The sequence below is a fragment of the Pseudonaja textilis genome, chromosome 3 (genome assembly GCF_049901715.1).
Source record: "Pseudonaja textilis isolate UNSWEBS1 chromosome 3, rPseTex1.2, whole genome shotgun sequence".
Lineage (NCBI taxonomy): Eukaryota > Metazoa > Chordata > Lepidosauria > Squamata > Elapidae > Pseudonaja > Pseudonaja textilis.
The window spans coordinates 2,910,039-2,980,585 of NC_141992.1; the positions used below are offsets into that span (position 1 = coordinate 2,910,039).

Below are 70,547 nucleotides of genomic sequence, written 5' to 3' on the forward strand. Positions count from 1 at the left end.
GGGAGTTGAAGTCTGCAAAGCTCACTGGGCAATTCTGGGAGTTGAAGTCCGCAAAGCTGACTGGGGAATTCTGGGAGGTGAAGTCCGCAAAGCTGACTGGGGAATTCTGGGAGTTGAAGTCCACAAAGCTGACTGGGGAATTCTGGGAGTTGAAGTCTGCAAAGCTCACTGGGCAATTCTGGGAGTTGAAGTCCGCAAAGCTGACTGGGGAATTCTGGAAGTTGAAGTCCACAAAGCTGACTGGGGAATTTTGGGAGTTGAAGTCTGCAAAGCTGACTGGGGAATTCTGGGAGTTGAAGTCTGCAAAGCTCACTGGGCAATTCTGGGAGTTGAAGTCCGCAAAGCTGACTGGGGAATTCTGGGAGGTGAAGTCCGCAAAGCTGACTGGGGAATTCTGGGAGTTGAAGTCCACAAAGCTCACTGGGCAATTCTGGGAGTTGAAGTCCGCAAAGCTGACTGGGGAATTCTGGGAATTGAAGTCCTCCAGGCTTAAAGTTGCCAAGGTTGGAGACTCCCGGGCTAGGAATTCTGGAAGTTGAAGTCCACAAAGCTGACTGAGGAATTTTGGGAGTTGAAGTCTGCAAAGCTGACTGGGGAATTCTGGGAGTTGAAGTCCGCAAAGCTGACTGGGCAATTCTGGGAGTTGAAGTCCGCAAGCTGACTGGGGAATTCTGGGAGGTGAAGTCCGCAAAGCTGACTGGGGAATTCTGGGAGTTGAAGTCCATAAATCTGACTGGGGAATTCTGGGAGTTGAAGTCCACAAAGCTGACTGGGGAATTCTGGGAGGTGAAGTCCCCAAAGCTGACTGGGGAATTCTGGGAGTTGAAGTCCATAAATCTGACTGGGGAATTCTGGGAGTTGAAGTCCTCCAGGATTTAAAGTTGCCAAGGTTGGAGATCTCTGCCCTAGCCGGCCATGGGGAATTCTGGGAACTGAAGTCCATAAAGCTGACTGGGAAATTCTGGGAGTTGAAGTCCTCCAGGCTTAAAGTTACCAAGGTTGGAGATCCCTGCCCTAGCCGGCCATGGGGAATTCTGGGAGTTGAAGTCTTTAAGCTGCCAAATTTGGAGACCCCCTAGTCTCCTCCTCTATTCAGACAATCTTTAGAATCAGGATTAGCCTTTCATCCAGTGGCTGCATTGGCACCAGGAGCAAAGGGTAGGTAGGTTTAGCATTGGGGGTGTTTTACAGCTTGTCCTGTGAGATTTGTGCCATTCAAATAATCGGGTTATTTCCAAAACCAAATTAAGGGGAAGGGGGGTGGATGGCCACAGCCTTTCGGCCTGCCAATTTTCCCCGGGCAAATTAAAAAGCTGTTTTATTAGTTCTCGAGTTCACAACATTGGTTTTGAACCCAGGAATAATTTTCGCTTTCTTGACTGCCAATCTCTGTCCTGCCACAGGAGTTACGCCAACAAAGCAGGGGGTGTTAAAGGCTAGGATGGGTGACTTGTTACTGGATGATAAGGATTCATCCGTCACTCTTGTTTAGAAAATTTAAATCATAAGAATGGACGGGGACCTCAGAGATCTTCTAGTCCAACCTCCTTGTCAAGGCAGGAGAGATTATACCATACCATCCTAGAAAAATGGTTGTCCAGTCTATTATTGAAAACCTTCAGTGTTGGAGCACCCAGAACTTCTGGTGGCAAGCAGTTCCACTGGTTAATTGTCCTTACTGTCAGGAAATTTCTCCTGAATTCCAGGTTGCTTCTCTCCTTGATTAGTTTCCATCTGTTGCTTCTTGTCCTGCCTTTAGATCAGGGGTCTTCAAACTTGACAGCTTTAAGACTTGAGGATTTCAACTCCCAGAATTCCTCTCCAGTCATGTTAGCCCAGGGATTCTGGGAGTTGAAGTCCACCAGTCTTAAACTTTCCAAGTTTGAAGACACTTTGATTAGGGATAGATAGATAGATAGATAGATAGATAGATAGATAGATAGATAGATAGATAGATAGATAGATAGATAGATAGGTAGATGTATATAGGTAGGTAAGTATGGGGAGAGGGAAAGAGAGAGATGATAGATAGGGAAAGAGAGAGATGATAGATAGGGAAAGAGAGAGATGATAGATAGGTGATACAGATCAAGGGTCTTCAAACTTGGCAGCTTTAAGACTTGCGGACTTCAACTCCCAGAGTTCCTCCTCCAGTTATGTTAGCTCAGGGATTCTGGGAGTTGAAGTCCACAAGTCTTAGACTTGCCAAGTTTGAAGACACTTTGATTAGATAGAGAGAGAGAGAGAAAGAGAGGGGGAGACAGACAGACAGACAGATAGATATGAAGATAGATACTGTAGATCAGGGGTCCCGAAACTTGGCAGCTTTAAGACTTGTGGACTTCAACTCCCAGAGTTCCTCCTCCAGCCACGTTAGCTCAGGGATTCTGGGAGTTGAAGTCCACAAGTCTTAAAGTGGCCAAGTTTGGAGACCACTGAGAGAGAGAACAACCAACCAACCAACCAGCCACTGGCCATGCTATCTGGGGATATTGATGCTGACTGACCCATCATATTGGTGGAGGTTGAATTTGAGAGCAGGTGTAGATGTGATCCTTTGAGCCAGGGCTCTTCAAACTTGAAATAGCTTTAAGACTTGTGGACTTCAACTCCCAGAGTTCCTCCTCCAGCCATGTTAGCTCAGGGATTCTGGGAGTTGAAATCCACAAGTCTTAAAGCTATTTCAAGTTTGAAGGCCCTTGTGATAGATGATTTGGCGAATAGGTTGACCCCCCCACCCCTTTTCTGTGGCAGCCCCTCAGATATTGGAAGACTGCCGTCAAGCATGCGTCTTCTGAATCAATCATCTAAGCAGAATAGAGCCGGTAGGGGCCTTGGAGGTCTTCTAGTCCAACCCCGTGCTTAAGCAGGAAATCCTATATCATTCCGGACAAATGGCTGTTCAATCTCTTCTTAAAAACACCCAGTGATGGAGCAGCCACAACTTCTGGTGGCAAGCAGTTCCACTAGTTAATTGTTCTCACCGTTAGGAAATTGTGAGCACAGCCTTACTTCTTGCATCCGGAATATTCAGGCAAGGTTGCACCAGATGAGGAATAAAATTAAACAATGGTCGTTCTCACATTGCATGGGGGTAAAGCTGTTAATTTTAATGATAACAGATAATCAGAGTTGGAAGGGACCTTGTAGGTCATCTAGTCCAACCCCCCCACCCAAGCAGGAGACCCTACGCCATTTCTGACAGATGGAAGTCCAGTCTCTTCTTGAAAGTCTCCAGGGATGAAGCTCCCACAACTTCCGAGGGCAACTTCTGTTCCATGGGTTGATGGTTCTCACTGTCAGAAAGTTTCTCCTTATTTCCAGGTTGAATCTCTTCTTGTTCAGTTTCCATCCATTATTCCTTGTCTGTCCTTCGGGGGCTTTAGAAAATAGCTCGACCCCCTTCCTCCTCCCTGGCAGCCCCTCAAATATTGGAAGATGCTCTCCTGTCTTCCCTGGTCCTTCTCTTCACCAGACTAGCCAGGCCCAGTTCCTGCAACCATTCATTGTATGTTTTAGCCTCCAGTCCCCTCATCATCCTGGTTGCTCTTCTCTGCACTTTTTCTAGAGTCTCAACAACATTTTTATAGTGTGGTGAACAAAACTGGAGGCAGGATTCTAGGTGTGGCCTTACACACTTCTATACTTATGCTTTTATCTCCTGGTAAGCTGCCTGGAGTCACTCAGGAGAGTGAAGCGGGCAGTGGATAAAAATAAATAAAATATTTATTCACTTATTCATACTTCTAATTGGAGCCCAGGTGTCCAGGAGGACAGTCTTGTCTCTGATTCCAGACCAGTGTCTAGAGTCCAGAAGGATCCATGACAAGGCAGGCTGACCGTTGTTGACACGATCGTGTTGTGCACCGATGATCTTGTGACAGTTTCATTGCACAATCCGGCTGAACTTTGGTTTGCAGGGGACCAGGAGAATTCATCCACCAATGGTTGGCTGTCCGTAAAGTGATAGACCGCAGCAGCTGCCTTCACACAACACCGTTAATCATGTCAGCTAAAGATCTGACAGTTGAGTTTGCAGGATACACTGTAAAAGTAAAAAGGAAACGGTTCCCCTTACACATCCGTGTTAGTCGTTTCCGGCTCTATGGGGCAGTGCCAGGGATGGGTGTTGTGGTTCACCGGCATCCTGACCCCTGAGAAAATATCTTCAGACAGAATTGATGGTGCCAGGGATTTATTTTACAGCACAGGTAGTCCTCGACTGAACGACTACAATTGACGTTGCTAAATGAGACCGTTAAGTGAAATTTTGTCCCATTTTATGACCATGCTTGCCACCGTTACTAAGGGAATCACTGCAGTGGTTAAGTTAGGAACATAGTTGCTAAGTGAATCTGGCTTGCCCGTAGACAGGTAACAGATAATCAGAGTTGGAAGGGACCTTGTAGGTCATCTAGTCCATCCCCCCCCGCCCAAGCAGGAGACCCTAGACCAGTGGCCCCAAACCTTTTTTTGAACCAGGGACCGGTTTCACGATTATTTATTCTTCCACGGACCGGTACCTGAGTAACACGTGACTCCACCGCCATCGGGACGGCTCTTCATTCGAAGCCGCCCCCCCGCCCTCTTCGACGAAACTAAGGCGCACGCACCCAAACGCCGCTTTCCAAGCAAAAACCCGGAATCGCTGTCAAAACAAGATGGCGGCGCCCAAGCTTTGCGGCCCGGTAAAAAATGATCCACGGACTGGTACCGGTCCGGGGACCGGTGGTTGGGGACCCCTGACCTAGACCATTTCTGACAGATGAGAGTCCAATCTCTTCTTAAAAGTCTTGAAATTTTGGTTGTCAGAAGGTCGCAATGGGAGGACCATGTGATTTCCCCCGCACGACCCCGTGACCGTCACAAATACGAGCCATGCTCCTGAATTTTGATCCAGGTGTCCATGGAGACCTGTTAACAGTCATTAAGTGTGAAAAAGATCGTTAAGTCACTTTTTCCAGCACTGTTGTACATTTGGTCACTGTTGCAAAATGAGGACTACTTATATTTGTACGCCATCATGGAGATCAGCGTGGCTCTGATAGTAGAAAGCATCCTCAAAGCTTTGAAGTCACAAAAGCATCTTAAAGGCAGAACATTGTGAAGCCACAACCCTCAACATCCTGGGCTGTTACACCCTCTCTATTCACCCACAACGGATGCTAAGAGAGTGGATTTTCTCTGACACACACGGTGCCTCACATTGTAACTAAAACGATTAAGAGGAGTAAATATATGCACATATTGTTATTCATTTATTTAATTTACACCTTGGTGATGCTGGGCTCCCGACTCCATCGGTTGCTCATAACAAGACAAACAGCAACATAAACACTCAACCAGCTGCCAAGATACAAGCTAAACAATGATTTAACTGATATTCTTTCCCACACTTACACACACAACCTTTGCAAAAGGCTGGGCAGGTTGAGGGGTGGACAGGTATCAAACTCTTGGGGGGGGGGCGGGTTGGAGAATGAAATTTTAAAGAACAGGCATCACAACAGAAGATAGGAAATTCCTGGTTCCAGCATGATTATTTCATTTTATTATTTCATTTTATAGTTTATATTTATTCTGTTTTGTATTGTATTTTTATTGTATTGTATTGTATTTTTTATTTTTTAAATTTATTGTATTGTATTGTATTTTTTGTTGTATTTTATATTTTATTTTATTATTTTTGGTATTGTATTTTTTATTGTTTTTTATTGTATTGGGTTTTATATTTATTTTATTTTAGTATTTTATTGGATCGGATTTTGTTATTTTATTGTATTTTTTAAATGTATTGTATTGTATTACATTGTATTTTTATTGTATTATATTTTGTTGTATTTTGTATTTTATTTTATTGTTGTACTGTATTTTATATTGCATTTTATTTATTGTTTCATTTGATTTTTCTTGTCTTTATTCCTCTATAAGTAACTCAAAGCACTGAATATACGAATACTCTTTCCTGCTCCTATTTCCCCCATCACAACAACCCTGTGAGGTGGGCTGGTCTGAGAGAGAAACGGGGGTGTGTGGAAACTGGCCCAAAGTCACCCAGCTGGTGTTTGACTAGAACTTGGGGTCTCCTGGTGATTGGGCCAAAGTCTCTCCCAACCAGCTTTCATACCTAAGGCGGGTCTTGAACGTCTCCTGTTTTCTGACTTTGTGCCTTTTCCACTGAACCAGGAAACAGGGGCCCCTATCCAGAGTTCACTGGAGTTGGGTGAACAATACCGTTAAATAATACCATCAATCATCTTTTACATTGACCTTGGCTCCTGGTAAGCTCACAGATATTTTATCACTACAATATGGACATGATTTGTCACTAACGTGATCCAAGGTTTCTCCCTTCTCTGGAATCTCTTAGTGGTCTCCTATCCAAGCATTAATTCAGGCTTAGCCTTTCTCAGTATCAGATAAGGAAACCTAATGCAGTACAGCAGGTGCAGAAGGTAGCAGAGAACTAATTTCCTGCCTTCCTCCCTTCTTCCCTTTTCTGCCCTCTGCTCTTCTCTCCTCCTCCTTTCCTCCCTTCCTCTTTCTTTTTCTTTCTTTCTTTCTATTTTGCTTTTTCTTCCTTTCTTGTTTCCTTCCTCTACTCTCTTTCTCCCCTCCTTTTTCTTTCTTTTTCTTTTTTCCTTGTCATTCTCTTTCTTTCTCTTTGTTTCTTTGATTTTCTTCCTTTCTTGTTTCCTTCCTCTCTCCTCCCTTCCCTTTTTCTTTCTTTCTTTCTTTCTTTCTTTCTTTCTCTTTTCCTTCTCTTCCTTTCTTGTTTCCTCCTCCCTCCCCTTTTCTCTCTCCTTCCTTCCTTCCTTCCTTCTTTCTTTCTTTCTCCCTATTCCTTTCTTCGTTTTTTCTTCCTTCCTCTCCTCCCCTCCCTCTTTTTCTTTCTTTTTTCTTCTTTTCTTCCTTTCTTGTTTCTTCCTCTTCTCCCCTCTGCCTTTTCTTTCTTTCTTCTTTCTTTGATTTTCTTCCTTTTGTTTCCTTCCTCTCCTCTACTCTTTCCTCTCCTCCTCTTTTCTTTCTTTCTTCCTTCTTGTTTCCTTCCTTCCTCTCCTCCTCCTCTTTTTCTTCTTTGTTTCTTTTTTTCTTCCTTTCTTGTTTCTTCCCTCTTCTCCCCTCTGCCTTTTCTTTTCTTTCTTTTCTTTTCTTTCTTTATTTCTTTGATTTTCTTCCTTTCTTGTTTCCTTCTTCCTCTTTCCTTCCTCTCCTCCTTTTCTTTCTTTCTTTTATTTATTTTTTCTTTCTTGTTTCCTTCCTTCCTCTCCTCCCTCTTTTTCTTCTTTCTTTCTTTTCTTTTTCTTCCTTTCTTGTTTCTTCCCTCTTCTCCCCTCTGCCTTTTCTTTTCTTTCTTTTTCTTTTCTTTCTTTATTTCTTTGATTTTCTTCCTTTCTTGTTTCCTTCCTCTCCTCTCTCCTTTCCTCTCCTCCTCTTTCTTTCTTTCTTTTTATTTATTTATTTATTTCTCTTTCTTGTTTCCTTCCTGTCCTCTCTCTCTTCCTCTCCTCTCTTTTTCTTCTTTCTTTCTTTCTTTTTCTTTCTTTCTTTCTTTCTTTCTTTCTTTCTTTCTTTCTTTCTTTCTTTCTTTCTTTCTTTTTTTTCCTTTCTATCTTTCTTTCCACATTCAATCTCTTTGTTGCAGTAACTCTGGGCCAACTCACCGTTATTGAACAATACAGGATCAAAGATCCAAGGCTTAAGTTCAGAAAGATCTTTTTGGGCACAACATACCTAACCAGATTTTTTTCAGAGAACATGGCAGGCAGAGTTTTTTCAGGATTTTCCTGGTTATTATTATTTTGTTTGTTTGTTTGTTTTAACGAAGCAAATCCAACAACAGTGACCAAAAGCAGAAACAAGGAGCCAACCACCCGCAACTCTGGGCACCGAGCCGCATTTCAACTTAAGAAATTTACTAAATTATGATTCTGGTTATTAGGTGGCCGTTAAAACTGCGCCTCTCAAGAGTTGTTTGCTGAGTTGGGTAGCTACAGAAATCAAATCAATCAACCAAGAAACAAATAAATAAGGGATGACTTATGAAAAGATTTTTTTAAAAAAATATTTCAAAAAGCAAAACAAACCCAGAAAAGGTTTTTTGTTTAACCAGACAAAGCACTTTGCAAAAAGCCCACTTTCACTTTCTCTTTGCCTCTTTCTGCAAAACATGCTTAGCTACAGTAAACCTAGAGCTGCTCTTGTGTAGCTAAACGACTCCAACCCACTGGGATTAATTTCCAATTCGATGCAGGGTGCAAACGCACCAAAACCATGCAGCCCTGCGCAAATGCAGTCCGAGGTTGAGGAGGTTTCCTTGCTGGCTTTCCTCCAATGGAGTCGAAGAAAGCTGGAAGGGGGCTGCCCTCCACAATTCGTGGGTGGCCTTCAGGCAAGGGGGAAGGACCTGGCGGCACGGAAGACCCATCATCAGGGTGGCCTGATTCCATTCCACGCCTTAAATAAGCCCCAACAGCTTTGGCCAGAGGTGGCCGGCAAATGTAAGAGGCTGGTTCTATATATATATATATATATATTTTGGGAGGGATCACGCAGATGGGGTATCCCTCCAGCAGAAAAGTCAGGAATTTTTAAGAGAAAGAGACGATGGATGGATGGATGGATAGATACAGACAACAGAGATAGATGAAAGATAGAGATAGATAGATAGATAGATAGAGAGATAATTATCTATGTTATCTATCAAGATAGATGATATAGATGATAAATGACAGACAGATAAGAGATGGATGGATAGATGGTAGATAATAGAGTTGGGGATGGATGGATGGATGGATACAAGAGAGACAGAGAGAAAGAGAGAGAAATAGCTGGATGGATGATAGATAGATAGATAGATAGATAGACAGACAGACAGACAGACAGACAGACAGAAATAGCTGATAGATAGATGATAGATGATAGATAGATATAGATACAAGAGAGAGAGAAAGACGCCAATAGATGATAGAGCGATAGATCGATAGATAGATAGGAGAGAGAGAGAAATAGCTGGATGGATAGATAGATAGACAGACAGGCAGGCAGACAGACAGACAGATAGACAGATAGGAGAGAGAGAAATAGATAGATAGATAGATAGATAGACAGACAAACAGAAATAGCTGGATAGATAGATGATAGATGATAGATAGATATAGATACAAGAGAGAGAGAGAGACACCAATAGATGATAGATAGATCGATAGATCGATAGATAGATAGGAGAGAGAGAGAAATAGCTGGATGGATAGATAGACAGACAGGCAGGCAGGCAGGCAGACAGACAGATAGGAGAGAGAGAAATAGATAGACAGATAGATGATAGATAGATAGATAGATAGATAGATAGATAGACAGACAGACAGACAGACGGATAGATAGGTATAGATACAAGAGAGACTTTAGAAAGATAGATAGATGGATGGATGGATAGATAGATAGAGAGATAGAGAGATAGACAGACAGATAGTTATAGATACAAGAGAGACTTTAGAAAGATAGATAGATAGATAAATAGATAGATAGATAGATAGATAGAGAGATAGATAGATAGATGATAGATAGATAGATAGAGAAAGATATATATATATAGAGAGAGAGAGAAAGATAGATAGATAGATAGATAGATAGATAGATAGATAGATAGATAGATAGATAGATAGATAGATAGATAGATAGATAGATAGATAGATAGACAGATAGATAGATAGATAGATAGATAGATAGATAGATAGATAGATAGATAGATAGATAGATAGATAGATAGATAGATAGATAGATGAGACAGAGAAATAGCTGGATAGATAGATAGGTAGATAGAAAGATATATAGATACAAGAGAGAGAGAGCGTGCGATAGATGATAGACGGACTGATAGATGATAGATGGACGAATAGATGGATGGAGGATGGATATATTGATGGATGGATGGAGGACAAATGTAAAAAAGATAGATGGATGGATAGATAGATGAGAGAAAGAGAGAGAGAAAACAGAGAAAACGGTGGGAGGAGGGAGAGATCTAGTCTAGAATTCTTTATGGGCTAAGTGTGATTGGACACACAAGGAATTTGTCTTGGTGCAAATGCTCTCAGTGTGCATAAAAGATCTCGAAAGGTGTCAAAATGCCTTTCCCTGAGGATTCAGTTTTCCTGCTGGGAGAGCTCCGGCACAAGGATACGGACAACTGCTTGGAAGCTGGATCTTTTTATTTTTCAGGAAGGCGAGAGATAGCGAGAAGTCTGCGTTCCTGGGCTAGCTACCTTCGTATGGTAAGTCCCTGGTTTTTTATAACCTTTTCTCCTTTTGTGTGTGAGTGCTTGTTTTTGTTATTAATGTTTTAAATCCTGTCAGGGTTTGTCTTTATTCCCGCCAGAGGGTAATCTCCGCGGGGTGTGGAAGGCGAACTTTGCAGGGTAGTTTGATTGTATTATCGGCTTCTTCCTAATCTCTTTTAGCCTTACAATGGTTTTTTATATTTGTTTTGCGGTAATCTCCTGTCTGTCTCGTTTGTAATTTTTGTGTCTTTCATCTGTTTGTCTTGCTTATTTGGTCTTCTTTTCTTATTTGTCTAGTTTTTTTAATTACTTAGGCTTTTGTTTAAAGGGCTTCTTTAATATCTTTTATTTGATTCCTTTTCCTATGTAAGCTTGTTTTATGGCTGACCTGATGTTCCCTTTGGGCTTTTCCTGCTTGAGTGACACCACTGTCCTCATGAAGTTCCCTTTCCACAGATGGATAGGAGAGAGAGAAATAGCTGGATAGATAGATAAATAGATAGATATGTAGATAGATAGAAATATATAGATACAAGAGAGAGAGAGAGATCAATAGATAGATGATAGATATGAGAGAGAGAAAGAGAGAAAAATAGCTGGATAGATAGATAGATAGATAGATAGATAGATAGATAGATAGATAGATAGATATACAGAGAGAGATAGATAGATAGATAGATAGAAAGATAGATAGATAGATAGATAGATAGATAGATAGATAGATAGATAGAAGAGAGAGAGAGAGAAATAGCTGGATAGATAGATAGATAGGTAGAAAGATAGAAAGATATAGATACAAGAGAGAAATAGCTGGATAGATGATAGATATGAGAGAGAGAGAGAGAGAAATAGTTGGATGGATGGATGGATAGATAGATAGATAGGAGAGAGAAATAGCTGGATAGATAAATAGATAGGTAGATAGAAAGATATAGATACAAGAGAGAGAGAGAAATAGATAGATGATAGATAGATATGAGAGAGAGAGAGAGATAGATAGATAGATAGATAGATAGATAGATACATACATAGATAGATAGATAGATAGATATAGAAAGATATATAGATACAAGAGAGAGAGAGAGCATGATAGATGATAGACAGACAGACAGACTGATAGATGATAGATGAAGGAATAGATGGATGGAGGATGGATAGATTGATGGATGGATGGAGGACAAATGTAAAAAAGATAGATGGATGGATAGATAGAAGAAAGAAAGAGAGAAAACAGAGAAAACGGTGGGGGGAGGGAGAGATCTAGTCTAGAATTCTTTATTGGCCAAGTGTGATTGGACACACAAGGAATTTGTCTTGGTGCATATGCTCTCAGTGTGCATAGAAGAAAAGAGACATCCGTCAAGAATTATCAGGTCCGACACTTAATGATAGTCACAGGGTACAATAAGCCATCAAATCAAAGTAGGAACCAGCCCATAAAAATCGTCAGGATACGAGCGGCAAAGTTACAGTCCTACAGTCCCAAGTGGGAGGGGAAACGGATGATCAAAGATTCGTAGTAACCGCAGCGTAGAGAGAGAAGTAGGGGAGACGTGGTAGCAACGTCCCAATATTGGAGGGGCTTCCCACAAAGAAGAGGGGGTGGGGGGAGTCCACTTATTCTCCAGAAAGCACCTGCAAGTCAGAAACTTTCCTGACCGTCGGAAAAACTAACCCGCGCGTCCTATGCTCGCCTTCGGAGGTCGCCGGGGTTTCCATCCCGGGAGGCTTTGAAAGAACGTGGGAAAGATTCGCCGGTGTTCTCCTCCCCCCCCCTGGAGCAGGCGGGGTTGCGGGGTGGACTAGAAGACCTTCAGGATCTCTCTCTCTCTCTGTTTCTTTCTCTCTGTCTCCTTCAGGCCGCCCTTGCCGAAAAGGGAAGCCAGAGAGAAAGAGAAAGCGAAAGCGAAAGTTTAGCCGCTCGCCTTTCGCTTTCCGCGCGGCGGGTGGCCTTTTTACTCCTCGCTTTCCAACCGACCGAGGCTCACCGCTCCGGGGTCCCGTCCCGTCCCCGTCCCGTCCCGGGGAAGGGGAGGCAAGGGCGCCGCATGGCCGAGGAGGAGGCGCCGCAGCCCATGCGGCTGAAGGAGTGGCTGCTGACCCAGGTGGAGAGCGGCCGCTATCCGGGACTGCGCTGGGAAGACGGGCGCAAAACGCTCTTCCGCATCCCTTGGAAACACGCCGCTAAGCAGGACTACCGCGCGCGGGAGGACGCGGCGCTCTTCAAGGTGAGGCGGGGAAACACGACCCCCCCCCACTTTCCTGGCTCTCTCACACACACACACACCCGGGTATCCGATGGGGAGGGGCTGGCTGGGCAGGGAGAGAGAAGTGGCAGCGGGTGGAGGGGCTTTGCGCTTCCTGAAGGGCCCCCTCCCCGGATTAAACAACCCCCGGGTATCCAGGGGTGCCCTTCCTGGGTTGGCTGGGGAGGGAGGCAATTGCAAAGGGTCGGGGGTCTTGGCGGGGGTCTTTGGGCTTCCTGATGGCCCCTCCCCAGTTAAACACCCCCCAGGTATCCAGGGGGCGCCCTTCCCGGGCTGGCTGTGCACAGAGAAAAGTTGCAGCGGGTGGGGGTCTTGGCAGACGTCTTTGGGCTTCCTGATGGCCCCCTCCCCAGTTAAACACCCCCCAGGTAGCCAGGGGCGCCCTTCCGGGCTGGCAGGGCACAGAGAGAAATTGAAGCGGGTGGGGGGTCTTGGTGGGGTCTCAGGCTTCCTGATAGCCCCCTCCCCGCTTAAACCCCACCCCCTCGGTATCCAAGGGCGCCCTTCCCGGGCTGGCTGGGGATGGAGGCAGTTGCAAAGGTTCGGGGTCTTGGCAGGGTCTTTGGGCTTCCTGATGGCCCCTCCCCGCACAAACACCCCCGGGTATCCAGGGGGCGCCCTTCCCGGGCTGGCTGTGCACAGAGAGAAGTTGCAGCGGGTGGGGGGTCTTGGTGGGGGTTTTGGGCTTCCTGATGGCCCCCTCCCCAGTTAAACACCCCCCCATCCAAGGGGCGCCCTTCCCAGGCTGGCTGGGGATGGAGGCATTGCAAAGGGTCGAGGGTCTTGGCGGGGGTCTTTGGGCTTCCTGATAGCCCTTCCCCAGTTAAACACCCCCAGGTAGCCAGGGGCGCCCTTCCCGGGCTGGCAGGGCACAGAGAGAATTGAAGCGGGTGGGGGGGTCTTGGTGGGGGTCTCAGGCTTCCTGATGGCCCCCTCCCCGCTTAAACCCACCCCCTCGGGTATCCAGGGGGCGCCCTTCCCGGGCTGGCTGGGGAGGGAGGCAATTGCAAAGGGTCGGGGGTCTTGGCGGGGGTCTTTGGGCTTCCTGATGGCCCCCTCCCCAGCTTAAACACCCCCAGGTAGCCAGGGGGCGCCCTTCACGGGCTGGCTGTGCACAGAGAGAAGTTGCAGCGGGTGGGGGTCTTGGTGGGGGTCTTTGGGCTTCCTGATGGCCCCCTCCCCAGTTAAACACCCCCACCCCCTCGGGTATCCAGGGGCGCCCTTCCCAGGCTGGCTGGGGAGGGAGGCAATTGCAAAGGTCGGGGTCTTGGCGGGGTCTTTGGGCTTCCTGATGGCCCCCTCCCTGCTTAAACACACACACACACACACACACACACACACACACACGGTATCCAGGGGGCGCCCTTCCCGGGCTGGCTGAGCACAGAGAGAATTTGCAGCGGGTGGGGGGGGCTTTTGGTGGGGGTCTTTGGCCTTTCTGACGCCCCCCGCCCTCTTTCCTCCATTCCTCTCTTCCTCCCCCCACAGGCCTGGGCAGTCTACAAGGGCAAGTACCGGGAAGGGCTGGATCATGCTGACCCCACCGCCTGGAAGACGCGTCTCCGCTGCGCCCTCAACAAAAGCCCCGATTTCAAAGAAGTGCCCGAGAAAAGCCGCTTGGAGAGCTGGGAGCCCTACAAAGTCTACCAGGTGGTCTGTCCCGAGTCGGCCCAAGACACAGGTAGGACACAGGAAAAACGGGGGGAGGACGGGCGGGGGGAGGGGGGATTGGAAAGGGAGTCTGTCCCTCCCTCCCCAGCTGGGGCTCGGGACCTCTGGGGGGGGAGGGGGCTTCGATCCTCTCCCTCGCCGATTCTGAAATCTGCCGGGTCAATTCTGCATCCAGGCCACCTGCCAAGTCAGATAATCAGAGTTGGAAGGGACCTTGGAGGTCATCTAGTCCAACCCCCACCCACCCAAGTGGGAGACCCTGCGCCATTTCTGACAGAAGACAGTCCAGTCTCTTCTTGAAAGTCTCAAGGGATGATTGATATAGATTACAGGTATATCAGAGTTGGGAGGGACCTTGGAGGTCATCTAGTCCAACCCCCACCCACCCAAGGGGAGACCCGGCACCATTTCTGACAGAAGACAGTCCAGTCTCTTCTTGAAAGTCTCAAGTGATGATTGATATAGATTACAGATATATCAGAGTTGGAAGGGACCTTGGAGGTCATCTAGTCCAACCCCCACCCACCCAAGGGGGAGACCCTACGCCATTTCTGACAGAAGACAGTCCAGTCTCTTCTTGAAAGTCTCAAGGGATGATTGATATAGATTACAGATATATCAGAGTTGGAAGGGACCTTGGAGGTCATCTAGTCCAACCCCCCACCCACCCAGGCGGGAGACCCTGCACCATTTCTAACAAATGGCAGTCCAATCCTCAGCAAAGCTGGCTGAGGAATTCTGGGAGTTGAAGTCCACAAGTCTTAAAGTGGCCAAGGTTGGACACCCCTGGTCTAGACCCTGACTTGTTTCCCCGTTGAATTTCATGTTGTTGGACAGCGCCCGGGTTCAAGAATGGCTGGGTGGACGCAACCGCGGTGATGTTATCTTGTGGGCGACTCACCTGCTCACCCAGAATGCAACAGGCATGGCTGTTCCACTCCCCCAATCCTTCGATTCACAAAAGGTTAAAACCTAGTTCGGTCCAGGTTGTGGTGTTAGTGGGGTCTGGGGCCAGGACTGCAACCGGTTCAGACTGGTTCAAACGAACCGGTTGTTCAGTTTATGGCCAGTTCAGCAAACCGCCAAATCCCATCTCCCTGACTGACTCCTCCTCTCCTCAAGAGTCCCCATGTGGCCCGTTTTGGATGCAGGTAAGCGCGGGGCGTGGACGAGGCTGAAGGAGAGCGAAAAACGGGACTCCCGGAGGCTCCCGAAGGCTAGAAATGGTCCCATTTTGAGCCTCCGGAGCTCAGGGAGGGTGAAAATGTCCACACACACACACACATTGTGGTGCAAGAGTCTGACTAGGCCATGGCCACACCTACCCAGCAATCAGGCAGCGAACTGGTTGCTAAATTGTTTGGAAGCCCGCCCCTGTCTGAGGGGGGGGCGGGATTGTGTGAATCTACCACACAATCTTTTGTGAATCTTTGTGTGTCTTTGCTGTTGTCGTTTCCAGAGAAGGGAAGCGGAACAGATTCACCTCTGCAGCTGAAAAGTCCCTTGGAACCAGTATCGGAAATGGCTGCCCCCCATCGCTTCTCGGACAAGGTAAAGCACCTGGGTTGGGGGGGGGCTCTTCAGGTCCTGCAAACCTCACCTGAAGAGATCCGTACTCCAAAGAGATCTCTGCTCACCTGCATGGCAGGTTAAAAATAAATAAATAAATCAAACCCAAGCAGCCGGGGACTGTGGTACGGAGGGAGGAATATTTGCATTTTCTTGCATTAGAACTTTTGTTGGGCCAAGAAGCATTGAGGGGAGTTATGCCTTAAATGTGGAGTTTTTTCTCACTCAAACTTGGCGCCTTGAAGGTGTGTGGAGTTCAACTCCCAGAATTCCCCAGTCGGCAGGTAGGAAACGGTTATCACTTGGGTGACATTTTGACTCTGGAATTAATGAATAAACATGTAACCCCTTGTTTTAAATGTATCATTATATAGATTTCAAAGAATATTCTGCTTGGAAAACCCACCTATATATTTCCTTCCTTGCTTGCTTCCTTTCCTCCTTCCTTCCCTCCCTCCCTCTTTCCCTCCCTCTATCCCTTCACCCCTCCCTCCCTTCCTCCCTCCCCTCTGTCTTCCTCCCTTTCCCTCCCTCCCCCTTTCCTTCTTCCCTCCTCTCTCCTTCCCTTCTTCCTTTATTCCTTCCTTCCTCCCTCCCTGCCCTCCTCTTTCCCTCCCTTCCTTCCTTCCTCCTTTTTTTCTCCTTCCCTCCTTGCTTCTCTCTCTCTCTTCCTCCCTCCCTCCCCTCTGTCTTCCCCCTTTCCCTTCCTTCCTCTCTCCTTTCCTTCTTCCCTCCTCTCTTCCTCCCTTCTTCCTTTATTCCTTCCTCCCTCCCTCCCTGCCCTCCTCTTTCCCTCCCTCCCTTCCTTCCGCCTTTTTCTCTCCTTCCCTCCTTGTTTCTCTCTCTTTCTCTCTTCCTCCCTCCCTCCCCTGTCTTCCCCCTTTCCCTTCCTTCCTCCCTCCTTTCCTTTTTCCCTCCTGTCTCCCTCCCTTCTTCCTTTATTCCTTCCTTCCTCCCTCCCTCCCTCCCTGCCCTCCTCTTTCCCTCCCTTCCTTCCTTCCTCCTTTTTTCTCTCCTTCCCTCCTTGCTTCTCTCTCTCTCTTCCTCCCTCCCTCCCCTCTGTCTTCCCCCCTTTCCCTTCCTCCCTCCTTTCCTTCTTCTCTCCTGTCTCCCTCCCTTCTTCCTTTATTCCTTCCTTCCTCCCTCCCTCTCTCCCAGCCCTCCTCTTTCCCTCCCTTCCTTCCTTCCTCCTTTTTTCTCTCCTTCCCTCCTTGCTTCTCTCTCTCTCTTCCTCCCTCCCTCCCCTCTGTCTTCCCCACTTTCCCTTCCTCCCTCCCTCCTTTCCTTCTTCCCTCCTCTCTCCCTCTCTTCTTTTATTCCTTCCTTCCTTCCTTCCTCTCTCCCTGCCTTCCTCTTTCTCTCCCTCCCTCCCTTCTTCCTTCCTTTTTTCTCCTTCCCTCCTTGCTTCTCTCTCTCTCTTCCTCCCTCCCTCCCCCCTCTGTCTTCCCCCCTTTCCCTTCCTTCCTCCCTCCTTTCCTTCTTCCCTCCTCTCTCTCCCTCTCTTCTTCCTTTTATTCCTTCCTTCCTCCCTCCCCTCCCCTGCCCTCCTCTTTCCTCCCTCCCTCCCTTCCTCCTTTTTTTCTCCTCCCTCCTTGCTTCTCTCTCTCTCTCCTCCTCCCTCCCTCCCCTCTGTCTTTCCCCTTTCCCTCCCTCCCTCCCTCCTTTCCTCCTTCTCTCCTCTCTCCCTCCCTTCTTCCTTTATTCCTTCCTTCCTCCTTTTTTTTCTCCTTCCCTCGCTTCTCTCTCTCTCTCTCTCTCTTCCTCCCTCCCTCCCCCCTGTCTTTCCCCTTTCCCTCCCTCCCTCCCTCCTTTCCTTCTTCCCTCCTCTCTCCCTCCCTTCTTCCTTTATTCCTTCCTTCCTCCTTTTTTTTCTCCTTCCCTCGCTTCTCTCTCGTTCTCTCTCTCCCCCTCCCTCCTCCCTTCCCTCCTCCTCCCCCTCATTTGAATTGGTGTCCATCCCAACAATTGACTCTGGGTGGTGAATTTACCTTTATTTTCTTCAATTTAATTAATTATTATGTAAATCGAATCGCTCTTAAAATGAACACAATTTCCACCACGAGTACCACAGTTAAAATCTCACCAGTTTTCATTGCATGGCATTAAAACACAAATAGCAGCCGTTCTTTTAGAACCGGGGAGGGGAGGGGCAAGGGGGGGGTCACTTTTGTATCCTAACCACAGAGCCATCCTCTGTTTCGGCCTCCAACGGGAAGTTTCTGTTCTGGATTCTTTCTTTGGCAAGTCAGCTTCCCTAAAGACGAAAATAGCAGCTTCAAAAAAAACAAACAACCCCAGAACCGCTTCTTTATTGCTGCTTGCATATTTACAAGAATCTTCCCAGACTGTCTCTCTTTTCAAGGCAACAGGCAGAACAAAAGGCTTTGTCAGAAGATCTGGCACTTGGCTCCCGCTGCCGGCCTTGCTCCAGTGTCAGCCTGCCCTGGCCTTGCAGGTGGAGTGGGGAGGGGAGCTGTTTGGGAGGAAGTAAGGGAGGGTGGGGACTTCAAACTGCTTTGCGGCCGCTGGAGACAAGACCTCAAGGACAGCCGGCCAGAGAAATGAATGCAGTTGTATTCCAAGGACCGCAGGTTTGAATGAGGAGAGAAGAGAAGATAAATATCAGAATAGGAGATAACATAATAGGAATGGAAATAATAGAATGACATAGCAAAGCAAAGCACAGCACAACAGATAATAGATAACAGTTAACAGATAGTTGGAAGGGGCCTTGGAGGTCATCTAGTCCTGGGGTCGCCAACCTTTTGGACCTCAGGGACCTCCCTCTGTCTCTCTTTCTCTTTCTCTCTTTCTCCTTCTGTCTCTTTCTCTCTCTCTCACACCTTCTTCCTCTCTCTCTCTCTCTCTTTGCCTGCCGTGAGTCTGCACTGAATTTGCTTGCAGGCAAACCTTCAGTCCTAAGGGAGGTTCGGCTCTGCTTAAAAGCAGAGCCGAAGATCTAAAGACTAGCTAGAAAGCAAGAAATCCAACCATTTCCTGCTTCCTAGCTAATCTAAATCTCCCGGCACAGCAGAACAGATGATGGTCGGAAAAAAGGAAAAATAGCAATTTAGCTAGCAAGTTTACCCGGTAAGGAATGAGTGGGCGGGGAGGGTTCCCGGGGGCCATGTGGGCGGCGCAGCCTTGTGTTTCTGCACAGCCTGGATTGATTGCTTTGTGAGGTGCTCTGGGGGTGAGATTTCTCTGAAGCCCACCAAAATTTTCTCACGGCCCACCAGTGGGCTGCGGCCCACCGGTTGGCAGCTGTTGATCTAGTCCAACCCCTCCCCCACCAAAGCAGGAGACCCTACATCATTTCTGACTAATGGCAGTCCAATCTCTTCTTGAAAGTCTCAAGTGATGGTGCTCCCACAACTTCCGAGGGCAACTTCTGTTCCATAGGTTGATTGTTCTCACCGTCAGAAAGTTTCTCCTTATTTCCAGGTTGAATCTCTCCTTGTTCAGTTTCCATCCATTATTCCTTGTCTGGCCTTCAAGGGTGCCTTGGAGAATAGCTTGACCCCCTTCCTCCTCTCTGGGGCAGCCCCTCAAATATTGGAAGGCTGCTCTCCTGTCTCCCCTGGTCCTTCTCTTCACCAGACTAGCCAGGCCCAGTTCCTGCAACTGTTCTTCATATGTTTTAGCCTCCAGTCCCCTCATCATCCTGGTTGCTCTTCTCTGTACTTTTTCTAGAGTCTCAACAACTTTTTTTATAGCGTGGGGACCAAAACTGGATGCAGTACTCTAGGTGTAGCCTTACTAAGGCTTTATAGAGTGATAGTAGTACCTCACTTGATCTCAATTGTGTATCCCTCTGTTAATGCAATTTAAGATTGCATTAGCTTTTTTGGCTGCTGCTGCACACTGCTGGCTCCTATTTAGCTGGTTGTCCACTAAGACTCTGAGGTTCCTCTCCCAGTTCCTGCTACTGAGCCTGGTTTCACCCAGTCTATATGTATCCTTTGGGGTTTTCTTGCCTAAGTGTAGGACTTTACTTTTCTCTACATTGAATTTCATTTTGTTAGATATGGCCCAGTGTTCTAGTCTGTCAAGAGCCATATGGATCTTGAGCCAATATTCTTGGGTGTTAGCTATTCCTGCCAGCTTAGTGTCATCTGCAAATTTGGTCAGTTCCCCTCCTATTCCCTCATCTAAGTCGTGAATGAAGATATTGAAGAGTCCTGGGTCTAAGACGGAACCTTGTGGCACCCCACTGCTTCCTTCCCTCCATGGAGACTTAGACCCATTAAGGACTACTCCTTGAGTACGGTTTGTCAGTCAGTTGTGAGTCCATCTAGTGGTGGTGCTGTCTATCCCACTTTTTTCTAGCTTACCAAGAAGAAGGTTGTGGTCTACTTTGTCGAATGCCTTGCTGAAATCTAAGTATATTATGTCCACAGTATTTCGCTGGTCATAGCATAGTATAGAATAGAATTCGGAATAGAATTCAGAATAGAGTAGAGTAGAACAGAACAGAATAGAATATTAGAGGAAGAAAGATGATGAATGTATCTAAAATAGAGATGGTTTATAATTATAATCATTATAATTACTAAAAATGTAAATAAGCTAATATAAAAAGAAATGTACTTAAAAGTACTTGGTGATATTATTATTAGTATCGTGTTGTTATTATTATTATCATTTATAGTATTGCAACCCACTGCCCACTCAGGAGACCCCACACCATTCCTGACAGATGTTTATACAGGTTTTTGTTTTGAAAGTTTTAGCCTAGATTTAATAGATTAACAGAGTTGGGAGGGACCTTGTAGGTCATCTAGTCCAACCCCCTGCCCAAGCAGGAGACCCTACACCATTTCTGACAGATGGCAATCCAATCTCTTCTTGAAAGTCTCAAGGGATGAAGCTCCCACAACTTCTGAGGGCAACTTCTGTTCCATGGGTTGATGGTTCTCAATGTCAAGAAATTCCTCCTTATTTCCAGGTTGAATCTCTCCTTGCTCAGTTTCCATCCATTTTTCTTTGTCTGGCCTTCAGGTGCCTTGGAAAACAGCTGGACCCTCTCCATTACAAAATTCCAGAATGTGCATTGAGATGCCTTCTTCCCAATTTCAACCACTTTTATTCCCTTTCTTTCCAGGCCAAACCCTCTTCAGAGCCTGATGGAAAAAGGCAAGATGACGAACCAGGGGTTGGCCCACTTCCCCAGAAGGTTGGCAGCGCAGACCTACAAGGTGAGGTGGAAACGGAGGCCTCCTCTGCGCCCCCAATTGAAAAAGGTATGGAGAGACATTGTGAGGGCAGGATAACGATCTGTGCGCTGCCTGGAGTTACTTGCAAAAATAGCCATAGCGCTTAGACTTACATAACACTTCACAGTGCTTTTACAACCCTCTCTAAGCGGTTTACAGCAGTGGCTGCCAACCAGTGGGCCAGGGACCACTGGTGGTCCGTGAGAAAATTTCGGTGGTCCGCAGAGAAAGGTTGCCCCCAAAGCAATTAATCCAGGCTGCGCGGGAACGCAAGGCTGTGACGCCCACATGGTCCTGGGAACACAAGGCTTGCGTCGCTTGCATTGCGAACAGCACGAGGGAGTGAGGGGAAGGGGGAAAGGGCGGAGGGGGAATTTGATCCACTCGCCCCACGCGCCTGGCCTGGCCACCGGGTTGCTTCTTTCCGCTTCTTTCTTCTTCTCCTTTTGGCTGCACGCAAGGAAAGCAGCCAAAGTCTTTCTTTCTCTCCCCCCAAACTCCGCCAGAAATGAGTCTTGGGGACCCTGCAAGGCCTCCTGCTCCAAGAGGCTGCGCCGGCAAAGACTCATTTCTGGCAGAGTTTGGGGGAGAGAAAGAAAGACTTCTGCGGCTTCTGCTGCTTTCCTTGCATGAAGCCAACAGTCTCTCTTTCTCTCTCTCTCTCTCCCCCTGAGAACGGAGCTGGAGATGGTATCCCGCAATCCCAAATAAAGAACAATCGATCAGTAGGAAAACAGGGTGGGGAATTTTCCTGCCAACTTTTGGGGGGGTTTTCCCAGGGTCTCTGGTCCGCGGGACTTAAAACGATGAGTTTGGTGGTCCCTGGGGTCCAAAAGGTTGGCGACCCCTGGTTTACAGAGTCGACCTCTTACCCCCCAACAATCTGGGTCCTCGTTTTACTGATCACGGCAGGATGGAAGGCTGATCGACCTTGAGCCAGTCTGGATCGAACTGCTGGCAGTGGGCAGGGTTAACCTGCAATACAGCACTTTAGAGGGATGCAGCGGCTCAGTGGCTAAGAAGCTGAGCTTGTCGATCAGAAAGGTCGGCGGTTCGGCGGTTCGAATCCCTAGCGCCGCATCACGGAGGGAGCTCCCGTTACTTGTCCCAGCTTCTGCCAACCTAGCAGTTCAAAAGCATGTAAAAAAAAATGCAAGTAGAAAAATAGGGACCCCTTTATGGGAAGGTAACAGCATTCTGTGCACCTTTGGCATTTAGTCTTGCCGGCCACAGGACCACGGAGACGTCTTCAGACAGCACCAGCTCTTCAGCTTTGTAACGGAGATGAGCACTGCCCCGTAGAGCCAGAAACAATGAGCACATATGTGTTATGTCTCCCCTTTAATTAAAGGTGAGCAAAACGAAATACAGCAGTTCCAGAAATATCACAAACCAAAAAACAACCTCCCCACAAGAGAACTGCTGAGTTATTTTCAGTCCTCAGCAGTAAATCCGAACTCTGTCCGGCAATCCTAACGTGGCTATAAATTCTCAATACCTCAAGGAGTTCTCTTCGTATTTTCCCTCCCATTAATCACTTTGCTTCTGGTGAATTTCACCAGCGAAGCTGTTTCCTTTTATCCTCTATGGGGCGTGTTAATCTCCTTAATTAATCACTGGCTCGACGCCTCCTTCCCAATTGAGATTGACGTCTCAATCTCCATCTATTTCTCACATCAAGCCAGGATCTCTCAAAGTTCTCTTCTTCGCTGGAAAACTCTCGCCTGTTTTCCTGGTTAGCTCAGCCAGAGGGGAAGAATTGGAGGAGGTCGGAGGTCCTGACAACTCTACTAAATCAGGTTCGTCTCTCCTAGTTAAATCCATTTCCTCATCCTGGCTAACATCCAAGTCACTCAGCAATGCAGGTTCAAATTCCACTGCCAGGTCCTCTTCATTCGAACTCACATCTGCCAACGGAGCAGATTCCAATCCCGGAGTCACAACACATATGTGTGAGGGGAACCTTTACCTTTTACCTTTACAGCACTTTAACAACATGGCTGTTATGATAAAGGACGAATTCCAATACATAAAAAATAACAGCATTGTATGGTTAGTGAGGTCTGCTCTGGGGTGGATTTGTATGCTATAATGGAGTGGAACAACAAAAACAACAAGGCACCAATAAAGTAGGTATTCCAGGATCACAGTTGCTTTCTAGCAATTTACAATAGAGGTAATCCTTGACTTATTGGGAACTGAATTTCAGTTGTTAAGTGAAGTAGTTGTTAAATGAGATGCCCATGTGACTGCTAAACGACCAGTCATTGTTGTGGCTCCGGTCTTGGATTCAGCTCCTGTGACTGATATGAGTTCAAGTGAGGAGGACATGGCAGAAAAATATGAGCCGGCATGGCTCAGTGATTGGACTGGTAACCAGGATGAGGAGATGGACGTGACAAAGGACGACAGACCTGATGTATTAGAATTGTCAGGACCTTTGACCTCCTCTGGTTCCTTATCTGATCAACAGCCGGGAATGGCTGACAGGGAAGTTTTGAGAGAGTCTTCTAGTGGAGATGAGAACTTGGAAAATTTGTGGTTAAATGTAAGGAACAGAAGACGGTTGAGAAGGCAAACTCAGCTGGAGCGAAGGAGGAGAGCGAGTCAGTAAATGAGCACGTTGCCTCAATGAGTATAAAAGGACACAGCTGGGCTGGTACAATTTGCCAGGAACAAAGTGACTTATTTGAGTGAGGACATTACAGCAAGAAGCTCTGAGACTGGAGATTTATTGCCAGGATTGGTTTGCCAGACAGAGTAAAGATTTATGCTGTGGATTGAGGTTTCTGCCAGCCGTTATCTTGTAAGACTTCTTTCCGTTTGATTTAATTGTGAAACGGCTGCTTTCTGTTTTGTTCGTTGGAATTTTGAAGGGGAGTCATAACAAGTCATTATGCAACTGGGTGGTCATTAGGCAGATGGAGCCAAAAGAGTGACTTAGATAGGAGGAGGCAGAAGGAAATTCCTGTGTCGATCTGGTGAAACGAAGCTCGGATCCTAAAAATATCCTACTGGCTTCCCCAATGACTTGCTGGGGAAGCCGGCAGGAAAATCTGCTCCTGGAATTAGTTCGCCATTTTCTACAAATCCATCAGAATGGGATAAATGCAATAAGTACATCATTCACAAGCAACTCCTAACGTTTGTTGTCCTCTGCTCCACAGGGTGTCAGGCGAAAGGGTTTTTTCACACTTGGGCTCCCTCACAGCTCCGCCAGCATCCAAATCGGGCTTTTGTGAGTCCCAGTTCACAACCTGACCCCGGCAAAAGCATCAATTCAGGTACGAGAGGCACGGATTTTGAGCATTTCTTCGCCCCATCCCGTTCGGCCACCTCGCTGACCACGGCTGAAGCTTGCAAAAGCTAACGTCAGCGTTCCGACGATCGCCCTAATAAAGTCAATGAGCCTCGAGCCAAGCTTCAAAGGAATCCAAAAGATTTATTAGGAGCAACACGTTGACATTAACCAGGGGTGGGATTCAACCGGTGTTACTTCTGGTTCGATGACTACGTTTTACACGCCTGCACGCGCGTGTAAAAAAACCTTAAGCTGTGCCGCTGGGATAGCTGAAAAGCATTGCACACAGGTGCGCAGCATTTGAAAAGCCACTTTTTTTTCCTGCTTTTTCAACCTCAGCTGTGTCGCGCAAAGCAGCGGAGGTTGAAAAAGCAGGAAATAAAGGACAGGTAAGAGCCCAGGTGGGTGGGTGGGCCAAACAGCAGCAAACACAGAACCGGTTCGTTGTCTGCTGCTCTTCAGAGCTACCGGTTCTATAGATCTGGGCAGAACCGGTTAGCATCCCACTCCTGGCATTAACCCAGATGAAGCCCACTCCGCTACGTGTAATTTACACTCACCTTTGACCCTGTTTCCCCACCTCCCCCTTGGGTGTGTCATACATCAGGGTGCCTAGGCTACAATCTTTGTAAGATAAGCGTGGAATGTACTTTTGTTTTTAATTGCCCTATGCTCCTTCAGGTTTTCCACTACTCCTGCTTATGGCAGCTCGGGCACAGGCAAGGGAATGCTTTACAAGTTGACATTTGGCTCCCCTCACTTCTTGAAGGTGACCTCTACCAAGCAAAAGCAAATTGAGTGTAGTTATAGAGTTTAGGGTTGCGACCCTCCCCCCCGTAGGCTTGGTTGGGTCAGGGCTAGTTAGCTTTAGGACGGGAGGCACAAGGAGGTGTGATTGGCAAGGGTGGCACAGGCACAAAGTTGTTCCATATCCTTGACCAGGAAAAACAAGACAAAACACAGAAACACCCAAAAAAGTAGGAATTGCAATTGCTATGAAGAACTTATTTATTTTCTTCTTCATTCGGAGAAAGGAAGTGGCAAGTTGAAGAAGTTTCCAAATAATTAGCTAAAGGCAACAATAAAAACCCTGATTGACTGAGTGATTGATTAAATGGCTTGAGATCAGTGTCAACCATTCGTAGCTACAAAGACTGACCTTCTCCGGGATGAACTAGACCAGGGGTCGCCAACCTTTTGGGCCTCAGGGACCACCAAACTCATCATTTTAAATCCCTCGGACCAGAGACCCTGGGAAAATCCCCCCAAAAGTCTGCAGGAAAATTCCCCACCCCGTTTTCTGACTGATCGATCGTTCTTTATTTGGGATTGCAAGGTACCGTCTCCAGTTTCGTTCTCAGGGAGAGAGAGGGAGGGAGAGACTTTTGGCTTCATGCAAGGAAAGCAGCAGAAGCTGTGGAAGTCTTTCTTTCTCTCCCCCAAACTTCGCCAGAAATGAGTCTTTGTGAGGCTTGTTGCGCCGGCGCAGCCTCTTGGAGCAGGAGGCCTTGCAGGGTCCCAAAGACTCATTTCTGGCAGAGTTGGGGGGAGAGAAAGAAAGACTTTGGCTGCTTTCCTTGCGTGCAGCCAAAAGCAGAAGAAGAAAGAAGCAGAAAGAATCAGCCCAGTGGCCAGGCCAGGCGCGTGGGGCAAGTTCTCCCTCTCTGTCGTTTCCCCACTCCCCTCACTACCTCGTGTTCGCAATGCAAGCAACGCAAGCCTTGTGTTCCCGCGGGCCATGTGGGCAGCACAGTCTTGTGTTCCAGCACAGCCTGGATTAATTGCTTTTGGGGGGGGGGGACATTTCTCTGTGGACCACCAAAATTTTTCCAGTATTACAGGAAGTGATGAAACAGGCTTATTTTGGGGCCTGAAAAGCCTGCAGAAGCCGTCCTCAGGCCTCTGGGAGGCTGAAAATCAGCCGTGAGGTGCGCGCATGCACATCGAGGTAACTTTTGCCCACGGCTCGCCTGCCGATACAAGTGGGTTGCGTGCCACCTGTGGCGTGGGTGCCCCAGGTTTGCCATCACAGCCATAGAAATATTTTATGAGTTGACACTTGCTTTCAAGCCCCAAAAATTCATATGGCTTTGTAGACTCCACAACTACATCCTGACGTCAATTTCTGATTCTCGTTGGCCTTTCACCTCACCCCTCACCCCCCATTCCAGATTGCTGCCTTCACGTTCGCCTCTACTACTGCGATGTGCTCGTGAAAGAGATGACCGTAAGCACTGCAGAAGGCTGCCGGATCACCTACTCGACGGCGATGGAAGAGAACGAGGTCCTGTATGGCCCCAGCGGCATCGAAGAAATCCAGTTCCCTCCGCCGGAAGTCCTAGGCTACAGAAATTGGGGGCCCAAGGCCACCTGGGTCTTGAAGAGGTTGCTCCCCCATTTGAATCGTGGCGTGCTCCTTTGGGTAGCTCCCGAAGGAATCTTCCTGAAACGGCAGTGCCAAAGTCGGGTTTACTGGAAGGGGCCACTGGCACCCCACAAGGACCAGCCCAACAAACTGGAGAGGGAGAAAACCTATTGGCTGTTGGACACGCAACAATTCCTCCAGGGTGAGTCTAGATGTGCTCTCTTTGGGTTTGGCTTGGGGAGGTTGGAACAGAGTTGCCCAGGGGTGGATTTAAATCGACTTGATTTAAATCATGATTTACCATGTTTTCCCGAAAATAAGACCGGGTCTTATATTAATTTTTGATCCAAAACACGCATTAGGGCTTATATTCTAGTTAGGTCTTATTTCGGGGGGGAATACGGTACTAAATGCGTCCATCTGGCTTAAGATCTTAACCGGGGCTTATTTTGGGGGGTAGGCCTTATAATACGAGCAACCTGAAAAATCATGCTAGGGCTTATTTTCCAGCTGGGTCTTATTTTTAGGGAAAGACGATAGTAAAAAGGCTTGATTGAAATCTTGATTGAAATTATGATTTAAATCACTACCATGTTTCCTCCGAAAATAAGACCGGGTCTTATATTAATTTTTGATCCAAAACACACATTAGGTCTTATTTTCTGGTTAGATCTTATTTTGGGGGGAAATAAATGCATCCATCTGGCTGAAGATCTTAAGTAGGGCTTATTTGTGGGGTAGGCCTTATAATACGAGCATCCTGAAAAATCATGCTAGGGCTTATTTTCCAGTTGGGTCTTATATTTAGGGAAACACGGTAGTAAAAAGGCTTGATTTAAACCAACTTGATTCAAATCGAAATTTTTAAAGAGAAAGTGTCATATCTGTCCCACAGCGGTTCCTTCTCTAACCCACTGTTGACTCACTGACAGTCCCATTCACTTTAATGAGACAGCTGGTGATGTGGCAAGAACACCACAAGGTGAGGGACATGGTGGGTGTTAGGGATACACCCTAGCAGAATCTGCACGGCAGGCAGGCAGGCAGGCAAAATATGTGAGATAAACGTTTTTGTAGCTTACACTCAGTAAAACAGATACACTGTGCTAGTTAAATAGTTTTATTCCAATAAGAGTTATAGCATAGTCAAAAAGTCCATATATCATTCACTAATTCAGTCCGTCCGGGGATTATACAGTTGCAAAGTCCAGTGTCGAAAAAGAGAGGTCAGTAAACTTACAAATATCAGTCCAGTAATATATCTCCTCGCAGTAGAGATATGAAGAAGTCAAACCTCCTTTCTTCTTCCAGCATTCAGCAACTCAGCAGTAGGGAACACGCAGTTAGAAAACCATCAATCCATCAAACCATCAATCGTCAGGAATCGTCAGCAATCCGGCAGGTTCTCTTGCTCCCTCTTATGGTGGTTTCACACCGCACCAAAAATTACATGCTTTGCAGTTTAAAGTGACACACACTTAAACTTACTATCATAGTTTATATATATTATTTTATCCAAACTACGTTAGGTAACCTTGTTATTCCTAACAGTGGGGAGCAGGTGAGTGGATGCCTGCTAACAGGTGCTTCCAGGATGGATCTGATATTATACTTGAGACTTTCAAGAAGAGTTTGGGCTGTCAGAAATGGTGTAGAGTCTCCTGCTTGGGCAGGGGTTGGACTAGATGACCTACAAGGTCCCTTCCAAGTCTGGTTATCTGTTATCTGTTATCTGATAAACGCAAAGACTCATTCTTGCTGGTAGTTAGAATCTTTAATAATAATATTATTTGCAAACAAAATGAAGGTTTCCTATTTAGCTCCCAGAATTTGGATTCCTTGAAAGAGTTTACCAAAAATGTAAATATTGCAGCCTCTACAGCTGCACGCTACGTAACTAAGCTCCATTTCACGCCGAATAAATTAAATTATGAATGTATCTTAAATGGGAAGCTGTCTTTAGGAAGATTTTTTACTCCAAAAGCATTTTATTAAAATAAATTTGATACAAATAAAAAGAAATCCAATTTAGATTTTTTTAAAAATCTGATTTAAATTTTAAAAACCTGATTTTTTTAAAAAAAAAAACATCGATTTTTATCCACCTTAGAGTTTCGCAATGTTTCTGGATTGGCGGCACAAAGGAGAGAGGGCGGTGTCTTTACACGCATGTACGGGACCACAAGCATGCACGGTCTGGGTGAGGGTTGTGTGCGTGCAGCACTCGCGGTGACGGTGTGTGCTTGCGGGAGGAGAGTGTGTGTGTGCAGTGCTTATGGTGACAGTAGGGGGCCTGCGGTGGTCACGCCGATGATAGTGCCAATGTGGCACTCATGGTGACAGTGCCTCACCTGTGATGCTCATGGCAGTGCTAGCATGATGGGGGGGGGTTAGAGAAATTGGGAGTTTTGAAGAGGCCTGTATTAATATTACTTCTGTAAATAAAGGTAAAGGTTCCTCTCGCGCGTATGTGCTAGTCATTGCCGGCTCTCGGGGGCAGTGAACATCTCGGTTTCAAAGCCAAAGAGCCAGCACTGTCCGAAGACGTCTCCATGGTCATGTGGCCGGGATGACTAAAGGTTGAAGGCACACAGAACGCTGTTCCCTTCCCACCAAAGGGGTCCCTATTTTTCTACTTGCATTTTTTTACGTGCTTTCGAACTGTTAGGTTGGCTGGGACAAGTAACGGGAGCTCACTCCATGACGTGGCACTAGGGATTCGAACCGCCGAACGGCCAATCTTTCTGATCGACAAGCTCAGCGTCTGAGCCACCGAGCCGCCGCGTCCCTCAATCCAAGACTACTCCTGTGCTCCCATATAATCCTAATCATCAATTCCCAGGATGTAAATTTCATTTCTTTCCATTTCTTGCAAAAGACGATCCGCCTTTTTGACTTCTCAACTCGACACAATTAAATGTTCAGTTTTGGGATCAAGAAAATCTTTAAAAAAAAAACTCTTGTGTTTCTTTCAGAGTTACGAGGCTTCCTCAGACATGGAAAGCCGCTTCCGCAGTACCAGATCCACCTCTGCTTTGGAGAAGAATTTCCACCCGTTCCCAACCAGAAGCTCCACAGATTCATCACGGCAGAGGTGAATATTTTGGTGACCACGAAGGGTCCCGTTGCACCATCATCTTTTGTGATTTAACCAGGTTTTAAAGGAGGGTTTGTGAATTGCGCAAACATCAAAGAGGGTCAGTGGAGTGACCAGTTCATCCCCAAACCCTGAACACTCAGGGTTCAGGTAACTCCATCCAATGAGTTGTGTTGAAGAAACATCTAACACATGTCCATGGCTCCATTTTTACATCTCCGATCCTCCTGGGTACAGAGCTGGAGAGAAAGAGAGGCTCAAAAAAAAATCCAGGCCCCTCTCTCTATTGCACAACTCGCTGCCCCGGCAGACTTTAAGGAACATATTTCTCAAGCAGTGATTGGCTACTGTTCGTGCCTGCTTGGCCAATGGCAAGACAGCTGTCACAAAGTTAGTCTCGGGAGCCACCAAGCGTTTCATGGAAGGGATTCTATGTAGGCAGTCCTTGATTTGCGACCAGTTGCTTAGCAACCATTTGAAATAACCAGGGACCACTCCATAAGGGGCTTCCAACCCAATTCTGATGGCCGCCCCTCCCCCTGCAGTCACATGATCATATTCTGGACACTTGGCAATGACTAATCTGCGTTTATGACACGGGTTTGCAACATTTTGGCCAAAAAAAAATCAGCATTTCTTTAAGGTTTTCAGCAAAATCACCCCATAGCAAACAATGGGCTCACTTAAAGACCAGTAAAGATTCACTTAACGACCATCACAAAAAAAAGGTTGTAAAATTGAGTCGGTCACGTGAGTGAGCCCAGTTTACAACTGTAACCACTAATAACTGTAATGGGGTAGGTGTCTTCTTTGTGGGGTTTTTTAGTTGCCAGCAGAAAGGGAGTGGGGGAAAGCAGTGCATTCCTTAAATGTTTCAGATAATTGCTAGGCAGCCAAAGCTGTTGGCACGCAAGATTATTACTGGAGAGCGTGGCAATGTGGAATATAGATTCCAAAGCTGACAGGCGTCCCCCCCCTTGAGAAGTTCACCTCGTAAAAGAGATAATAAACCGAACACAAGCAGGGGTTAATGCCCTTAACCCCCTCTCCCCCCTCCAAGGGGACCCTTTGGTTTGTCAGGGAATTCATTATGGGATTGGTTAATCAATCTATCTGCATGTACATCCCAACTTTTTACCAACTCTGACAAACGTACCTCTGATAAAGGTACTTTTGAGATTATGCTCATCTCAGAGTTTCAAAATAACGTCAGCGTTCCGTTCCCATCGGTAACTCCCAAGACAAGCATAATCTCAAAAGTACCTTTATTAGAATAGCACCTGGCACATCTGTGGAATCTCGAAACTAAAAGTTTCCCGGACTTCCCACAGTGTCCCAAACTACAATCCATCCCCTTTTTCTCCCCATCATCACATCCCATGGACCAGTCACCATCTGCCCCAGCGAAAGATCCTTTTTCTCTGCTGTGCCACGCTTTATAACCTTGAACTAAGAAAAGGATTTTATTTTGTCTGCTCAGAACTGCTCGATTGAAATCACACGCACACACTCCTACTTTCTCAGGCTAGGCGGCAGCGTGGAAGATGGCTTCCACATCTGACAGCATGATTGATGACTCTTGGCTATGGTTGTGTCCCATTGGAGAATATACATCCCGGGGTGGTGATGGGAGAAGACTAGGGTCAAAGGGGGAAATGAATGATGTGTCTCAGAGTCGGCTGCACCCAGGTAACGCCGACATGGTCACTCCTATTTATTTTTTTTTAACTCTGAGAGATGTGGCTAGAGACTTATAATTTGAATGGGAGTGGATTTATTGGAGCCCTGATAGCAGGCTCCATTGTGGTCTCCAAAATAAGCCCTAATTTACACATACACACACACGCTCCAAGGTGCACAGGTAAAAATTAAGCTAGGGTGGGGATGGAGGGAGTAGAGCTGCCCTACTACTTACCTTTGGACAGGTGTAGCCAGGCCTCAAACACCCCCCTGACACCTGCCTGGCCGGCTCATTTCCTCTGCAGCCGGCAAGGGTGGCCAGGCTTCCCTGAAGGCCTCTGTAGCTGAGAACAAAGCTCTGGATCGGTCCAGAGCTCCGTTATGGGATGCAGAGGCCTTCAGGAAAACCTTACCGGCTGTAGAAGAAGTTCCTGAAGGCCTCGGAGAGAGAAAAGGAGGCCGGGGGGGCGATGCATGCAAGAGAAGTTAGTCAGTGGCCGACATCTCCTGAAAATAAGACCTGGTACCTTTTGGGGTGGCAAAAATATATATATAAGACAGGGTCTTATTTTCAGGGAAACACAGTGGGATGCAACTTCTGAGCCCTTCTCACTTTGGAGAAGCTGGAAGACCCATCTGGAATGGCTTTCTCTTCCTTTCTGCCTGCTCTCTAGGTGGAACCGGTGTTTGCCCGCAACCTCTGTCTCTACGCCCAGCAGTATCTCCAGGGCTCTCAGACCTGCCCTCCCAAGACACCCAAGAAGATCATCCAGCTCCTGCAGCAGCTTTCCTCCTCTTGACCCGCTCCGGGGGTCACCGCTGACCTGGAGGAGACGTCCTGGTTGCTTCTGCAGAGCACTGACCAAGGGACCCGCCTCTCAAGATTCAGCCTCTTCTCTCAGGAATTCATGGCTGACCTGGGCTGGAATCTTGCAGGAAAGAAGGACTCTGTGTTTGGCCTGGATATTCCTTTTTTATGCATACATACATACATACATACATACATCTCCACACCACAAGCTAAGCAAACACCTGGGCACAAACAGATCCCCCTGATACCTCCAGCTCAAACATACCCCAACCAGGCACCCACATGAAACCTAGCTTCCTAATAAACGATAGTCGTCCGTTTACTCGGAGCCAAGCTGCACTAAAAGCCTCCAATACAGGAACACAATGTTGCCAGCCAATCAAGACAAAAAAAAAGCCACAAAACAGACAGAAGATATTAGAAACACCAATCAAGCAGAACACAGCAAACTCCAAGACCAATAAACACAGACCAAGACTCCCAACCAATCAAGTTGAAGCAAAAAAACCATTCTGGCACAGCAGTAGGCCAGCACCAAATTTAAAACAGAAATGGCTATGAAAGTCTGACTCACAGATGAACACTATACAGAAGCCTGATGAAAGGCAGATGAGATTCTGCTGAAATGTCGCTACAACTTTAAAAGCACAACCATAATGATGTGGGAAAATACCCAAACAAAGCTGAATACCATACATATACACACACACACATAAACAAATTTTATACATTATTTTTAAAAATGTGAGGATAATAATAGGAAGAAATGTGAACTAAAATAGAACAGAGGAAACAAAGAGAAGTAACGAAAAAAGTGTTTATGAATTAAGATCTCTGTAATTAGCTTGGATGTTCCTTTTTAAAAAATGTGTGTGTGTGTGTGTGGTTTCCTCTGTTCTATTTAATTTAAATTCTATCATCCTTAAAATGTGATACAGATAGATAGACAGACAGACAGATTAAAGATAGGTGATAGGTTAAAGATAGACAGATTAAAGAGATGATAGAGACAGACACAGATCGATAAATAGACTGATTAAAGATCGATGATAGATTAACACACACACTTTAAGAACTATAAGAATGAATACAAACTCAAATAGAACAGAGGAAACAGGGGGAAAAAATTGAAAAAGTTTTTATGAATAAGAGCCGGCATTCACTTTTTTAATATATAGCTGTATATTTTTATTAAACATTTTAATGGTAAGAATGAATATAAACTAAAACAGGAAACAAGGAAAAATAACAAAAAGGTATGAATAAGAACTGTATAATATTTATGAAACTTTTTAAGGACAGTAACAAGAATGAATATAAACTAAAATAGAACTGTGAAAACGGCGGAAAAAGAGATTCAACAGAAAAAGTTAAAAGTGCAATAAGGAAAAAGATGAAGATATACAATTAGTCCTCAGCTTACAACAATTTGTTTAGTCACCATCCAAAGTTAAACGGCACTGGGAAAAAGTGAATTACGACCATTTTTCACACTTCCGACCATTGCACCGTTCATGTAATTCCAACACTTGGCAACTGATTCATAGTTACGACGGTCCCAGCGTGATCCCCTTTTGTGACTTTCTGACAAGCAAAGTCATTGGGGAAGCCAGATTCACAATAACCACGTTTCTCACTTAACAAGTGCAGTGATTCACTTAACGACTGGGACAAGAAAGTTCATAAAATGGGGGCAAAGCTCACTTAATTGTCTCACTTAGTGATGGAAATTTGTCCTCTGCAGTAGTCTTAAGTCAAGGACTCCCTGTGTAGAAAGAAATTGCTTCTGATGTATACTGGCTATTTTTTTTTTTAAACTCTGAAGTTACAATAGGCATTTCTGTTTGCTGCAGCCTCTTCCTTGTGGGTCTTTGCAGGGTGTGTTTGTGTGTGAGTGTGAGGACTGAACTGTGAGAAGCAAATTGGTGCCTTTTTTAAGATGCAGAAGAGTGCAACTAACATTACCTGAATTGCGCAGAATCGTTTGGTTGAATTGAGCGGCCACAGAAATGGAATAAATAAAATAAAAATGAAGATTTGCAGACTTTTTACGTGTTTGTTTCTTTTGTCCAGAATTGCAAATGGAGAAAATTACAGGTAGTCCACAACATAACGGCCCTGAAGGGAGCCCGCCTATTTTGGTCATATATGTTGTTGACAGTCATAAAGCTGATTTTATGACATGTAGTACTCGTTCAGCAAACGGGGCAGTCCTAAAACGAATGCTGCAGTCATTAAGTAAAGCCATTGTTTGCTAGGGTTTCATTTTATTTATTTATTACAAGTATGTACTACCTAAATGACATATATGATTAGATAAGAGAAAGAGGGGATGATTGATTTGTCTGAAGTGATGTAGGGTTTCTTGCCTAAGCAGAGGTTGGACTAGAAGATCTCTAAGGTCCCTTCCAACTCTGCTAGTAGATAGATAGATAGATAGATGGATAGATAGATAGATAGACAGACAGACAGACAGACAGACAGATGATAGATAGCCAGATGATAGATGATAGACAGACAGACATGATAGACAGACAGATGATAGATGACAGATAGATAGACAGTATATATATGTGTGTGTGTGTGTGTGTGTGTGTGTGTTAAGTTTTCACGGGTACTTACATGTATGGCATTCAGCTTTGTTCTGGTATTTTCCCACGTCATTGTAGTTGTGCTTTTAAAGTTGTAGCAACGTTTCGGCAGAATCTCATCTGCCATCATCAGGCTTCTGTATTGTGTTCGTCTGTGAGTCAGACTTTTACAGTGGTTTCAGTTTTAAATTTGTAAAAGTCTAACTCACAGATGAACACAATACAGAAGCCTGATGATGGCAGATGAGATTCTGCCGAAACGTTGCTACAACTTTAAAAGCACAACTATAATGATGTGGGAAAATATCCGAACAAAGCTGAATCCCATACATGTAAGTACCCGCGAAAACTTAAGAATATATATACACACACATACACACACACACACACACAGAGAGAGAGAGAGAGAGAGAGAGAGAGAGAGAGAGGATATATATATTTCTTTTTAAGAATATAGTGTGCATTTTAAGAACGTACCAAGCAGAATTCGATTGGAAGTTATGTATTATATTGAATGCTATAATTTTAAAGGTATACATTGAAGCTTAAATAAGAGTTTGAATGGATAAAATTAAAAGATATAAAGGTGTCATACTCCAATTGGTAACTACGGGGAAAAAATTGTTTAATGAGAAAAGATAATATGAAATCGAAACAGGACAGACAAAAGTATAAATATAATGATTTGAATTGAGATGAGATAATTAAAATAAAGTTGAGAAAATTAAGAGGGGAAAAACTATGTAGAAAATACAAAACGGTAATAAGATATGGAATAGAATATAAAAATGAGCATGAAAATTGAGTTTTGTGTCTGTATGAAGAAGTGATAACCTGGGACCAGGCTATCTTCAAAAAAAGATGTTTTATTTGTGTTTTGTTTTTGTGAAAACCCAAATAAAATTTTCAAAAAAAAGAGAAAAAAGATAGGCAGAGAGAGAGATAGATGGATGTTGGATCCAAGTTAGCCATCTAAATTTTGGGCTGAAGCTTATTTGTGGCATCTTCCAGTAGAGGGAAACCGTGACTGTTTTTCTCCAAGCTCTCTTCCTAGTTTGTCCTGACAATTCCAACTTCTTGAAGATTCAAGGGTTTTTTTTTCTTATTGTCTTGCTGGCCAAGGACACCAGATGCTTCATATGCAGGACAGGGCCTGTTACAGAGGCCACCTTTTTGATTGCTTTTAATATATGTATTGCTTTTAATATAATGTATTGATTGCTGTTCTGTAGTTTTATCATGCTTTTTTTACTTTCGATTTGGGAGCCTTGTAGAGTTGGTTATCGGATGGGTCGCTATATAGAATAGAACAGAAAATAGAATAGAAAACAGAATAGAATAGAAAATAGATTAGAATATAGAATTCTATCTGTATAGAATAGAATAGAATCTGGAATAGAAAAGAAAATATAGAATAGAAAATAGAGCAGAAAATAGAATAGAATAGAAAATAGAATAGAATATAGAATAGAAAATAGAATAGTAAATAAAATAGAAAATAGAATAGAATAGAAAATAGAATAAATAGAATAGAAAATAAAATAGAAAATAGAATAGAATAGAAAATAGAATAGAATAGAAAATAGAATAGAAAATAGAATAGAAAATAGAATAGAATAGAAAATAGAATAGAAAATAGATATAGAATATAGAATTCTATACATATAGAATAGAATAGAATAGAAAATAGAATAGAAAATAGAATAGATAATAGAACAGAAAATAGAATTGAATAGAAAATAGAATAGAAAATAGAATAGAATATAGAATAGAATAGAAAATATAGAATAGATAATAGAACAGAAAATAGAATTGAATAGAAAATAGAATATAGAATAGATTATAGAATAGGAAATAGAATAGAATATAGAGCAGAAAATAGAATAGAATAGAAAATAGAATAGAATAGAAAATAGAGCAGAAAATAGATATATATAGAATTCTATACATATAGAATAGAATAGAATAGAATATGGAATAGAATAGAAAATATAGAATAGAAAATACAGCAGAAAATAGAATAGAATAGAAAATAGAATAGATTAGAATAACAGAATTGGAAAGGACCTTGGAGGTCATCTAGTCTAAACCCCCCCCCGCCCCAGCCCAAGCAGGAGACCCTCCATCATTGCTGAAGATGACTGTCCAGGCTCGTCCCGAAAGCTTCCAGGGATGAAGCACCCACTGGGGGTGTGTGTGTGTGTCTGTCTGTCTGTCTGGCGTGCGCGCGTGTTTTAAGCGTCTCGCTCGCTTGTTCTCGCTCTTGCCCAACTCGGGGTTGGTTGGTTGGTCTGGGTGTCTGCGTGGGGCGCGCTCGCGCTTTCCCAAAGTCTTGCTGGATCTGCGTGTGTGCGTGTGCGCGCGTGTGCTTCTGTCTGTCTCGCCTGCCTGCCTGTTGCCGCCTTTCTACCACCGGGTTTGGGAAGCCAGCATCCCGCGTCCTGCGTGGGTTTCCCCCCCACTTTTCCCCTCCGTCCGGCTGTTCTCTCCCCCCACCCCGCCTGGGAAGGGCTCCCTCCAAAGATGACCCTTCTCCAGCCGCCCCCGTGGGCTGAGAAGCCCGGCCCCGCGCCTGCCACGGCTTCACCCACCCGCGGCCCGGAGGTGGGGCCGTCCAAGCGCCTTCCCCCCATCCGACCCCCCCTTTCCTCGGCTCAGCCCAGAGGCCGGACCGCAGCGGGATTTAAACCGGGATCCCCGTCCGGGAGCAAAGCGAAAGGACGATGCAGCTGGACTCTCCACGGCCGGTGCTGTCCCGCGTGGGCGAGGCGGGGGGACCCCCAGCCTACGGACCCCCGGTCTCCCGCTTGCCGTCCCCCGAGGGGTCCAATTCCAAGCCCCCCTACAGCTACATCGCGCTGATCGCCATGGCCATCCAGAGCTGCCCGGAGCAAAAACTGCCCTTGAGTGGCATCTACCGTTTCATCGCCTCTCGCTTCGCCTACTACCGAGACAATAAGCAAGGCTGGCAGAATTCCATCCGCCACAACCTCTCGCTCAACGACTGCTTCGTCAAAGTGTCCCGGGACGACAAGAAACCGGGCAAAGGTAACTTCTGGATGCTGGACCCCGAGTGCCACGACATGTTCCAGAACGGATCCTTCCTCAGGCGACGGCAGCGTTTCACCCGCAAGAGGGGTCCCTCCGGTATTGGCCAAGGGACCAAGAAAGGGCCCCGGGGTGGCAAGGGCCAGCCCACCGGTCAAAGGTTGCCGGGGAAGACGGTCAAGATGGAAAACGGTCCAACGGTGGGGGCAGATCGGTCCCGGCGAGGCCAAACTTTCAGCCAGGCATTGCCGGGGCCCGAGGGGATCTTGACCCCGAATCTGTTTGCGGGTGGGCAGGAGGGTCAGGATTCAACCCTGCCTCGTCCAGAGCCCCTAAACCTCCAGGGCCAGCCCTGTGCCAAGCCCACCCCCTCAGGAGCCAAGGCACCGTGTTTCCATCTGCCGGGGGCCCCGGGCCCCAAAGTCGGCCTCTACAGCCAGCCAACGGGATTCGCTTCCCCGGGAAAGAATTACCAGGCGAAAGGAGCTCTTCTGGATGACCTCGAGATGAGCCCCCTGGTCCCCCTCACGGGGAGGCTGCCCTCCCGATCCAGCCCAGAGGTGAACGGAAGCCCGCAGAACGGGCCCCAACCTAGGCAGGTTGGCAAAGGGGTGCCCCAAACGTTGAGCCAGTTGCCACCCAACTTCCCGGCTCTTTTGGGGCCCGGCAAAGCATCCCAGCCGCATCCCTCGCCCGACAGCCTCCCCACCGCCGACGGCAATGAGGGTTACGCCAAAGCTTCCATCCTGCCCGTCTTCAGCTACCCCAACCCGGGGTCTCGGGGCGGGGGCTACCAGTGCCGCCTGCAGGCCTTGAATTTCTGCGTCAACGAAGCCGGGCGGGGGGTCCCCTCCAACTTGGAACACCTTCTGAGCTCGCCCCCCGCTACCAATTCTTCGGCGCCCATCCTGCCGGCCTCTTCCTTCGTGCCGCTGCCGGGGGAGCAGGAAGGCTGGCAAGGGAACCCCTTTCCTCTTCAGGGGGGCAGCGGTTATCAGCTCGGCCTGCCCCACTGCCTCTACAGGACTCCTGGTATGTTCCTTTTTGAGTGACGGGGGAAGAACTACGGGGTCCTGCTTGCCGCCCTCCCCCCCCACCCCGCATCAAGGCCCCTAGAGCAGGGGTCCCCAAACTTGGCCCCTTTAAGACCCGTGGACTTCAACTCCCAGAATTCCCCAGCCAGCCAGCCGAATCTGTTTCTGATCCGCCAAAGGGGAGAGATTGCGGAGGAAGGAATCACAAGAGAGGAAGGTAAAAAAAAGCTATGCTGGCTGGGGAATTCTGGGAGTTGAAGTCCACAAGCCTTAAAGGGGCCAAGTGGGGAGACCTCTGACCTAGAGATAAGGAACTCAACAGTGGGGGTGAATTTGGGCAGAATTATTAGGGGGCTATGTGGGAGGGGAGTGCCCTCGTCTTCCCAGCTCAGCATTTTGATCCCATCGGATGAATCCGTGAGGACAATTCACCAGTGGAACTGCTTGCCACCAGAAGCCGTGGGTGGATTGCTCCGTCCCCAGAGTTTTTTTTAAGAAGAGAATTGGACAAACGATTTGTGTAAAATGGTCTAGGGTTTCCTGCCTGAGTGGGTGGGGGTGTGTGTGAGATTGGACTAGATGACCTCCAAGATCCCTTCCAGCTCCATTCTGAGTGATTGATTGATTGATTGATTGAGCAGGTGGATGGACTAGAAGACCTCTAAGGCCCCTTCCAGCTCCATTCTGATTGATTAAGCAGGGGTTGGACAAGATGACCTCCAAGGTCCCTTCCAGCTCCATTCTGACTGATTGAGCAGGGGGTTGGACTAGATGACCTCCAAAGTCCCTTCCAGCTCCATTCTGATTGATTGAGCAGGGGTTGGACAAGATGACCTCCAAGGTCCCTTCCAGCTCCATTCTGACTGATTGAGCAGGGGTTGGACTAGATGACCTCCAAAGTCCCTTCCAGCTCCATTCTGAGTGATTGATTGATTGATTGATTGAGCAGGTGGATGGACAAGATGACCTCCAAGGTCCCTTCCAGCTCCATTCTGATTGATTGAGCAGGTGGATGGACAAGATGACCTCCAAGGTCCCTTCCAGCTCCATTCTGACTGATTGAGCAGGGGTTGGACTAGATGACCTCCAAGGTCCCTTCCAGCTCCATTCTGACTGATTGAGCAGGGGGTTGGACTAGATGACCTCCAAGGTCCCTTCCAGCTCCATTCTGACTGATTGAGCAGGGGTTGGACTAGAAGGCCTCCAAAGTCCCTTCCAGCTCCATTCTGACTGATTGAGCAGGGGTTGGACTAGAAGGCCTCCAAGGTCCCTTCCAGCTCCATTCTGACTGATTGAGCAGGGGGTTGGACAAGATGACCTCCAAGGTCCCTTCCAGCTCCATTCTGACTGATTGAGCAGGGGTTGGACAAGATGACCTCCAGGTCCCTTCCAGCTCCATTCTGACTGATTGAGCAGGGGTTGGACTAGAAGGCCTCCAAAGTCCCTTCCAGCTCCGTTCTGATTGATGGAGCAGGGGTTGGACAAGATGACCTCCAAGGTCCCTTCCAGCTCCATTCTGACTGATTGAGCAGGGGGTTGGACTAGATGACCTCCAAGGTCCCTTCCAGCTCCATTCTGACTGATTGAGCAGGGGTTGGACTAGATGACCTCCAAGGTCCCTTCCAGGTCCATTCTGAGTGATTGAGCAGGGGGTTGGACAAGATGACCTCCAAGGTCCCTTCCGGGTCCATTCTAATTGATTAAGCAGGGGGTTGGACTAGATGACCTCCAAAGTCCCTTCCAGCTCCATTCTGATTGATTGAGCAGGGGGTTGGACTAGATGACCTCCAAAGTCCCTTCCGGCTCTAATTCTGATTGATTGATTGATTGATTGGTTGGCTTTTATTGTATCGGAATAAAAAGGCCACCCTTCTGCTCAGAAACCGTGGCTCTGTGGACCTCGGCAGGAACGCAACCCGAGCCGAAAGTCAGAAACGCTGAAGGAGCAAACCGGCAGCGGAGGAATCCTGGATACCAGCTTTAAACCCAACATTGCAACCTGGCCAGCTTCTTGCAAACGTGGATAACAAGGGTGGGTGGGCAGGGAAGGGGCGTTTGAACTCTTTAATACTCCATCCTTCAGCAAAATTTAAAAAAAAAAAACTGCCAAGGGAAAAAAAAAAACTGCCAGCGAAACATTAAATGCCAGCTTTGGAAAAAAAAAAATATATGGAATTTTTGGCTTTTCTTGGGTGATTTTTATTTCCCCCTCGTTCTTTTTAGGAGGAATAAAAAGGAAGGAATGATTATCCCAGGGTTTGCTGAGGAAGGGGCATTTATTCTGCGTAGGGTCAGCGAGCAATTTAATCTCCAGTTTTGTGGCCTGGGTTTTTTTGGGGCTGGCTCTGCTTTGGGAGGAATGAGATCATGGGAACGATGGCGTGAACGTTCTCCCCAGAGAATTAGGGTCGGAGCTTGTGAACAGGCTTGGCCACTTTTGGAGCGATTGTGGTTCTTAGACGCTGTCGTTTGTGGCGGTGCGTTAAAGCCAGGCAGGACTAGAAGCCACGGATGGAAACTCATCAAGGAGTAGATAGAAGCAACCTGGAATTAAGGAGAAATTTCTTAACAATGAAAAATAATAATAATAATAATAACCAGTGGAACAGCTTGCCACTGGAAGTTGTGAATGCTCCAACACTGGGGGCTTTTAAGAAGAGATTGGGCAATCGTTAGTGTGGAATGGTATAGAATTTCCTGCCTGGCAGGGGGTTGGACTAGATGACCTCCAAGGTCCCTTCCAGCTCTGTTATTCTTTTATCTGTTTTAAAGAAGAAAGAAGGTTTTGTCCATTGGGGTTGTTGGGAGCAGGAAATCTAAATTTTCCCCCTTGCTTTCGGTCCTCGGCTTACGGCCACCATTGTGGTCATAAGTCAAGGACTACCTCTATGCTGTAAGTAGAAAGTATAACTTTCCTAAGCCGATCAATTTGAACTTGATTTGTCATTTGATTTGGTCAGAAATGGCGTAGGGTCTCCTGCTTGGGCGGGGGTGGATGGGGGTTGGACTAGTCCAGGGGTCGCCAACCTTTTGGGACCTCAGGGACCACCAAACTCATCATTTTAAATCCCTCGGACCAGAGACCCTGGGAAAACCGCCCCAAAAAGTCTGCAGGAAAATCCCCCACCCCGTTTTCCTACCGATCGATCGTTCTTTATTTGGGATCGCAAGATACTGTCTCCAGTTTCATTCTCAGGGAGAGAGAGAGACTTTTGGCTTCATGCAAGGAAAGCAGCAGAAGCCGCAGAAGTCTTTCTTTCTCTCCTCCAAACTCTGCCAGAAATGAATCTTTTGTGAGACTTGTCATGCCGGCACAGCCTCTTGGAGCAGGAGGCCTTGCAGGGTCCCAAAGACTCATTTCTGGCGGAGTTTGGGGGAGAGAAAGAAAGACTTTGGCTGCTTTCCTTGCGTGCAGCCAGAAGCAGAAGAAGAAAGAAGCGGAAAGAAGCAGCCTGGTGGCCAGGCCAGGCATGTGGGGCACGTGGGGCAAGTTCCCCCCCCCTCCGCCCTTTCCCCCCCTCCCCTCACTCCCTCGTGTTGTTCGCAATGCAAGTAACACAAGCCTTGTGTGTCCCACGGGCCTTGTGTTTCTACGCAGCCTAGATTAATTGCTTTGGGGGGCGGGGACATTTCTCTGCAGACCACCAAAATTTTCTCGCAGAACACCAGTGGTCCCTGGCCCACTGGACTAGATGACCTCCAAGGTCCCTTCCAAAACTCTCTTCATCTGTTAAATAGATTTTTGCCGGTTGCAAATCCAGAAGAAGATTTAATGCAACCGTTAAGCATGTTGTGTGAACGCAGCCACGGAAGACCCAGGAAGGAGATATTGAGCTTTATTGCAGAATGTGCTAGAAACAAAAAAAGAAGTCCTCAACTTATGACCGTTAATTTAGTGACCGTCTAAACTTACGACGGAAAAGAAAAAAAATGACTTACGGTCGATTTTCTCCTTTACGACTGTGGCAGCATCTCCTGGTCATGGGTTCAAAATTCAAAGGCTTGCCAACTGACTCGTACTTATGACGGTCGCAGTGCCCTGGGGTCACATGATCACCTTTGGCGACCTTCGGGCGAGCCAAGTCAATGGGGGAAGCCAGATTCACTTAACGACCATGTGACTCACTAAACAGTGGCAGGGGTTCACTTAGGGACAGTGACAAGAGAGGTAGTAAAACGAGGCAAAGCTCACTTCACAACCGTCTCGCTTAGCAACAGAAATTCCTGGATTCAGTTGTGGTCATAACTCAAGGACTCCCTGTGATCGTACAATACATTTACATGTCTCACTTATAGGGAAAGAAAGAAAAAACTCTCCTGTTTGAAAGCACCGTCTTGTTTTAAAGATTAAAAATAGAGAGAGAAACTTTGATTTAAAACCACTGTCTTTCTGAGTAATGGACAGGAAAGATTTTTTTTAAAAAAGCAAGTTAATTTCAGGCTTTAGATCAGACTCAGACTAACAAAGATTTTGGGGGTGAGAACGGGTGCAAAGGAGAAGAAATTCTGTCGAGCTGGTCCGGGCTTTCCAAAATTAAAAGTGAATTATAATTTCTTCTTTCTTGATGGCTCTCTGTTTCTGGCCCTTTAAAGAACCCAAATACAGGTACTTCTTGACTATATATGTGTCTGTCTGTCTGCCTGTCCAAACCCTTTTCCAATAAAACAAACACGAACCAAAGGGAACAGAAACCTTTTAATGATTCTTACAAATCCCCGGTTAAAAGGCTGCTGCAAACTAATTAACTTTGATAAGCACAAACCTTGCCCAAACTGTGCGAGACTGCCAAGAATAACAGATAAGAAATAGTTCACAACACAAAAGAGTCTTCAAATACCAACTTAAGATACTGTAATGCCCACGAGGCTGAGTTTCAAAACGTCTTTGCTTCCTGCAAAGAACCTCCGATTCACAGCTGGCTTTTATCTTCTTGAAGGAGGGGCCATCACTTTGCAGCCTTACTCCCGAGTCGCCCGTGCTGCGGCAGCTGCTCTTTCCTGCGAGCAGCCCTGCGTGCACGCTTTGCACCGGGCACAGGCTCCTCGGGAATCTCCTCATCGCTGCTGCCAGCCCCTCCAATCTCCGAAGGCAGCGGTCCACTCCCTGATGGTCCCGGCCCCTCATCTGAGTCCTCACTCTCCTCAGCCACTAACCACAACAGTAGGAGTTGAAACAGTTTATATATCCAGGATGTGAAGGGTCTGTAAATATTTTCACGGCCCTCTTTGGGACTCGTGCAGGATACAGGTCCTCCATGGAAGGCAGATTGGTAGCCATTGCTTTTCCTGCAATCTTAATTACTCTCCGGAGTCTGTGTCTGTCCCGTTGGGTTGCGGAACCAAACCATGTTGTAATGACGAGGCAGTCGAGTTGTTTGATCATGAACAACTGAATCATGATGATCTTTCTTGGAGTCTAGTCTTGCATTTATACACATTTTTAATTATCCTCCATCACTGGTTAACTTTGGTTCCTGCTTAACTTTCGTTACCGTTTAGCACAGTAATCCATACAATTAATTATCTCTAGTTAAAGTCTCACCTATGTTGACTTCCTCTCTCTAATCCTCCTTTAGATTAGTGACTTTGTTTGCCTGAGTTGTATTTGCTTGGAAACATTCTTGATCGGAGGTTTGCCGTCCGAGATTGGAACATTCCTGCAATTACGACTCTAACAAACCCAGACAGTTATGGAGGTACAGATGACGGACTCCATCATTCCTCTGTAGAACTGTAATCAGCAGCTTTGCAACCATGGTCTGTTGGAGGATGCCAACTTTTAATGGCTAGGTATCTAAAGGTCGACCCGTATTGCCAAGGGTGGAGTGGGTGAGTCACAATCTGCAGAAAGCTGGAAATTCCCCGTCCTTTTTCGCTTTAGATATAGAGCAAGGTTTCTCAAGCCAACTTTAATTAAGCTGTGCGGACTTCAACAGCCACCCGCTCAGGAATCAAACACAGGCGATGGTGTCGTGTTAATCCCACTTGGGGTGATTTTGACTCGGTTGGTGTTCTCCAATCGCTTGCGTTGGTTCAGGACGCAGAAATGGGAACTGGGTACACATTTCGTCCAGACTAAACACCGGAGGGAGGGTATTTAAAGATCGCTTTCTGCCATCCCTTTCTGAAACCCTGCCAGCGTTTGAAGACGCGTGGACTTCGACTCCCAGAATTCCCCAGCCGGCATGTCTTTCTTGATGTGGGGAAAAGCAAAGCGTGTTGAAACTGGTTTGAGTTCTCGGATTGGGGCACTACGAGGAAAGCTCTGGGCTGAACGGCTGGGAAAATATCCTGAAAGAAAACAGACCCAAATCCCTTCTCTATCCTGACCATTAAAAAAAAAATCTATACAATTAAAGAGACTTTATGTTATTTTCCTGGTGATGGGCAGTTGGTTTAATGTCTTTATTTATGTATGTTTCCTATGTTCTATTTGGGTTTCTTGCAGACGTTTCATGACCCAACTAGGGAACATCACCAGGGATAGTGCAAGTGAGGGAGGGAGTTTCTTCTCTACCACTAATGAAGCTAGTTGGGTCATGAAACATCTGCAAGAAAACCACCAAGCTCAGAGAGCAGCAAGGACCCCACAGTCGTCCTCCTGTTCTCCCCTCCCCCCCTGCTCTCCCTCTCCCCTCCTCTTCCTCCTCCATACAACCTGCTCCCTTCTATCACTGATGATGTTCCCTAGTTGGGTCATGAAATGTCTGCAAGAGAACCACCAAGCACAGAGAGCACCAAGGATCCCACAAGCCATCTTCCTCTCCCTCCTCCTCCCCTCCTCTTCGTTTCCTCCTCCTCCTCTTCCTCTCCCCCTTTTCTTCTCCTTTTCCTTCTCTTCTTCTCCTCCTCCTCCTCCTCTTCCTCCTCTCCCCCTTCTCTTCTCCTTTTCCTTCTTCTCCTCCTCCTCCTCCTCCTCTCCCCTTCTCTTCTCCTTTTCCTTCTCTCCTCCTCCTCCTCCTCCTCCTCTTCCTCCTCTCCCCCTTCTCTTCTCCTTTTCCTTCTCTCCTCCTCCTCCTCCTCCTCCTCCTCTTCCTCCTCTCCCCCTTCTCTTCTCCTTTTCCTTCTCTCCTCCTCCTCCTCCTCTTCCTCCTCCTCCTCTTCCTCCTCCTCTCCCCCGTCTCTTCTCCTTTTCCTTCTCTCTTCCTCCTCCTCCTCCTCCTCTCTCTGTCCTCTTCTCCTTTTCCTTCTCTTCTTCTCCTCTTCCTCCTCCTCCTCTTCCCAGCAAACCCATTCCCTTCTAACACTGATGATGTTCCCTAGTTGGGTCATGAAATGTCTGCAAGAAAACATCCGGGCACAGAGAGCAACAAGTCTTCTTCCTCCTCCTCCTCCTCCTCCCCCCTCCTCCTCCTTTTCTACTCTTCTCTGCAAACCCCACTCCCTTCTAGTACTGATGGTGATTCTAGTACTCCCTTTTAGTACATCTGCAAGAGAACCACCAAGCTCAGAGAGCACCAAGGATCCCACAGTCCTCCTCCTCCTCCTCCTGCTCCAACCTCACTGCCTTCTATCAGTGATGTTGTTCCCTAGTTGGGTCATGAAACGTCTGCAAGAAAACCATCAAGCTCAGAGAGTACCAAGGACCCCCACAGTCCTCCTCCCTCCTCTTCCTCTTCCTCCTCTTCTCCTCCTCCTCTTCCTCCTCTTCTCCTCCTCCTCCTCCTCCTCCTCCTTCTTCCCCACCTCCTCTTCTTTCTTCTCCTTCTCCTTTTTTTCCTCCTCCTCCTCCAACCCACAAAGTGGCAACTCCCTTCCAGCCTTGATCTTGTTCCCTAGTCGGCGCCTGAAACGTCTCCAAGAAACCCCGCCACCCCCGCCAGCCCAGAGAGCGCGCCAGGGACAGAGGAGGAATGAACCCGGAGTCCAAGCACGCTTTTCTTAGGTGTTGTGTGAACGCAGCTTCCAGGGTTCTTCGGCGGCCGGGCTGCGGGAAGTGGGGGGCAGGGGGAGGCGAAGGACGGCTGGCCAGTTGACCTCCAGCCGGGCCAAGGGAGCCAAGACCCACGCCCACCCGGGAGGCAGAGAGAACCACTGGCGGCTCTTCCCCGCGCCCCGCCCGGCGCAAAGCCCGGGTCGGGACGGAGGAGGCGCGGGGGCGAGGGTGGGGGTGTCGGGCGGACCCTCCCTGGGGGCGCTGGAGGAAGCCAGGCCCCCCCTGACCCGATGAACTGCCCCCCCCGGGCTGTCTGGTTCCCACAGACCAGGGCCGGCCTCCCTCGCCCCCCCCCCCGGCGCTGGGAACGAAGCCCCGCATCGCAGCTGCTCCCTGGTCGTTGGGAAGGCGCCTCGGGCCGCCGAGCCAGCCCGGGCGGGGGCCGGAGGATACGCCGCCCCTCCTGACTCACTTGGTGTTGTTTTCTCCTAGTGGTGGGCAGTTGCTTGGAATGGCTTTCTTGACGTGTTTTGCCTACCTTCCGTCTGGGTTTCTTGCAGACGTTTCATGAGCCAACTAGGGAACATCATCAGGGGTAGCGCAAGGAGGGGGGGAGGGCGTTTCTTCCCTAGCGCTAACGAAGCCAGTTGGGTCAGGAAACGTCTGGAAGGAAACCACCAAGCACAGAGAGCACCAAGGACCCCACAGTCCATCTTCCTCTCCCTCCTCCTCCCCTCCTCTTCCTCTCCCCCTCTCTTCTCCTTTTCCTTCTCTTCCTCCTCCTCCTCCTCTCCCCCTCCTCTTCTCCTTTTCCTTCTCTTCCTTTTCCTCTTCCTCGTCCCCCTCCTCTTCCTCCTCCTCCTCTTCCCAGCAAACCCATTCCCTTCTAGCACTGATGATGTTCCCTAGTTGGGTCATGAAACGTCAGCAAGAGAACGTCCAAGCACAGAGAGCAACAAGTCTTCCTCCTCCTCCTCCTCTCCTCATTCTCTTCTTGTCCTTTTCCTTCTCTTCTTCTCCTCTTCCTCCTCCTCCTCCTCCTCCTTTGCTGGCTGAGGAATTCTGGGAGTTGAAGTCCACAAGTCTTCAAGTGGCCAAGGTTGGAGATCTCTGGTCTAAAGCTGCCCAAAAGCTCTGCCCATCCTCAGCCAGGCCATGCACACACACACACACCCCTCCTCCTGCTCTGCCTCTCTGGCCCCAGGCTGGCATTTTTCCCGCGTGGTTTGGCTGCCAGACTGGGAGCAAAGCAGACCTTCCGAAGCGGCCCTTCCCGATTTTGACTTCAGCACCTTGAAAAACGGTGCGCCTGGTTATTTGCGCCTGAATTGTCTTGATCTGCTCGCTGTTCAGTTTGATTGTTTACCATGGGTGGTCCATGGTATTCTTACGGGGTCTTCTCCAAGACCCGAGTTCAAAAGGAACCCCAACATCGGGCAGAATCTAGTGGTTGAAGTCACCAGGTTAGAAACCAGGAGACAGGGAATTCTACTTCCTCTTTAGGCATGAAAGCCAGCTGGGTGAAAAATTGGAGGGAGGGAAGGAGGAAGGAAGGAAGGAAGGAAGGAAGGAAGGAAGGAAGGAAGGAAGGAAGGAAGGAAAGAAGGAAGGAAAATAGGGACAAAAATGGAGGGAGAGCGGGCGGGAGGTCAAAGAATACAATCCCAGCATGGTTTACACATGAAAGCCGGCTGGCTGACTTTGAGCCAATCACCAGGAGACGGTGAGTCCTAGTCCCACCTTAGGCATGAAAGCCAACTGGGTGACTCTAGGCCAATCACCAGGAGACAGTGAGTTCTAGTCCTGCCTTAGGCATGAAAGCCAGCTGGGTGACTTTGGGCCAATCCCCAGGAGACAGTGAGTTCTAGTCCCGCCTTAGGCATGAAAGCCAGCTGGGTGACTTTGGGCCAATCAACAGGAGACAGTGAGTTCTAGTCCCGCCTTAGGCATGAAAGCCAGCTGGGTGACTTTGGGCCAATCACCAGGAGACGGTGAGTTCTAGTCCTGCCTTAGGCATGAAAGCCAGCTGGGTGACTTTGGGCCAATCACCAGGAGACAGTGAGTTCTAGTTCCGCCTTAGGCATGAAAGCCAACTGGGTGACTCTAGGCCAATCACCAGGAGACAGTGAGTTCTAGTCCCGCCTTAGGCATGAAAGCCAGCTGGGTGACTTTGGGCCAATCACCAGGAGACGGTGAGTTCTAGTCCTGCCTTAGGCATGAAAGCCAGCTGGGTGACTTTGGGCCAATCCCCAGGAGACAGCAAGTTCTAGTCCCGCCTTAGACATGAAAGCCAACTGGGTGACTCTAGGCCAATCCCCAGGAGATAGCAAGTTCTAGTCCCGCCTTAGGCATGGAAGCCAACTGGGTGACTTTGGGCCAATCCCCAGGAGACAGTGAGTTCCAGTCCTGCCTTAGGCATGGAAGCCAGCTGGGTGACTTTGGGCCAATCCCCAGGAGACAGTGAGTTCCAGTCCTGCCTTAGGCATGGAAGCCAGCTGGGTGACTTTGGGCCAATCCCCAGGAGACAGTGAGTTCCAGTCCTGCCTTAGGCATGGAAGCCAACTGGGTGACTTTGGGCCAATCCCCAGGAGACAGTGAGTTCCAGTCCTGCCTTAGGCATGGAAGCCAGCTGGGTGACTTTGAGCCAATCCCAGGAGACAGTGAGTTCCAGTCCTGCCTTAGGCATGAAAGCCAACTGGGTGACTCTAGGCCAATCACCAGGAGACAGTGAGTTCTAGTCCCGCCTTAGACATGAAAGCCAACTGGGTGACTCTAGGCCAATCCCCAGGAGACAGCAAGTTCTAGTCCCGCCTTAGGCATGGAAGCCAACTGGGTGACTTTGGGCCAATCCCCAGGAGACGGTGAGTTCTAGTCCTGCCATAGGCATGAAAACCAACTGGGTGACTTTGGGCCAATCACCAGGAGACGGTGAGTTCTAGTCCCTCCTTAGCCATGAAAGCCGGCTGGGTGACTCTAGGCCAATCCCAGGAGACAGCAAGTTCTAGTCCCGCCTTAGGCATGGAAGCCAACTGGGTGACTTTGGGCCAATCCCCAGGAGACGGTGAGTTCTAGTCCTGCCATAGGCATGAAAACCAACTGGGTGACTTTGGGCCAATCCCCAGGAGATGGTGAGAATCCTAAAAATATAAAGAAGTTTTTTTAAAAAAAAAACCAACAAAACTCAGAGGCTAAATCTTCCCAGACTAAAATCTGAAACAAATGTTGGGCATGGAACTGGGCTTGGCTAGTCTAGGGAAGAGAAGGACCAGAGGAGACAGGAGAGCAGACTTCCAATATTTGAGGGGCTGCCCCAGAGAGGAGGAAGGGGGTCAAGCTATTTTCCAAAGCAGCTTTGAAGGCCAGACAAGGAATAATAATGGATGGAAACTGAACAAGGAGAGAGATTCAACCTAGAAATAAGGAGGAATTTCCTAACGGCGAGGACAATTAACCAGTGGAAGGACTTGCCCCCCTAAGTTGTGGGAGCTTCATCCCTGGAGGCTTTCAAGAAGAGACTGGACTGCCATTTGTCTGAAGTGCTATAGGGTCTCCTGCTTGAGCAGGTGGGTTGGACTAGAAGACCTCAAAGATCCCTTCCAACTCTGTAATTCTGTTACGTATTCTGTAATCTGTTGTAGAAAGATAACAGTCCCGCACCAGAAGAATGAAATATTTTGAGGAATATTTTAAAAGGGCAGAATATTATTTTTCCTTGGATGGGAAATTGAGAAATGTTTTTAAAAGGGAGAAAGCAGCCCCTCCTTTCTTAATAGCCCACAGCAGATGCCAGCACTTAAAGAGATAAGTAGCTCTATTCATAGGCCAAGCAAATACTGCAGGTAGAAATCCATTCAAGACAGGATATTTTGAAATTCCCTGCAACAAAGGTAGGATTATCCCTCAGCCATGATAGGAATTGCCCAACAAGCCCCTTTATTGCATCAGTAGTCCAAACTTTAACCAAACTTAGCTCAGACAAGGATTTGTATTTTGCCTGTAGAGCCATCTATGACCCCTACATAACCCCTACGTGGCCCCATGGGAGTCTGACAACAGCCAATAGAATACATGTTCTTGCACAGGGATAGGAAGCTCAGGTTCGAAGCCTAAAAGAAGGTATAAAAACCCATCATTCTCAACTCCATCTGCTCAGAATCATGCGCTTGCTAGTTCTGCTTCATCATTCAACCATCTTTCCAATCAGCCTCCAGTCTCCATTTTGTCTCCAGTGCCTTTCTCCCAGTTTGGAACTGAACCAGGTGGATATTTCTTCCCACACAGTTATATCTATATATATAAAAGCGAAAGGCCACTCACGCATCATCACAAAATATCCAGAACCGTCAAGCCTACAAACTTGAAATTTGGCACCTATGTCCCTCTTGGCTTCTAGGGGCTCACTAAGAAAGGATTTTGTGAAATGACCATCGGAGCACTTAGAGTATTTCCTATATTATTATTATTATTAACACGCTCTGATGCTAAGGAGTTCTACTCCCCCTCCCCACCCGAAAAAAAGAAATCTCTTCCAAGTGCAAAACACAAGCAGAGGAGTTTCAGTTTCACAGCACCAAGCAGCTTTAGTACAGAACAGTTGAGCTAAGCCACACCCAGGCTCCTTGCTGTCTGTCTCCTTGCTCACACAGCAAATACTGTTTCTGTTTCCAAACAGCCCTCCACTCTCTCACCCACTGACAGGACGCTAGCCCAGATGAATACCGATGGATGCTGGTAGGCAGAGGCAGAATTCCCTTCCCCCTTTATTTTCCTCCCCCAAAACTAAGCCCGACCGCACAGTTTCGTAAGCGAAGCACGGGGATCGAGCTAATATTCCATGTTCTACAAATGACCCAAACCATTTGAAAAAAGTTGGTAGTGGCAGTCAAGAAAAGGACCTCTTGGAGAGAGAGAGAGAAATGAGATTATTTCAAACACATCCCAGACTTGCAACCTCCTCCTCCTCCGTGGAATTGCACGCGCACGCATCCTGCATAGCAGCGTTCCCAAACTTCTCTTCAGCGTGTCAGGTCCATTTCCGTCCTGCCCACCCATCTTCTCTCTCTGGGTGGCCTGGATTGATTCCTCCACACGCCCAACTCTCCCCTTCCTGCTTTTGGGTGGAGGTCCCAAGAACTGGCTGCCCGCTGGACGCTGTCTGGGAACGCAGAAGGATTTTTTTTATTTTTTGCTACGGTCTTCACTGAGTCCGGAAGCTGAGCCAAGATCTACAAGAGATCTGGCATTTCAATAGTTTCCCCGCAGAATCCATTTAGGTGGATTTTTTTTTTTTGTAAAATGTGTGTGTGTGTGTGTGTGTGTGTGTGTTGTTGTGTATATATATATATATATATATATATATATATATATATATTCATTCTTAAGTTTTCGCGGTACTTACATGTATGGCATTCAGCTTTGTTGGGTATTTTCCTACGTCATTGTAGTTGTGCTTTTAAAAAAGCGTTGCGAACGTTGCTACAACTTTAAAAGCACAACTACAATGATGTGGGAAAATACCTGAACAAAGCTGAATGCCATACATACATACATACATACATACATACATATCTATATCTATATCTATATCTATATATCTATAGATATAGATATATAGATATATATTTGTTTTCTTAAGTTTTCGTGGGTACTTATTTTTTTTACAAAACACTAATCACCAGAACCAAACGCCTGGCAGATAAGACACACATAAAGACTGAACTATGCACCCTGACTAAAGTACTGACAGCCAATGGCTTCCACAAAAGCAAAATCACCGGCTTGATCCACAAAAACACACTGAGACATAATAGAGACCCAGAAGGTGAACAGACCTATGGAACAGCTGTCCTGCCCGACATAAGAGGTACTACAGACAAAATCAGTAAGATACTACACAGGCATCACATCAAGGCTGCCTTCAAAACAGACAGAAAAATAGCAGCCATCCTAAGAAACCGGCTTTCGAACTGCTAGGTTGGCAGAAGCTGGGACAAGGAACGGGAGCTCCCTCTGTCATGCGGCGCTGGGGATTCGAACCGCTGAACTGCCAACCTTTCTGATCGACAAGCTCAGCGTCTTAGCCCCCGAGCCACCACATCCTTTTTAAGGGTGGGGTAGGAAGGGCTAAAAGCAAAGGTAGTATTCGGCTGGTTCGGACCGGTTCTGCAGAACCGGTAGCAGGAAATTTTGAGTCGTTCAGGGAACCGGCCAATCCCACCTCTGACTGGCCCCACCAACCCCCATCTCTTCTCTGCCATTGAATCCCAGCTGATCAGCTGGGTCTTCTTTGGTTACCCTGCACAGGAGAATGGAGCTGGAAAGCAGGTTAGTGGGGTGGGGAGGGAATGGGGATTTTATTGATTGATTGATTGATTTGATTTGTCAACAGCTTACAAGATAATAGGTATACGTATATACATAGTTATGAACACATGAAATGGGTACATTTAAGAAAAATAAAAGAAACAATAGGACAGGGATGGTAGGCACGTTGGTGCGCTTATGCACGCTCCCTACAGACCTCTTAGAAAAAGGGTGAGGTCAATAGTAGACAGTCTAAGGTTAAAGTTTTTGGGGTTTGGGGAAGAAACCACAGAGTCAGGTAGAGTATTCCAGATATTGACCACTCTGTTACTGAAGTCATATTTCCTGCAATCAAGTTTGGTGCGGTTAACCTTGAGTTTGTATCTATTGTGTGTTCTTGTGTTGTTATGGTTGAAGCTGAAGTATTGATTGACAGGTAGGACATTGCAATGTATGATTTTATATACTACATTTAGATCGGACCGAAGGCGGCCTAGTTCTAGGTTCTCTAGGTCTAGAATTTCAAGTCTGGTGGCATAAGGTATTCTACAACGAGTAGAGGAGTGGAGAACTCTTCTTGTGAAATATTTCTGGACTTTCTCAACTGTGCTAATATCAGATACATAATGTGGGTTCCAGACTGATGAGCTGTATTCAAGTATTGGTCTAGCAAATGTTTTGTATGCTCTAGTTAGTAGTGTGATATTACCAGAGAAGAAGCTACGCAGGATTAGATTAACAACTCTTAATGCCTTTTTGGCTATGTGGTTACAGTGGGCTCTAGCACTTAGATCATTAGAGATGAGTATTACAAGGTCCTTGACAGAGTTTGGATCATCAACAAGATCTTGACTATTCAGCTTGTATTTTATTTTCTGATTTTTTTTGCCAATATGTAAGACAGAGCATTTATTTGTTGAGATTTGAAGTTGTCATTTGTTTGACCATTCTGAAGGGTAGCAGTATTGTCTGTGGTGTTGAATAGCTTTAATCGTCAACAAGGAGGACGCAGTTGCTCTTAATATGATCACAGAGGTCATTTATGTAGAGTATGAAGAGAGTTGGTCCTAGAACACTGCCTTGGGGGACACCACTGTGGACAGGTACAAATTTGATAGGAGACTCCCAATTTTGACCATTTGTTGTCTGTTAGACAGGAATGCTTCTATCCAGTTATGCAGGTGTCCAGAGATACCATAAGATTTTAGTTTTAGGAGTAGTTTGTCGTGTACCACTGAATCAAAGGCTTTACAGAAGTCTGTGTAGATTGCGTCTATTGCTTTGCCCTGATTGAGTTGTGTCATCCATATGTTTTTGCAGTGTAAGAGTTGCAGATTGCAGGATTGTTTTTTCCTGAAACCAAATTGTTTATTGGAGAGTAGGTTGTTTGTCTCTAAGTGGAGGATAATGGATTGGTTAATAATTGATTCCATGACTTTACAGGTGATGCAGCATAAGGAGATTGGTCTGTAATTTTCATCTAGGCTGGGGTCTCCCTTTTTGAAGATGGGGATGACCGTGGCTTGTGACCATAGTTTTGGCAAGGAACTGGTCCTGAAAGATTTTTCAAAGATTATGCTTAGAGGTTCGGCTATGGCAGTGGATAGTTTTTTAAGAAGTGGGCACATATTTCATCTGGTCCAATAGATAGAGATGGTTTTAGATTACACAGTGCTTTTTCAACATTGTCTTCTGTAAAATCAATATGTATTACATCATTGTAGTTGTCTGTGGTTCGGCTAGCAAATACTGGGCATGATCCATTGCTGTTTACGAATACTGAGCCAAAGAATGTGTTAAAGATGTTGGCTTTAATGATGTCGTCATTGCAGTCTTTGCCATTAGGTCCTTTCAGGAGTGGGATGGACTTTGAGTCTTTTAGTTTGTTGTTTACAAAATTGTAAAAAGCACGGGTGGAATTGGTGATTAGAAGGTTTTCCTCTTGTTTAATGTGATAATTGGTGCATTCGGTCTTTATCTGGTGGCATAAATTTTTGTATCGGCTTTTGAAATTGGCAATGTGACCAGATTTGTTTTTCCGCCAGAGTGATCTCTTTTTGGATTGAAGTTTCCTTATTGTTATGGGTAATCTGGTTTTTTTGTTTTGTTTTGGGAGTTGTTGGTACATATAGTTTGATGACTCTTTTGACTTCAAGTAAAAATATGTTGTAATGATCTTCAACAGTATTGCATCCAGTGAATAGAGATTGCCAATCAAGGGATGAGAGATCGTTGTCTATAAGATCATAGTTGCTTTTTTTGAAGTTATAATTGGGGATTACATCATTGTGATGATTTTTGTGTGGGCGTATGTTGAGACAAAAGTCAATCATATTGTGGTCACTGCTGGAAAAGGGTTCTTTAGTTTGTATTCCGTAAATTAAATTCAAACTATTGCAGAAGTTGAGATCGAGGCAGTTGTTTAGTCTAGTGTTGTTGGTTACTAGTTGTTCCAGTCCCAGATTTGTAACAGCATTGTAGAAGGTTGCATGTATGGCTTCAGTATTACCTTCATTTAGGGTCCAGTCAATATGAGGTAGATTGAAGTCACCAAGAAAGATAAAAGGGTGTGGGCAGGATGCTGCCCGTGTTAGTAGTGTATTTAGCTTGTTTGCACGTTCGATGTCATAATCAGGGGCTCTGTAACATAGTAAGAATCGAAATGTGATATTTAAGGATAGTTCACAGATGATGGTCTCAGGAAGAGCAAGCTCCTGGGTAACTTGGATGTTTTTTAGATGTAGGGACTTTTTATAGAAGATAGCAACACCACCTCCTCTACGAATTTCATGATCTGATCAGTAAACATGATAGTCTCTTACTGTGGTAATGGAATCAGGGAGAGATGCGTTGAGCACAGACAAATATGATGTCGAATTTAGCCATATTTAGTAAGAGGAGAAATTCAGGTATTTTATTCACAAGGCTTCTTGCATTGAGTAGCTTACATTTAAAGCCAGCAGTAGTTGGAATTGAGGTAGTTAGGGGCGTGCGTGCCTAGTCTTGGGTGATGGCGGATTGATTGAAGTAGGGTTGTGGTTGAAGGTTAAAGCTGAGTTGCGGGTTGTGTGACTTACTTTTAATACAGTCAGCACGGTAGTCAATGTAAAAGTCCTTCTCTCCATTGTCTAGACATTTTTTGAGTTCAGTGCAGAGTACATGGGAGCGGGCACATTGCTGTATGGTTAGGTCAGGGCGAGAACGGAGGTTCTTATGGTTGGTGTTGCTTTTGGCAAGTGAATTTATAGCGTAAATGAATTTACGTTTGCTTGATTCATTTTTGCAAAGGACCCTGTAGAAGCGTGGGGCCACAGAGCCGTCTCTGTTTTTGAGCTCTCGGCCAATGCGGGAAATGTCAAGTATTTCATCAGGGGAGATGGTTGATGCTTGATAATCACTGATGATGTTTCGGACAGTTGTGATGTCATCATGATCATTGATGTCCTCTAGACCAAATAAGATGGCGTTTGGACGTTTCCGTTCACGCTCAACAGCTTCTCTGATGAGGATTGGGATATCATTATTATTTGTCTGGCTTATGTTTTGTTGTGGATTGGGTTGTGGTTGTTGGGTAGAGATGTGGTTTGTAGCTATTGGATGTTCAGGTTTTTGCGTTGTGTCTTTTTTTTCGAGGTTGGATAATCTTTCTTTTAAGGCGTCCAGGGATGCTACTCTGGTGTCAAGGGATGTTATTCGTGTTTCAATGGTATCAACTCTTTCCAACAGATCCAGTTTGGGTCTGCATGATTTGCAGAGATACGGAAACTCATTGGATGATTCTTGGTATTGAATCATTGAATCATATTGAATCATTTTGCAGGATATCCTCCCCTGCCACGCCCACCAAGCCACACCCACAGAACTGGTAGTAAAAATTTTTTGAATCTCTTCACTGGCTAAAAGGGCTAATTTTGAAAAACCAGAAAAGTGAAATAATTCAAGACATTGAGGAATGGCTATCAGAAACTGCTTGGTAGGTCTCGAAATGTACAACAGTTCATTTACCGACCGAAATTACAATGGCACTGAAAAATTGGTCGCAACTGATCCCTATTTACGATGGTCGTAGTGTCCCGGGGTCAATGGGGGAAGCCAACTTCACTTAATGACAATCTTACCAACTTCATTTCAGGGATTCACCTTCGCAATGGTCGCAAGACAGGTCATAAAATGGAGCAAAGCTCACTGAACAACTGTCTTGCTTAGAAACAGAAATTTTGGGCTCCATTGCGGTCGTAATTCGAGGACACCCCATCTTATTTGTCAGCATGTCAGTTCAACCATCGGTCTTCTCTTGTTTCAGATCTGCCAGATTTCTTCATTTTTTTTGTCCCTGCCTCTTTAAACCATGGGTGCCATTTTCTCCCCCGGGGTTTGGGGACAGTGACCAGGAAATGAATTTGGGGGACAAGCGATGGCTTTCCCCTCCTTGCACTTCCTGCGTCGGATGAAGATAACGTATCTTTCTTCTTCTGTCCTGGCCACTTTTTACAGAGGTACGATGGAAAGCGTTTTTTACCAGCTGCATCACGGCCTCAGATAGAAAGCCCCTACAGAGAGTGGTGAGGACAGCGGAGAAGATTATAGGAAGCTCACTTCCCGATATTCAGGATGCTGCTCATAAGCACTGGGTGCTGAGAGCTGGAAGAGACCCCCAAACACCCACTCCACAGTCTGTTTCTGCTGCTCCCCTCTGGGAGGGGGTTTCAAACTATTTCTGGCAGGACTTCCAGATTCTGTAAGGGCTTTGTTCCCTGTCAAATCCACCTGGTAAACTCACAAGATTAGTTTCTCTCGCCACATACATGTACACCCAAACTAAAATGGTGTTGTTTCACCATGTCATATAATATAGGTGGGTATATGTATAATTTTGTATTTATTTATTTTGCCTTGGTTGTGTAGTGTATATTGGAAGTGGAGGCCCTTTGAGAGCCGTACACAATGAACTTTCATTTTCATGTATGCCGGTTAGTGTACATTCAAATGACAAAGTTATTCTAAGTTCATCTATCTATCTATCTATCTATCTATCTATCTATCTATCTATCTATCTATCTATCTATCTATCTATCTATCATCTATCTATCATCTATCTATCTATCTATCATCTATCTATATCTATTTCTAAATCTGTCTATCTATCTATATCTATCTATCTATCTATCTATCTATCTATCTATCTATCTATCCATATATCTATATCTTTTTCTTTTATCTATCTAAGAATATCCATATATCTAACTATATCTTTCTCTTTCATTTATCTATCATCTATCTATTTATATCACTTATCTGTCTATCATCCATATATCTATATCTTTTTCTTTTATTAACTTTCTATCTATCTCCATATATCTATCTATATAATTCTCTTTCATTTTATATCATTCTATCTATCTCTCTGTCTATCTATCTATCTATCTATCTATCTATCTATCATCTATCTATCTATCTATCTATCTATCTATCTATCTATCTATCTATCTATCTATCTATCTAGCTATATCTTTCTTTCATCTATCTATCTATCATCTATCTATCTATCATCCATATATCTATATCATCTATCTACCTACCTACCTATCTATCTATCTCCATATATCTATATATAAATATTTCTCTTTCATATGCCTGCCTGCCTGCGCCTGCCTGCCTGCCTGCCTGTCTCTGTCTGTCTGTCTATTTATCTATCTATCTATCTATCTATCTATCTATCTATCTATCTATCTATCTATCTATCTATCTATCTAATCTCCATATATCTATATATAAATATTTCTCTTTCATATGCCTGCCTGCTGCCTGCCTGCCTGTCTCTATCTATCTATCTATCTATTATCTATCTATCTATCTATTCTCTCTCTCTCATCTATCTATGTCACCGCTGCAACCCTCCTGCGTCAAAGTCCAAGAGGGCAGCTTGGGCTTCGGCTGGGATGTCGTGGCTTGGAACGCTTGGCCAGCGGATCGAACTTCCCACGCCTCAGGGCTGCGACAGTGTGGCCTTGGCAGAACCGCTGACAGTACCGCCCGTCTTCTGGCCTCGGCTTGCACTAGGCCGTGACCGTCCCAGGCGGCTGTTTTTAGCCCGGAGGCAACTCGGTGGGCAAAAATGACCACAAATCTGAAGGAGGGTGAATCAGAGAGAAGGACACACATTCCTGTGAGCTGGAAAACTTTGCAGCTGGAGAAATGGCGGGGCGGGGGCAGCCCTGCTCCGTTATGTCCTGCTGGGCTTCTGTGCTGCTAAAGGGGGGGGGGGAAGCCAGCCCCCTCCTGAGCCCACCAGACCCCGAAGGTGGGCGACGGATGCTGAGCGCAGCCCAGCGTCCTGGGAACCAGACAGGAAAGCCGAGGACGTCAGAAGCTTTCGGCGTAATTCAAACCAGACGCTCTCCGTCCCCAGCGGGGCTCCAGGGGTGGCCAGAGTCCGGAACTGCTCTGGGTTGAGGAAACAGAGACCAGCAGGCAGAGATGGAATCTGTGTGTGAATTTATGGGACTTTCTGTGTGTGTGTGTGTGTGTGTGTGTGTGTGCAATCAAGAAAGCCAAGGCAATCCTAAAAGGGCAGGACAAGAAGGGAGGGAGGGATGGAAACTCACGGAGGAGAGAAGCAATCTGGAAGGAACGTTAAAATTTCCTAACAGGGAGAACAGTTAAGATTACAGGCTACAGATGAACAGAGTGGGAAGGGACACTTGGAGGTCATCTAATCCAACCCCCTGCTCGATCAATCAGAATAGAGCTGGAAGGGACCTTGGAGGTCATCTAGTCCAACCCCCTGCCCATGCAGGGGACCCTACATAATTTCTCACAGATGGGAGCCCAATCTCTTCTTGAAAGCCTCAAGTGATGATTGATATAGATAACAGATAATCAGAGAAGGAAGGGACCTTGTAGGTCATCTAGAGCAACCCCCTGATCAAACAGGAGACCCTACACCATTTGTGACAGATGGGAGTCCAATCTCTTCTTGAAAGCCTCCAGGGATAAAGCTCCCACAACAGAAGGAAAGGAAAAAGAAGAAGGGAAAGCAAGGGAAAGGAAATAGAGAAAAGGGAAAGGAAAGGAAGGACAGGAGAGGAGAGAGGAGAGGAAGGAGAGAAGAGGAGAGGAGAGGAAGGAAAGGAAAGGAAAGGAAAGGAAGGAAAGGGGAGGGGAGGGAGGAAGGAAAAGGAGAGGAGAGGAGAGGGAGAGGAGAGGAAAGGAAAGGAAAGGACAGGAAAGGAAAGGAAAGGAAAGGAAAGGAAAAGAGAAAGGAAAGGAAAGGAAAGGAGAGGAGAGGAGAGGAGAGGAGAGGAGAGGAAAGGAAAGGAAAGGACAGGAAAGGAAAGGAAAGGAAAGGAAAGGAAAGGAAAGGAAAGGAAAGAGAAAGGAAAGGAAAGGAGAGGAGAGGAGAGGAAGGAAAGGGAAGAAAAGGAGAGGAGAGGAGAGGAAGGAAAGGAAAGGAAAGGAAAGGAAAAGAGAAAGGAAAGGAAAGGAGAGGAGAGGAAAGGAAAGGAAAGGAAAGGAAAGGAGAGGAGAGGAAAGGAAAGGAAAAGAGAAAGGAAAGGAAAGGAAAGGAAAGGAAAAGGAAAGGAAAGGAAAGGAAAGGAAAGGAAAGGAAAGGAAGGAGAGGAGGAGAGGAGAGGAGAGGAGAGGAATGAAAGGAAAGGAGAGGAGAGGAGGGAAAGAAAAAGAAAGGAAAAGAAAGGAAAGGAAAAGAGAAAGGAAAGGAATGGAAAGGAAAGGAAAGGAAAGGAAAGAGGAGGGAAGGGAAGGGAAGGGAAGATCTGGGGAAGGGCAGTTCTCTAGAAGAGGCACCCAAGCAGACTCTTTAGCAGATCCATCGGAATCTCCCCAGTGAGGTCAAAGGGCGACTCTGGAGAAGTTGCTCCTTGCCATATAAAGGCAGCTGGCTCCGCTCCTTCCCACCCCTCCGAGAAACCTGCCAGGGCTGAAGCCTCCCCTCCCCCTGGCACCTTTGGGGGCTGACCCAGCGCCTCCCTCCCTGGGGGGGGGGGGTCCAGGCCACTTTTAAAGCCGCCCAAGCCACTCCGGGCGCCAGGGAGCTGCAGCTGGGTGGGGAGGACTTTGGCCTTGTGTGCCATCCGACCCACCCTAGCTGGTTCGATGGTGCCACCTGGCAGTCGGCTTTGGGAGACAGGCTGGCTTTGCCCACCACCTCGGTTAAATCATGGCTGCTTTTCCACAATTGGACAAAAGATTCAATGATAAAAGGCGTATTTTGTCAGATTGTGGGAAAGGAGCCATGATTGAGGCATCAATTTAACAACTATTGGTGTGGATGTTTCTCTGAGTCCGTCGCTCTTGGCAACTGACCGGGAGAAAGTCAGTGTTTCTTGGCAATGTTCTCAGGAATGGGATGCCCGGGATTTCTTCTGCCAGAGGCTGAGAGATGGAGATTGGCCCAGGGTCACCCAGTTCGCTTTCATGCCTAAGGCAGGACTAGAACTCACTGTCTCCTGGGGATTGGCCCAAAGTCACCCAGTTGGCTTTCATGCCCAAGGCGGGACTAGAACTCACTGTCTCCTGGTGATTGTCCCAAAGTCACCCAGTTGGCTTTCATGTCTAAGGCGGGACTAGAACTCACCGTCTCCTGGGGATTGGCCCAAAGTCAACCAGTTGGTTTTCATGCCTAAGGCGGGACTAGAACTCACCGTCTCCTGGGGATTGGCCAGTGGCTCTCATGTCTAAGGCGGGACTAGAACTCACCGTCTCCTGGGGATTGGCCCAAAGTCACCCAGTTGGCTTTCATGTCTAAGGCGGGACTAGAACTCACCGTCTCCTGGGGATTGGCCAGTGGCTTTCATGTCTAAGGCGGGACTAGAACTCACCGTCTCCTGGGGATTGGCCCAAAGTCACCCAGTTGGCTTTCATGTCTAAGGTGGGACTAGAACTCACCGTCTCCTGGGGATTGGCCCAAAGTCACCCAGTTGGCTTTCATGTCTAAGGCGGGACTAGAACTCACCGTCTCCTGGGGATTGGCCCAAAGTCACCCAGTTGGCTTTCATGTCTAAGGCGGGACTAGAACTCACCGTCTCCTGGGGATTGGCCCAAAGTCACCCAGTTGGCTTTCATGTCTAAGGCGGGACTAGAACTCACCGTCTCCTGGGGATTGGCCCAAAGTCAACCAGTTGGTTTTCATGCCTAAGGCGGGACTAGAACTCACCGTCTCCTGGGGATTGGCCAGTGGCTTTCATGTCTAAGGCGGGACTAGAACTCACCGTCTCCTGGGGATTGGCCCAAAGTCACCCAGTTGGCTTTCATGTCTAAGGCGGGACTAGAACTCATCGTCTCCTGGGGATTGGCCAGTGGCTTTCATGTCTAAGGCGGGACTAGAACTCACCATCTCCTGGGGATTGGCCCAAAGTCACCCAGTTGGCTTTCATGTCTAAGGCGGGACTAGAACTCATCGTCTCCTGGGGATTGGCCAGTGGCTTTCATGTCTAAGGCGGGACTAGAACTCACCGTCTCCTGGGGATTGGCCCAAAGTCACCCAGTTGGCTTTCATGTCTAAGGCGGGACTAGAACTCATCGTCTCCTGGGGATTGGCCGGTGGCTTTCATGTCTAAGGCGGGACTAGAACTCACCGTCTCCTGGGATTGGCCCAAAGTCACCCAGTTGGCTTTCATGTCTAAGGCGGGACTAGAACTCATCGTCTCCTGGGGATTGGCCAGTGGCTTTCATGTCTAAGGCGGGACTAGAACTCACCGTCTCCTGGGGATTGGCCCAAAGTCACCCAGTGGCTTTCATGTCTAAGGCGGGACTAGAACTCATCGTCTCCTGGGATTAGCCAGTGGCTTTCATGTCTAAGGCAGGACTAGAACTCATCGTCTCCTGGGGATTAGCCAGTGGCTTTCATGTCTAAGGCGGGACTAGAACTCACCGTCTCCTGGGGATTGGCCCAAAGTCACCCAGTTGGCTTTCATGTCTAAGGCGGGACTAGAACTCATCGTCTCCTGGGGATTGGCCAGTGGCTTTCATGTCTAAGGCGGGACTAGAACTCATCGTCTCCTGGGGATTGGCCAGTGGCTTTCATGTCTAAGGCGGGACTAGAACTCATCGTCTCCTGGGGATTAGCCAGTGGCTTTCATGTCTAAGGCGGGACTAGAACTCACCGTCTCCTGGGGATTGGCCCAAAGTCACCCAGTTGGCTTTCATGTCTAAGGCGGGACTAGAACTCATCGTCTCCTGGGGATTGGCCAGTGGCTTTCATGTCTAAGGCGGGACTAGAACTCATCGTCTCCTGGGGATTGGCCAGTGGCTTTCATGTCTAAGGCGGGACTAGAACTCACCGTCTCCTGGGGATTGGCCAGTGGCTTTCATGTCTAAGGCGGGACTAGAACTCATCGTCTCCTGGGGATTGGCCAGTGGCTTTCATGTCTAAGGCGGGACTAGAACTCACCGTCTCCTGGGGATTGGCCAGTGGCTTTCATGTCTAAGGCGGGACTAGAACTCATCGTCTCCTGGGGATTGGCCAGTGGCTTTCATGTCTAAGGCGGGACTAGAACTCACCGTCTCCTGGGGATTGGCCAGTGGCTTTCATGTCTAAGGCGGGACTAGAACTCACCGTCTCCTGGGATTGGCCAGTGGCTTTCATGTCTAAGGCGGGACTAGAACTCACCGTCTCCTGGGGATTGGCCAGTGGCTTTCATGTCTAAGGCGGGACTAGAACTCATCGTCTCCTGGGGATTGGCCAGTGGCTTTCATGTCTAAGGCGGGACTAGAACTCATCGTCTCCTGGGGATTGGCCAGTGGCTTTCATGTCTAAGGCGGGACTAGAACTCACCGTCTCCTGGGGATTGGCCAGTGGCTTTCATGTCTAAGGCGGGACTAGAACTCATCGTCTCCTGGGGATTGGCCAGTGGCTTTCATGTCTAAGGCGGGACTAGAACTCACCGTCTCCTGGGGATTGGCCAGTGGCTTTCATGTCTAAGGCGGGACTAGAACTCATCGTCTCCTGGGGATTGGCCAGTGGCTTTCATGTCTAAGGCGGGACTAGAACTCACCGTCTCCTGGGGATTGGCCAGTGGCTTTCATGTCTAAGGCGGGACTAGAACTCACCGTCTCCTGGGGATTGGCCAGTGGCTTTCATGTCTAAGGCGGGACTAGAACTCACCGTCTCCTGGGGATTGGCCCAAAGTCACCCAGTTGGCTTTCATGTCAAAGGCAGGACCAGAATTCACCATATCTCAACTTCTGATTGAGTTACTTCAACCACTACCCTCAAATAGTTCTGAACGTAAACCATGCTGAGGTTGTATTCTTTGACCTTCCTCCCTCCCTCCCTCCTTTTGTCCTCTATTTTCCTTCCTTCTTTCTTCTTCCCTCCCTCCCTCTATTTTTTGTCCTCTGTTTTCCTCCCTCCCTCCCTCCCTCTTTCCTTCTTTCCCACATCAGCTGCAGGCAGCAAGAAAAAAGATTGAGAAAGTATGCAAAGGATCCTTGAAAAAAAATAAATAAGTGGTGTCCCTGCCAACTTGCACAAAACCTCTTTCTTCCTGCCTCCCTCCGTCTGGCAGGAGGGTTTCCAAAGGTCTCCTGACCCCCCACCCCCCACCCCACCCCCGATAATTAAGAGCAGGGAGGCAGCTGGGCCAGACTTCTGGGAAAGGATCGGCGCAGGTTCTTTAGCCAAGGCCCCCCCCCCAAAGGGAGATGGGAGAAGCGAAGGAAGAAGTGAAGATCCTCCTCAACTCCCAAAGCCGCATTTGAACGTCTCAAGCTGCCCTCCCTTGGTGGGAAAGAAGGAGGAGGAGGAGGAGGAGGAGGAGGAGGAGGAGGAGGAGGAGGAGGAGGAGGAGGAGGAGGAGGAGGAGGAGAAGGAGAAGGAGAAGAAGAAGAAGAAGAAGAAGAAGAAGAAGAAGAAGAAGAAGAAGAAGAAGAAGAGGAAGAGGAGGAGGAGGAGGAGGAGGAGGAGGAGGAGGAGGAGAGGAGGAGGAGGAGGAGGAGGAGGAGGAGGAGGAGGAGAGGGAAGGAGAAGGAAGAAGAAGAAGAAGAAGAAGAAGAAGAAGAAGAAGAAGAAGAAGAAGAAGAAGAAGAAGAAGAAGAAGAGGAGGAGGAGGAGGAGGAGGAGGAGGAGGAGGAGGAGGAGGAGGAGGAGGAGGAGGAGGAGGAGGAGGAGGAGGAGGTGGATGGTGTGGTGTTTTGTGCTCTCTAAGCTCAGTTGTTTTCTTGTAGACATTTCATGACCCAACCAGAGAACATCATCAGTACTAGAAGGGAATGGGGTGTGCAGGGATGAGGACGGGAGGAGGAGGAGGAGGAGGAAGAGGAGGAGGAGGAGGAGGAGGAGGAGGAGGAGGAGGAGGAGGAGGAGGAAGAAGAAGAAGAAGAAGAGGAGGAGGAGGAGGAGGAGGAGGAGGAGGAGAAGAAGAAGAAGAAGAAGAAGACTGTGTGGTGCTCTCTGAGCTTGGTGATTTTCTTGCAGACATCTCATGACCCAACTAGGGAACATCATCAGTGCCAGAAGGGGAGAGGAGGAGGAGGAGGAGGATGACGAGAAGGAGAAGGAGAAGGAAGAGGAGGAGGAGGAGGAGGAGGAAAAGAGGAGGAGGGGAAGGAGGAGGGGAAGGAGGAAGAGGAGAGGAAGAGGGGAGGAGATGGAGGAGTAGAAGGAAGAGAAGGAGAAGCTTCTCGGATGAGAATCAAAACAGCTTCAAGCAAAAAAAACAAAAAACAAAGGAAGTGCAGCTGCCTTTTCAAAAATCACTTTTGGGGCAATAGAATTGGAAGAGATCTTGGAGGTCTTCTAGTCCAGCCCCTGCTCAAGCAGGAGACCCACTATCATTCCAGACAAATGGCTGTCTAATCTCTCCTCAAATGCCTCCAGTGTTGGAGCACCCAGAACTTCTGGTGGCAAGCAGTTCCACAGGCTAATGGTTCTCACTGTCAGGAAATTTCTCCATAGTTCGAAGTTACTGCTCTCCTTGGCTAGTTTCCATCCATTGTTTCTTGTCCTGCCTTCAGGTGGACAATAGCTTGACCCCTTCCTCCTCTCTGGGGCAGCCCCTCAAATATTGGAAGTCTGCTCTCCTGTCTCCCCTGGTCCTTCTCTTCTTCCCTAGACTAGCCAGGCCCAGTTCCTGCAACCGTTCATCGTACTTTTGAGCCTCCAGCCCCCTTATCATCTTAGTTGCTCTTCTCTGCACTTTTTCTAGAGTCTCAACCTCTTTTTTTACATCGTGGCGACCCAAACTGGATGCAAAATATTCCAAATGTGGCCTTACCAAGGCCTTGTAAAGCAGTATTAACATTTCACGCGATCTTGATTCTATCCCTCTCTTGGTGCAGCCTAGAACTGCGTTGGCTTTTTGGGCAGCTGCAGCGCACGGCTGGCTCATCTTTAAGTGATTGTCCAAAATCCCTTTCACAGTTACTACTATTGCAAAAAGTACCCTCTATTTTATATTATTCTATATTAACTAAAGTTAATGCTAAGGAAGCTTGTCCACCTGTGTGAAGGCACCCATTTAGTCTTGAAACTGGTTTAAGGAAACAGGTAGTGTAAACCAGGGGTCGCCAACCTTTTGGACCTCAGGGACCACCAAACTCATCATTTTAAAACCCAGAGACCTGGGAAAACCCCCCAGAAATGTCTGCAGGAAAATTCCCCACCCCGTTTTCCTACCGTTCGATCGTTCTTTATTTGGGATTGCGGGATACCGTCTCCAGCTCCGTTCTCAGGGGGAGACAGAGAGAGAGAGAGACTTTTGGCTTCATGCAAGGAAAACAGCAGAAGCCGCAGAAGTCTTCCTTTTTCTCCAAAAACTCTGCCAGAAATGAGTCTTTTTTGCCGGCGCAGCCTCTTGGCGCAGGAGGCCTTGCAGGGTCCCAAAGACTCATTTCTGGCAGAGTTTGGGGGAGAGAAAGAAAGACTTTGGCTGCTTTCCTTGCGTGCAGCCAAAAGCAGAAGAAGAAAGAAGCAGAAAGAAGCAGCCCGGTGGCCAGGCCAGGCACGTGGGGCGCGTGGGACAAGTTCCCCCCCTCTGCCCTTTCCTCCCTCCCCTCACTACCTCCTGTTGTGCACAATGCAAGCGACGCAAGCTTTGTGTTCCCGCAGGCCACGTGGGCGGCGCAGCCTTGTGTTCCCGCACAACCTGGATCAATTGCTTTGCGGGGGACATTTCTCTGAGGACCACCCAAATTTTCTCGTGGACCACCAGTAGTCCCCAGCCCACTGGTTGGCGATCACTGGTGTAAACACAGTCACTAAAACCAGCGTTCCCAATCTGGTGTGCTTTGGATGTGCAAGAATCGAGGGGCCAATTTCACTTTTCATCAAGAAACCACTTTTAGAAGTTTGTTGAAAACACGTACGTATTCGAGGTCCTTTTTCCTGCGGTGATGCATTTTTGTCAGGAGTTTCGCCTAGGAGACCCAGACGTGATTTAACTAAGAGTTCCTAATAAAACTCCACTTTGTGGACGATTTTCATAACTGCACAGGTAGTCCTTGACTTATAACAATTTGTCAACTCATAGAACATCTCTACCCCTGTTTTCGAGTTGCCGTGAACAGAAGGGAGGATGAGGGAGAAAAAAATTGAAAGAAAGCAGTTTGGAAATGAAAGTGCATTCCATTCTGATCTTGCAAAGATTATAACTAAGCTACCGGAATTTTTGCCAGGCAGATCTCTAATTGGAGAATATGATTGATGACTCTCAGTTATGAACGTGTTTTGTTGAAGAATATGAATTATGATACACCCAGAGGGATAGGTGGGGGGGGAAAACCCAGGGTCAAGGGTGACAGTGAATTATGTATCTCAGCAGGGATGGGATTCAAATTTTATAACAACCGTTTCTGTGGGCGTGGCTGGGTGGGCATGGCCATGTGACTGGGTGGGCGTGGCTGCTTCTTTTTTGGCCAGCTCCTTCCCCCCCTCCATTTTGGGGGTGTTCTGGGCTTCTGTGACCCCCTCGATTTTTTGCCTTCCTGGGTGAAGCAGTAAGACAGCGAGAGGGATCCCAGCACAGCTGATGGTCGGAACAGCTGATCATTGGGAGGGAAAAAAAGGAAGAAAGAAATACTGTAAGGAGTGACTGGGCGGGGAAGAACGCAGCCGGCGATGTCAGGCCTGCACGCAATGTTGCACATGCATGAGAAGGTCTGACTGGGTGGGGAGGGGAGGTATGGATGGAGAGGGGAGGAGCCAGCCAGGGGCACGATTTTCTGGTTCTCCGAACTGCACAGAATCATAACAGCCGGTTCTATAGAGACACCCCTGTGTCTCCAAATCAGCTTCGTACAGGTCACGCCGACATGTTCGCTTCTAATAAGTCCTTTGATGCTTTTGAAGCTCGGCTCAAGGCTCATGACTGAATGAGGGCAACGGCCGGAATCCTGACAAATTCATTTAGTAACCGGTACTAAAAGTTACGATGGCACCGAAAAAGGGACTTACGACTGTTTTTTCCACAGTTATGACCATCGCAGCCTTCCTGAGGTCATGTGATCAAAATTCAGACACCTGGCAACTGGCTTGTATTTATGACGGATGCAAGGTCCCGGGGTGATGTGAAATCTCCTTCTGTCGAGTAAAGTCAACAGGGCAGTGGTGGCTAAACTTTTGGGGCTCCTGTGCCCAAATTTGTGCGCATTTGCATGCTCGCACTCGCGTGCCAGCACCCAGAAGGCAATGTGCCCCGCACGTCTGCTGTTCATGCGCGCGCAATTCCCACCCACCTTGTACCCCGTTACCTGCACTGCACCTCACAGCTGATTTTCGGCCGGTTTGAGGTCTTTTTCGGCCTCCCAGAGGCTTGAGGAAGGCTTCTGCAGGCTTCTGCAGGCCGAAAACTAGGACCGTTTTGTCACTTCTGGTATTTTCAGAAAAACAGGAAGTGACAAAACGGGCCTAGTTTTTGGCCTGCAGAAGCCTGCAGAAGCCTTCCTCAAGGCTCTGGGAGGCCGAAAAAGGCCTCAAATTGGCTGAAAATCAGCTGTGAGGCGCGCGCATGCGCAGTGAGGTAAGTTTGCCTGCAGCTCGCATGCCAGCACAAATGGCTCTGTGTGCCACTTGTGGCACGCGTGCCGTAGGTTTGCCATCACAGCAATAGGGGGATCCAGAGTCACTTCACAACCGTGTGACTAACTTAACAACTGCAGTGATTTATACGACAACAGCAGCAAGAAAAGTCGTAAAATGTTCATTCATTGAACAAGCGTCTTTGTTAGCAGTGGAAATTTTGCAATCAATTGTCATAAGTCAAGGACGACCAGTATGTGTCCTTCCATCTATGGGTAGTCCTTGATTATTCATTTAGTGACCATTCAAAGTTATAAGAGCACTGAAAAAAAAGTGACTTATGACCTTGTTTCACACTTACGGCCGTTGCAACGTCCTCGGGGACACGTGATTTCCATTTGGATGCTTGACAGCTGATTCACATTTATGATGGCTGCAGTGTCCCATGCGATCCCCTTTTGCGACCGTCCGACCAGCCAAGTCAACGGGGAAGCCAGATTCACTTAAACGACCATGCTACCGACTTAGCAACGGTGGTGATTCACTTAACAACGGTGGCAAGAAAGATCGAAAAAGGGGGGGGGAAAACTCCCTTAAGGACGGTCTTATTTAGCAACCGACATTTTGGGCTCAGATGTCCCAAAGATGGTTTGTTTTGTTTTTTTCCCCCCAAGAGATAACGGGACTTTCTAGTTTTGCTTTGAAGACGTTTCGCTTCTCCTCCGAGGAGCTTCTTTGGTTCTATGTTTTTTACTCCTCGGAGGAGAAGCGAAACGTCTTCAAAGCCAAACCAGAAAGTCCCGTTGCCTCTTGGCGGAATAAAAGCATATTTGGGACAACCAAGACCTGGATGATGAAGAAGCTCCTCGTGTCAGTGTTCCAGAAATTGTCGGAATTGACCCCGCCTGCAGAGTAATTGGTTCCCACGATTAATGAGGTGTAGAAAAGTGGGTGGAGGAAGGTTGAATTTTGTGCGAAGTCTGGGAGTGACTTCATTGCTGAAATTTCACCGAGGTTACCAGTACCTGTTTTAATAAAGAACCGTGAGATGACGCCTGTCTGGGAATTCATGATTAATTCAGACCATTTCTGGAACCCTGACATTATTTCAGCACTCGCCGCACACACCTCCTTCCACTATTGGACCGCGATGAATTCCAGAGCTGACACCTAAGACATTTGGGCTCAGTGGTGGTTATAAGTCAAGGACTTCCTGTAGCCCGTTTTCTCCCAGCTTTTTCCAAATTTTACGCTGAGCAAAACTGCCAGAGAGGAGGAGGAGAAAGAGAGAAAAAAAAGACAAATTTTGCACGCAGTTAAAACGACGGATCCTGGAATTGGACAGAAAAACAGGGGGATCAATTTATTCTCCAAAGCACCTAAAGGCAGGATAAGAAACAACGGATGGAAACTCATCAAGGAGTAGAAGCAACCTGGAATTAAGGAGAAACTTCCTAACAGT

The 70,547-nt window shown here is 47.1% G+C and overlaps 2 protein-coding genes across 3 annotated transcripts; both read left to right on the top strand.

The window, feature by feature from the left end:
- The first annotated feature begins 12,181 nt into the window (after positions 1–12,181).
- On the top strand, positions 12,182–33,374 carry LOC113451657 (interferon regulatory factor 4-like). Of its 2 annotated transcripts, none has more exons than XM_087928787.1 (8): positions 12,182–12,508; positions 14,036–14,228; positions 15,678–15,769; positions 20,892–21,030; positions 24,171–24,287; positions 26,476–26,871; positions 29,645–29,763; positions 32,121–33,374. In XM_087928787.1, exons 1-8 carry the CDS (start codon positions 12,329–12,331, stop codon positions 32,244–32,246), a joined length of 1,362 nt encoding a protein of 453 aa, XP_087784913.1. In that variant the 5' UTR covers positions 12,182–12,328; the 3' UTR covers positions 32,247–33,374. The 2 variants fall into 2 exon arrangements, with proteins under 2 accessions (XP_087784913.1, XP_087784914.1); XM_087928788.1 differs by having other exon boundaries at positions 20,892–20,985.
- A 4,190-nt stretch (positions 33,375–37,564) lies between these two features.
- On the top strand, positions 37,565–39,076 carry FOXS1 (forkhead box S1). The gene has a single exon (XM_026723034.2). The coding sequence runs from the start codon at positions 37,572–37,574 to the stop codon at positions 38,946–38,948; it is 1,377 nt and encodes a 458-aa protein (XP_026578819.2). The 5' UTR covers positions 37,565–37,571; the 3' UTR covers positions 38,949–39,076.
- Positions 39,077–70,547: the final 31,471 nt, after the last annotated feature.

What these genes read in the sequence shown, in the direction of transcription:
- LOC113451657 (XM_087928787.1), top strand. Translation starts at nt 12,329, where the DNA reads ATGGCCGAGGAGGAGGCGCCGCAGCCCATGCGGCTGAAGGAGTGGCTG. An exon ending in AGGACGCGGCGCTCTTCAAG is followed by an intron (nt 12,509 to 14,035) that starts GTGAGGCGGGGA and finishes CTCCCCCCACAG; the next exon opens with GCCTGGGCAGTCTACAAGGG. An exon ending in TGCGCCCCCAATTGAAAAAG is followed by an intron (nt 21,031 to 24,170) that starts GTATGGAGAGAC and finishes TCTGCTCCACAG; the next exon opens with GGTGTCAGGCGAAAGGGTTT.
- FOXS1 (XM_026723034.2), top strand. Translation starts at nt 37,572, where the DNA reads ATGCAGCTGGACTCTCCACGGCCGGTGCTGTCCCGCGTGGGCGAGGCG.